Source organism: Bactrocera neohumeralis, unplaced genomic scaffold (assembly GCF_024586455.1).
Source record: "Bactrocera neohumeralis isolate Rockhampton unplaced genomic scaffold, APGP_CSIRO_Bneo_wtdbg2-racon-allhic-juicebox.fasta_v2 cluster10, whole genome shotgun sequence".
Taxonomy (NCBI): domain Eukaryota; kingdom Metazoa; phylum Arthropoda; class Insecta; order Diptera; family Tephritidae; genus Bactrocera; species Bactrocera neohumeralis.
In genome coordinates this window covers 21,794,088-21,866,176 of record NW_026089623.1, presented here as the reverse complement: position 1 = coordinate 21,866,176, position 72,089 = coordinate 21,794,088, and the positions used below count along the sequence as shown (strand labels likewise).

The following is a 72,089-nucleotide window of genomic DNA, read 5'->3' as shown; positions in this document are numbered from 1 at the left end:
AAACGTTTTCTTTCTGTCAATTGTAAACAACTATATTCAGGAGAAAACTCACCACCGAGAAATCTAGAAACAGGGCTGCATTTTATTAATAAGAACTCACTACATAAAGAATATCTGAATATCAGTAAATGTTTTTTATGGCGAAATATGACATACTATGGCGTTTAAATCATGTATTAGTAAAAATATATCATTAATAAATAATTATCCATTATATTAAGCAACAATACTTATAGTTTTTGTTATTTAAAAATATAATTTGTCTAATATTCATCAACTCAATATATACAGCACTGCGTTGCTACCACTGAAAATCTAAGATAGCCGCTATTCACTCCTCAGAAAGCTACCACGGAAAGGTTTCTACTGTGATATGCAATATTCCATTCCAGTTAACTTCAAGTATAAGTTAATATAATGGCATTTGTCTACGATTGTAACCTCTGCACAATGGTATCAAATTGCATCGCCTTTGAGCTTTACAAAATGCAAACTTAGTTCTTTTTTACTTGTTTTAATATAGTACCTATAGTATACTTGTAAACTGTCAGCTGCCGTTTTTATACTCTCGCAACAATGTTGCTAAGGAGAGTATTATAGTTTTGTTCACATAACGGTTGTTTGTAAGTCCTAAAACTAAAAGAGTCAGATATAGGGTTATATATACCAAAGTGATCAGGGTGACGAGTAGAGTCGAAATCCGGATGTCTGTCTGTCCGTCCGTGCAAGCTGTAACTTGAGTAAAAATTGAGATATCATGACGAAACTTGGTACACGTATTCCTTGGCTCCATAAGAAGGTTAAGTTCGAAGATGGGCAAAATCGGCTTACTGCCACGCCCACAAAATGGCGGAAACCGAAAACCTATAAAGTGTCATAACTAAGCCATAAATAAAAATATTAAAGTGAAATTTGGCACAAGGGATCGCATTTGGTAGGGGCATATTTGGACGTAATTTTTTTGGAAAAGTGGGCGTGGCCCCGCCCCCTACTAAGTTTTTTGTACGTATCTCGGAAACTACTATAGCTATATCAACCAAACTCTACAGAGTCGTTTTCTTCAGGCATTTCCATATACAGTTCAAAAATGGAAGAAATCGAGAAAATCACTAAAAGTGCGTTAACGGACTAACAAAAAACGTCAGAAGCACTAAATTTTACGGAAGAAATTGCAGAAGGAAGCTGCACACAGGCTTTTTTTTTAAAAATTGAAAATGGACGTGGCGTCGCCCACTTATGGACCAAAAACCATATATCAGGAACTACTCAACCGATTTCAATGAAATTCGGTAAATAATATTTTCTTAACACCCTGATGACATGTACGAAATATAGGTGAAATCGGTTCACAACCACGCCTTCTTCCAATATAACGCTATTTTGAATTCCATCTGTTGCCTTCTCTGTATAATATATAGTACATTAGGAACCAATGACGACAGCGGAATAAAACTTTACAAAAGTACGGTATTTGAAAAATATGTAAATGACGTATAATGAAATCTCGATTATCACTTTATCATGCGAGAGTATAAAATGTTCGGTGACACCCGAACTTAGCCCTTCCTTACTTGTTTTTTTTTTAAGATTGTCAGAACTTTAGACATTCAAGTTTATTGGTGATTACGGCAAATTGAGTTATTTCCGCGCAACTTTTTGACATATACATGTTTCCCTGAAGCTTTCTCTTGAAATATCACAAAAAATCCCATCAAGATATCGTTAAATTATGAAGAGATATATTATATACCAGAAATGTCGGCGGGTTTTGTGTCAGACCGAGCACGTCTCGTAACTACTTGAAAAGAGCGGTAAGGGAAGTTTGTAGAAGAAAGGTGGGTATGCGAACATAGCAAGTACTGTATAGTGTGATTTATACATATTTATAATATATTTTCAAAGGCGAGCCAGCCCGCAATGCATGATGCTGAGTGTTTTAAAACTATGCAAAATTTTAAAAACTAATTAACTTTTTAACAAATGAACATTCCTCGATCTCAACCAATTCATATCAGTCCAATATCATTATTATTATTATTATTACTCGTATTTAGTAGAGTAATATGAAATATTAAACTAACTTGAGTAAATACACACTAGCTACCAGGGCCTACGGTGCGAATATCATTATAATACGTTACTTAGTTCTAAAATTATAATAAGTTGTGCGAGAGTTTGTAAATGTTTGTTTCTGCCGTAAAGTAGCGCTGAGTAGCTGATAGCCAAATTGTTTTTTTTATACTCTCGCAACAAAGTTACTAAGTAGAGTATTATTGTTTTGTTCACATAACGGTTGTTTGTAAGTCCTAAAACTAAAAGAGTCAGATATAGGGTGACGAGTAGAGTTGAAATCCGGATGTCTGTCTGTCCGTCCGTCCGTCTGTCCGTCCGACCGTCCGTGCAAGCTGTAACTTGAGTAAAAATTGAGATATCATGATGAAACTTGGTACACGTCGTTTCCTTCAGGCATTTCCATATACAGTTCAAAACTGGAAAAAATCGGATAATAACCACGCCCACCTCCCATACAAAGGTTATGTTGAAAATCACTAAAAGTGTGTTAACCGACTAACAAAAACGTCAGAAACACTAAATTTTACGGAAGAAATGGCAGAAGGATGCTGCACCTAGGCTTTTCTTAAAAATTGAAAATGGACGTGGCGTCGCCCACTTATGGACCAAAAACCATATCTCAACCGATTTCAATGAAATTCGGTATATAATATTTTCTTGACACCTTGATGACATGTACGAAATATGGGTAAAATCGGTTCACAACCACGCCTTCTTCCAAAATAACGCTATTTTGAATTCCATCTGATTCTTCTCTGTATAATATATACATTAGGAACCAATGATGATAGCGGAATAAAACTTTACACAAACTTTATTTGAAAAATATATAAATGACGGATAATGAAATCTCGATTATCACTTTATCATGCGAGAGTATAAAATGTTCGGTGACACCCGAACTTAGCCCTTCCTTACTTGTTTTTTTAATTATTTAAATAGGTATGCAATTTGTTTAATATATCAGTTGTTAATTGTTTATAATTAAAAATACAAGTATATAAATTATTGATTAGCAATTTTTTTACAATACTAGTAGAATTAGAAGTAGCAAAATTTCATTTTTGCTGAGAGTTTTTACTCATATTCGTTCACCTTTTGAGATGGGTAGCACAAATGAACGAAAGTGAAACATTGCAATAAGTACAAATGGAGGTAATCTAAAACGTAAAGTTCATAATCAGCCAGCAATTAAGATACAAAATTCATGTTTGAAATGGAGGGTGGAAAAGCCATGTGTTTTATTCCAATTGATATCTGTTAAATTAAGAGTACGAGAATACGCCATTACAGAATTGTAGCAAATTTAAACGGAACAGCTAATTGGAATTGCTAAACTCTCTCAAAATACAAATGAAATAAACAAAAAACAGAACAAAAGACAAATGATTTTGCTTTAATCCTTCCACGTACTACTTTGGGAAAACGAGAACTAATTCATTTTAGGATTCAAGAAACCGCTTTTAATATAGCTTCTTCAGTTGATACACGGTCTGACCTAAAATGTTTAGTAAGTATGTTAAGCTCGGGTTTAACTGAACATGGTAATCCTATACATTGAACAAGAAAAGAAGGGCTAATCGAACATTTTATACTCTTGCAACTTCCAGGAATCATAGCCAGGGAAATACCTTAAGGGGTAAAAAGTCAACCAGAGGCTCGGAATCCATGCAATTTTATTTATACATATATAATTTATAACTTATACACTGACCGACTTATTCGGCATAAGGTTGTTAGAAAAACGAAAATAATTAAATGTAGTTGTTGGGGTAATATATGTAGATGGCGAAATTTCGATTTCTTTGGCGTCATTGATTAAAAAATATAGGAGATATTTGACTTTAAAGTTCAAAAATTCCAAAAATTTCAACTACGATAGCTATTTTACTACATATAACACACTTTACGCACATTTTTCACTTAAAATTTAATACAATAAATAATGAACATTTAAATAATGAACATTATGAAATCTGTATTTTAAAATTACTCTTTACACTCGTTGTGGACATCATTTATGTGGAAATGGGGCGTCGCCATCGATAATAAGCAAATAAGAGCAATTCGCTGAAATTCCTGTTTTGAGCGAAAATTTCTCTTTCTTTATTTAGCAATCCTATTAGAAATAAAAACAAGTGCCTATAAATTATATTTCAAAATAAAATGTGTACAAACAATCTTCCTATGCATATGAATATACTACTTCAGTCACTCTTGGTCGGTAGTTTTTTTTAAAGCGTGGCCGAAGATCCCCAACGCTGAAAGCTATACTACGCGAAGGTACTTTAGTCACGCAGTACCCTGAATGCAATTCTAAAAGAAAAAAAAAAATAAAAGTAAAATGTCAACTTAATGTTTCAAGTGTACATATAGGTATTTCAGTATACAAAGTGGAAAATGAAAAAATCATGTGCTATTTATACAAATTTTTGAATTTTTAAAAGCGTAACCGCTGTATTTCGATTCGCTGAACTCTGTCAATGTCGTCATATTACTCATACAGCTCAACGTCCATCAATTGCGATACTCGTTGTCGGAAATGTGCAAAGGACCATAAATCTTTCGCAGAACCTTTCTCTCGAAGACTCGTAACGTCGACTCTGCACCATATGTATACATAGCACGAATGAAATAATGAGTGACTTATCGAGTTTGGTCAATTGCCTACTCAGTACGAAGTAGCACCTGTTGGTGTTAACACCGGTTCCAAGATAGTCGAAATTATCTAGGACTTCGATTTATGGCTTCCAACAGTGACGTGGGAGCCAAGTCGCCAGTATGATGACAGGAGATATTTCATCTCGCTCTCGTTCACTACCAGACCCATTGGCATCCTTATCCAGTCTGTAAAATATCAAAACTAACAGCGCCAATGTTGAGGCCAATTGTATGTATTGTATTAGGGAGCTGTCTGAATCCTAGTTTGGTATCGAACAGCTCGGAGAGGTCCTTCCCGATCCTGACGGAACTTTTGGTATTGTTCAATGTCAGTTCACACAGCCGGCATAAATGCAGCTCCTTCTCGAGCTTACATTTGCCGCTGGTATACTTTTAGCGACAAATTGTCTTTGCAGTATTTCTTTTGTGCACTCGCGTCTCTTGTGTCTCTTTCCCTCTTATTTCGTTCTATTATCGTTTGAACGAATTTTCGGGAAACTTTTGTAGTTTTGTCGCGCACTAGCTGCGTTGCTATGGGCGCAGTTTTTGGCAAATTCTACGAATCCTTTGTAGGCTTTAGATAAAATCCCACTTCTGAGTTGTAAACCGACAGTTTCCGTTAATTCAAAAGTGAAGCGCTTATAGTAAAGAACAATTGTATTTTATTTATTATAAAAAAAAACATATGTATACAAAGAGCGTCCGCCGCTGCCGTCACACGTCCGCCTCGGAGTGTGGTTGATGCTCAACTCACTCATTCGGTGACATAATTGAATAAAATTCGTTTCATTTCGTTGGAACAAATAACATGTGAGAAATATGACAACGAATTAAATAATCTGAAAATAATTATATATGTGCAAGCAATTTCGCATATAAAGACATAAATATTGTACCTTTTCTAACAGTTTAGTCGTAAATAGTATACGGATGAAAATTAGAACAGTGTATTAAAATCTAGCTTCAAATGCCTAAAACCCTTGGGATTGATTTCTAAACTAAAATTATTGGTAATAATATTTCAAAAACTTACGAATACAAAACGTTTTCTTTCTGTCAATTGTAAACAACTATATTCAGGAGAAAACTCACCACCGAGAAATCTAGAAACAGGGCTGCATTTTATTAATAAGAACTCACTACATAAAGAATATCTGAATATCAGTAAATGTTTTTTATGGCGAAATATGACATACTATGGCGTTTAAATCATGTATTAGTAAAAATATATCATTAATAAATAATTATCCATTATATTAAGCAACAATACTTATAGTTTTTGTTATTTAAAAATATAATTTGTCTAATATTCATCAACTCAATATATACAGCACTGCGTTGCTACCACTGAAAATCTAAGATAGCCGCTATTCACTCCTCAGAAAGCTACCACGGAAAGGTTTCTACTGTGATATGCAATATTCCATTCCAGTTAACTTCAAGTATAAGTTAATATAATGGCATTTGTCTACGATTGTAACCTCTGCACAATGGTATCAAATTGCATCGCCTTTGAGCTTTACAAAATGCAAACTTAGTTCTTTTTTACTTGTTTTAATATAGTACCTATAGTATACTTGTAAACTGTCAGCTGCCGTTTTTATACTCTCGCAACAATGTTGCTAAGAGAGTATTATAGTTTTGTTCACATAACGGTTGTTTGTAAGTCCTAAAACTAAAAGAGTCAGATATAGGGTTATATATACCAAAGTGATCAGGGTGACGAGTAGAGTCGAAATCCGGATGTCTGTCTGTCCGTCCGTGCAAGCTGTAACTTGAGTAAAAATTGAGATATCATGACGAAACTTGGTACACGTATTCCTTGGCTCCATAAGAAGGTTAAGTTCGAAGATGGGCAAAATCGGCTTACTGCCACGCCCACAAAATGGCGGAAACCGAAAACCTATAAAGTGTCATAACTAAGCCATAAATAAAAATATTAAAGTGAAATTTGGCACAAGGGATCGCATTTGGGAGGGGCATATTTGGACGTAATTTTTTGGAAAAGTGGGCGTGGCCCCGCCCCCTACTAAGTTTTTTGTACGTATCTCGGAAACTACTATAGCTATATCAACCAAACTCTACAGAGTCGTTTTCTTCAGGCATTTCCATATACAGTTCAAAAATGGAAGAAATCGAGAAAATCACTAAAAGTGCGTTAACGGACTAACAAAAAACGTCAGAAGCACTAAATTTTACGGAAGAAATTGCAGAAGGAAGCTGCACACAGGCTTTTTTTAAAAATTGAAAATGGACGTGGCGTCGCCCACTTATGGACCAAAAACCATATATCAGGAACTACTCAACCGATTTCAATGAAATTCGGTAAATAATATTTTCTTAACACCCTGATGACATGTACGAAATATAGGTGAAACCGGTTCACAACCACGCCTTCTTCCAATATAACGCTATTTTGAATTCCATCTGTTGCCTTCTCTGTATAATATATAGTACATTAGGAACCAATGATGACAGCGGAATAAAACTTTACAAAAGTACGGTATTTGAAAAATATGTAAATGACGTATAATGAAATCTCGATTATCACTTTATCATGCGAGAGTATAAAATGTTCGGTGACACCCGAACTTAGCCCTTCCTTACTTGTTTTTTTTTTAAGATTGTCAGAACTTTAGACATTCAAGTTTATTGGTGATTACGGCAAATTGAGTTATTTCCGCGCAACTTTTTGACATATACATGTTTCCCTGAAGCTTTCTCTTGAAATATCACAAAAAATCTCATCAAGATATCGTTAAATTATGAAGAGATATATTATATACCAGAAATGTCGGCGGGTTTTGTGTCAGACCGAGCACGTCTCGTAACTACTTGAAAAGAGCGGTAAGGGAAGTTTGTAGAAGAAAGGTGGGTATGCGAACATAGCAAGTACTGTATAGTGTGATTTATACATATTTATAATATATTTTCAAAGGCGAGCCAGCCCGCAATGCATGATGCTGAGTGTTTTAAAACTATGCAAAATTTTAAAAACTAATTAACTTTTTAACAAATGAACATTCCTCGAACTCAACCAATTCATATCAGTCCAATATCATTATTATTATTATTATTATTACTCGTATTTAGTAGAGTAATATGAAATATTAAACTAACTTGAGTAAATATACACTAGCTACCAGGGCCTACGGTGCGAATATCATTATAATACGTTACTTAGTTCTAAAATTATAATAAGTTGTGCGAGAGTTTGTAAATGTTTGTTTCTGCCGTAAAGTAGCGCTGAGTAGCTGATAGCCAAATTGTTTTTTTGTACTCTCGCAACAAAGTTACTAAGGAGAGTATTATTGTTTTGTTCACATAACGGTTGTTTGTAAGTCCTAAAACTAAAAGAGTCAGATATAGGGTTATATATACCAAAGTGATCAGGGTGACGAGTAGAGTTGAAATCCGGATGTCTGTCTGTCCGTCCGTGCAAGCTGTAACTTGAGTAAAAATTGAGATATCATGATGAAACTTGGTACACGTCGTTTCCTTCAGGCATTTCCATATACAGTTCAAAACTGGAAGAAATCGGATAATAACCACGCCCACCTCCCATACAAAGGTTATGTTGAAAATCACTAAAAGTGCGTTAACCGACTAACAAAAAACGTCAGAAACACTAAATTTTACGGAAGAAATGGCAGAAGGATGCTGCACCTAGGCTTTTTTTAAAAATTGAAAATGGACGTGGCGTCGCCCACTTATGGACCAAAAACCATATCTCAGGAACTACTCAACCGATTTCAATGAAATTCGGTATATAATATTTTCTTGACACCTTGATGACATGTACGAAATATGGGTGAAATCGGTTCACAACCACGCCTTCTTCCAAAATAACGCTATTTTGAATTCCATCTGATCCTTCTCTGTATAATATATACATTAGGAACCAATGATGATAGCGGAATAAAACTTTACACAAACTTTATTTGAAAAATATATAAATGACGGATAATGAAATCTCGATTATCACTTTATCATGCGAGAGTATAAAATGTTCGGTGACACCCGAACTTAGCCCTTCCTTACTTGTTTTTTTAATTATTTAAATAGGTATGCAATTTGTTTAATATATCAGTTGTTAATTGTTTATAATTAAAAATACAAGTATATAAATTATTGATTAGCAATTTTTTTACAATACTAGTAGAATTAGAAGTAGCAAAATTTCATTTTTGCTGAGAGTTTTTACTCATATTCGTTCACCTTTTGAGATGGGTAGCACAAATGAACGAAAGTGAAACATTGCAATAAGTACAAATGGAGGTAATCTAAAACGTAAAGTTCATAATCAGCCAGCAATTAAGATACAAAATTCATGTTTGAAATGGAGGGTGGAAAAAGCCATGTGTTTTATTCCAATTGATATCTGTTAAATTAAGAGTACGAGAATACGCCATTACAGAATTGTAGCAAATTTAAACGGAACAGCTAATTGGAATTGCTAAACTCTCTCAAAATACAAATGAAATAAACAAAAAACTGAACAAAAGACAAATGATTTTGCTTTAATCCTTCCACGTACTACTTCGGAAAAACGAGAACTAATTCATTTTAGGATTCAAGAAACCGCTTTTAATATAGCTTCTTCAGTTGATACACGGTCTGACCTAAAATGTTTAGTAAGTATGTTAAGCTCGGGTTTAACTGAACATGGTAATCCTATACATTGAACAAGAAAAGAAGGGCTAAGTTCGGGTTTAATCGAACATTTTACACTCTTGCAACTTCCAGGAATCATAGCCAGGGAAATACCTTAAGGGGTAAAAAGTCAACCAGAGGCTCGGAATCCATGCAATTTTATTTATACATATATAATTTATAACTTATACACTGACCGACTTATTCGGCATAAGGTTGTTAGAAAAACGAAAATAATTAAATGTAGTTGTTGGGGTAATATATGTAGATGGCGAAATTTCGATTTCTTTGGCGTCATTGATTAAAAAATATATAGGAGATATTTGACTTTAAAGTTCAAAAATTCCAAAAATTTCAACTACGATAGCTATTTTACTACATATAACACACTTTACGCACATTTTTCACTTAAAATTTAATACAATAAATAATGAACATTTAAATAATGAACATTAAGAAATCTGTATTTTAAAATTACTCTTTACACTCGTTGTGGACATCATTTATGTGGAAATGGGGCGTCGCCATCGATAATAAGCAAATAAGAGCAATTCGCTGAAATTCCTGTTTTGAGCGAAAATTTCTCTTTCTTTATTTAGCAATCCTATTAGAAATAAAAACAAGTGCCTATAAATTATATTTCAAATTAAAATGTGTACAAACAATCTTCCTATGCATATGAATATACTACTTCAGTCACTCTTGGTCGGTAGTTTTTTTTAAAGCGTGGCCGAAGATCCCCAACGCTGAAAGCTATACTACGCGAAGGTACTTTAGTCACGCAGTACCCTGAATGCAATTCTAAAAGAAAAAAAAAATAAAAGTAAAATGTCAACTTAATGTTTCAAGTGTACATATAGGTATTTCAGTATACAAAGTGGAAAATGAAAAAATCATGTGCTATTTATACAAATTTTTGAATTTTTAAAAGCGTAACCGCTGTATTTCGATTCGCTGAACTCTGTCAATGTCGTCATATTACTCATACAGCTCAACGTCCATCAATTGCGATACTCGTTGTCGGAAATGTGCAAAGGACCATAAATCTTTCGCAGAACCTTTCTCTCGAAGACTCGTAACGTCGACTCTGCACCATATGTATACATAGCACGAATGAAATAATGAGTGACTTATCGAGTTTGGTCAATTGCCTACTCAGTACGAAGTAGCACCTGTCGCCAAGAGATATTCTGCGCTGGATTTCGAAGCTGAAATTGCTGTTGGTGTTAACACCGGTTCCAAGATAGTCGAAATTATCTAGGACTTCGATTTATGGCTTCCAACAGTGACGTGGGAGCCATGTCGCCAGTATGATGACAGGAGATATTTCATCTCGCTCTCGTTCACTACCAGACCCATTGGCATCCTTATCCAGTCTGTAAAATATCAAAACTAACAGCGCCAATGTTGAGGCCAATTGTATGTATTGTATTAGGGAGTCGCCTTGTCTGAATCCTAGTTTGGTATCGAACAGCTCGGAGAGGTCCTTCCCGATCCTGACGGAACTTTTGGTATTGTTCAATGTCAGTTCACACAGCCGGCATAAATGCAGCTCCTTCTCGAGCTGTCAAAAGCTGTTTTGAAATAGACCAAAAGGGGTGTGTGTCGATCCTCTTTTCACGAGTATTTTCCTAGATTTGGCGTGTGAATATCTGGTCTGTTTTTGCTTTACCAGCCACACTGATAAGGTCCTATCACTTTGTTGACGGTGGGCCTTAATCTTGCGATTTAAGCGTTGAGGATGGATGAGGAAGCTTATCACATGGCAGTTGGCACAGATTGTGAGGTCAGTTTTGTGGATTGGGCAGAGCACACTAAAACCCCAATCGTTGGACATGCTTTCGTCCGACCATATTCCACAATCGACCGTATTTCAATAGCTTGACTGGTAATCCATCGGCACCGCCGTCTTGTTCTTCTTCAGACGGGTATTTGCTATTCGAGCTTCTTCATGATTGGACAATGGAATGTCTGTTCCATCTACATCGAGTTGAGAATCGAGTTCGCCTTCTCCTGGATTTATGCTTTCTATTCAGCAGGCTGGAGAAATGTTCCCTTCATAATTTTAGTATGCTCTGGGCATCAGTCAATAGATCAAATCTGGGGGTTTTACAAGAGTATGCACCAGTCTTGAAACCTTCTGTTAGTCGCCGCACCTTTTCGTAGAATTTTCAACCATAACCCCTTTCGGCAAGCTTGTCAAACTCTTCACACTCACGCAATTCGGCTTCTCTCGTTTTTCGCCTGCAAGTGCGCCTTGCTTCCCTCCTCAGCTATGGGTTGTAACGCTACGAGGTAGGCAGTCTGTTTTCTCTCCGCTGCGACACGGCATTCGTCATCGTACTAGCTTTTGCCTTTTTCGAAAACCAATAGTTTCGTTTGCAGCTATAAGTAAGGAGTTTGGAATGCCGTCACAATGCCGAGGCCACACCTCCTTTTTAAAATTTTTTACAAACAGATGCCCCTTGCTATTGCGACACCTTGTGCGATCCTACAGTTTTATATCTCAATTGAGTGCTTGGTTATGGTACTTTATAAGTTTTCGGTTAATGGCGTTTTGTGTGCGTTAAAATATTCCTGTCTTCAACTTTCCGCGTTATCCGGATCATTTATATATATAAACCTATATCTATCTCGCTTAGTGTTAGGTGATACGTACAACTGTTATGTGAACAAAACTATAACACTCTGTAGAAACAGGTTGCAAGAGTATAACAATAAAGACATGCGAAAGCCGTAGCCCATGCAAATTTTAATTATTTCGCTAGTTCTGCTATGACTCTACAACGGCTCACACCAACGTGAGAGTGGTAGCAATAGCATAGCAATAACTCTATAAATTTCACTGCTATGTGGAGGTAAATGAAAACCCTGGTTTTGACCCGATTATCTTTCTTCAAAGCAAAAAAAAAATGCTCCTTTGTTAGAAAACACCTTCTCTCAATTTCATAAAAATAACTCACATTTGGCCGATTTATAGTACATAAAGTCACCTTGAAGTTCAAATATCTTTATTAGGAATAGGTAAGGAAGAGTGTTGGTTCTTGGAACAGTTTTCTTCACAATTATCAAAGCGAGGTGGGTAAAAGCTTCATCATTCAGTGGAGGATGGAGTCATGTGGATGATGGAGTCATGTGGATGATGGAGTCATGTGCATGATGGAGTCATGTGTAGAAGTTCACGCAAGTGAGGAAAGTTCTCTGATCGCCATTTACTTGGGAGTGGCCAGAAACGATTCTTTCACACATGGCTCAAGCTGCTCACGACTTCCGGTCTTTGACCAAGTATCCTCTGGGTAGCCTAAGAACATCCGTTCGAAGGCTAGCTAATGTGAGAAGGCGAAACATTCCCTACATAGGGTTGTGCGCTGGGCTTGGGACCCGCCACGTAAAAAGCCTACCCCAATGAAAAAGTTGAAACAGCCTCGGATGAGAGACCCCCCTTTTGATGACGACCATGGCAAACGGAATAAGGACTACGATTTGAGGGCATGCACCTGGAATGTCCGGACCCTTAATTGGGAAGGTGCCGCTGCCCAGCTGGTTGATGTCCTCGCGAAAATAAAGGCTGACATCACCGCCGTCCAAGAAATGCGATGGACGGGACAAGGACAGAGACGAGTAGGTCCTTGTGACATTTACTACAGTGGCCATATAAAGGAGGGCAAGTTCGGTGTTGCATTCGTGGTGGGAGAGAGACTCCGTCGCCGAGTACTATCATTCACTCCTGTGAATGAACGTCTAGCCACAATCCGCATCAAAGCGAGGTTCTTCAACATATCGCTGATTTGCGCCCACGCCCCGACGGAAGAGAAGGACGATGTGACCAAAGATGCCTTCTATGAGCGCTTGGAGCGCGCTTATGAGAGCTGCCCCCGCCACGATGTCAAAATCGTGCTTGGCGACTTTAACGCCAGGGTGGGCAAAGAAGGTATATTTGGCACTACGGTCGGTAAATTCAGCCTCCACGACGAAACATCCCCAAATGGGTTGAGGCTGATTGACTTCGCCGGGGCCCGAAATATGGTTATCTGTAGTACTAGATTCCAGCATAAGAAGATTCATCAAGCTACCTGGCTGTCTCCGGATCGAAAAACTACCAACCAGATCGATCATGTTGTGATAGATGGAAGACACGTCTCCAGTGTTTTAGATGTGCGTGCGCTCCGAGGTCCTAACATCGACTCGGACCACTATCTTGTTGCAGCTAAGATTCGCACTCGCCTCTGTGCAGCAAAAAACGTACGCCAACAAACACAAGGAAGGTTCGACGTCGAGAAGCTGCAATCAGAACAGACTACCGAACGATTTTCTACTCGGCTTGCACTCCTGCTCTCTGAGAGCAACAACTCGGTATAAGCGAACTGTGGGACGCATTTGCAGACAGAAGAAGAAAGAGGCCGAAATGCGTGAGTACGAAGAGCTTGATAAGCTGGCCGACAGGGGTAATGCTCGAAAATTCTACGAAAAATTGCGGTGGCTTACAGAAGGTTTCAAGACCGGAGCATACTCTTGTAGAACCCCCAAAGGTGATCTAGTCACTGATGCCCAGAGCATAGTTAAATTATGAAGGGAACACTTCTCCAGCCTGCTGAATGGCAGTGAACGCACAACACCAGGAGAAGGAGAACCCGATTCCCCAATCGATGACGATGGAGCAGACGTTCCATTACCCGACCATGAAGAAGTTCGAATAGCAATTGCCCGCCTCAAGAACAACAAAGCGGCAGGGGCTGACGGACTACCGGCCGAGCTATTCAAACACGGCGGCGAAAAACTAATAGGGAGCATGCATCAGCTTCTTTGTAAAATATGGTCGGACGAGAGCATGCCCAACGATTGGAATTTAAGTGCGCTATGCCCAATCCATAAAAAAAGGAGACCCCACAATCTGCGCCAACTACCGTGGGATTAGCCTCCTCAACATCGCATATAAGGTTCTATCGAGCGTATTGTGTGAAAGATTAAAGCCCACCGTCAACAAACTGATTGGACCTTATCAGTGTGGCTTCAGACCTGGAAAATCAACAACCGACCAGATATTCACCATGCGCCAAATCTTGGAAAAGACCCGTGAAAGGAGAATCGACACACACCACCTCTTCGTCGATTTCAAAGCTGCTTTCGACAGCACGAAAAGGAGCTGCCTTTATGCCGCGATGTCTGAATTTGGTATCCCCGCAAAACTAATACGGCTGTGTAAACTGACGTTGAACAAAAAGAAAGCTCCGTCAGGATCGGGAAGGACCTCTCCGAGCCGTTCGATACCAAACGAGGTTTCAGACAAGGCGACTCCCTATCGTGCGACTTCTTCAACCTGCTCCTGGAGAAAATAGTTCGGGCTGCAGAACTAAACAGAGAAGGTACCATCTTCTATAAGAGTGTACAGCTGCTGGCGTATGCCGATGATATTGATATCAACCGCCTCAACACCCGCGCCGTTAGTTCTGCTTTCTCCAGCCTGGACAAGGAAGCGCAGAAAATGGGTCTGGCAGTGAACGAGGGTCATAACTTTGGAGTTGTAAATAATTTCGTCTATTTAGGAACCAGTATTACCACCACCAACAATGTCAGCCTGGAAATCCAACGCAGGATTGCTCTTGCCAACAGGTGCTACTTCGGACTGAATAGGCAGTTGAAAAGTAAAGTCCTCTCTCGACGAACAAAAGCTAAACTCTATAAGTCGCTCATAATTCCCGTCCTGCTATATGGTGCAGAGGCTTGGGCGACGACAGCAGCCGATGAGTCGACGTTACGAGTTTTTGAGAGAAAAATTCTGCGAAAGATTTATGCTCCTTTGCGCATTGGCAACGGCGAATATCGCATTCGATGGAACGATGAGCTGTTCGAGATATACGACGACATTGGTTCAGCGAATTAAAAGACAGCGGCTACGCTGGCTAGGTCATGTTGTCCGGATGGATGAAAACACTCCAGCTCTGAAAGCATTCGACGCAGTACCCGCCGGGGGAAGCAGAGGAAAAGGAAGACCTCCACTCCTTTGGAAGGACCAAGTGGAGAAGGACCTGGCTTCGCTTGGAATATCCAATCGGCGCCACGTAGCGAAAAGAAGAAACGACTGGCGCGCTGTTGTTAACTCGGCTATAATCGCGTAGGCGGTGCCTACACCAATTAAGAAGAAGAAGAAGAAGGAAGAGTGTAACATTTTTGTTCGCGTAACGGTTGTACATATCACCTTAAACTATGCGAGATTGGCATAGGGTTATATAAATTACGAATACGTCTTGTTTTTTTTATTATTATCACTTTATTAATCAGATCATGCTGTGTGATGAGTTCTCTGTTACAAACTGACCTTACATTCTAAAGCTAATGTCTCAAATAAGTCCCTGAACCTTGTCTTAGTTGTTGTGTCCCGCAATTCGTTGTTAGTAGTAGTTGTAGAGTGGTTGCAGCGGATACGACACCGACGCTTGCGTTGGCAGTTTGCCGCTACCGCTGTGCCTTACCCGTCAGCGTGGGAATGTGAATTCGTTGACTCAGGCCACGCGCGGACTTTGTTGTTGACAAAGTGCTGCTTATGTTAACTGCTAGCTGCCAGCATGAGAATGTGGATTCGCTGACTCAGGCCACGCGCGGACTTTATTGTTGACAAAGGGCAGCTTATGTTAACTTATATACATATATATGTATGTATATACAGTGAATCAATAAAGTTTAGGCACAGTAACAATTTAGAGCAAAAATCGTTGAAACAACTAATGTTTTAAAAACACCGTTATGCACATTCTAAGAACTGCATTATGCTCAACGTTACTGAGTGATTGGTGTGCCGTTAGCTGTCTTGTGGGAAGCAGAGGAAAAGGAAGACCTCCACTCCGTTGGAAGGACCAAGTGGAGAAGGACCTGGCTTCGCTTAGAATATCCAATTGGCGCCACGTAGCGTAAAGAAGAAACGACTGGCGCGATGTTGTTAAATCGGCTATAATCACGTAAGCGGTGTCTACGCCAATTAAGAAGAATAAGAAGAAGGAAGAGTGTAACATTTTTGTTCGCGTAACAGTTGTACGTATCACTTTAAACTACGCGAGATTGACATAGGGTTATATATACATATATATGTATGTATATACAGTGAATCAATAAAGTTTAGGCACAGTAACAATTTAGAGCAAAAATTGTTGAAACAACTAATGTCAACAAAAGTTTTAAAAACACCGTTATGCACATTCTAAGAACTGCATTATGCTCAACGTTACTGAGTGATTGGTGTGCCGTTGTCTGTCTTGTGGCGCCACTTAGATGTTGTGAATTAAAACAAGTAAGGAAGGGCTAAGTTCGGGTGTCACCGAACATTTTATACTCTCGCATGATAAAGTGATAATCGAGATTTCATTATACGTCATTTACATATTTTTCAAATACCGTATTTTTGTAAAGTTTTATTCCGCTATCAACATTGGTTCCTAATGTACATATATACTCGTATTATACAGAAAAGGCATCAGATGGAATTCAAAATAGCGTTATATTGGAAGAAGGCGCGGTTGTGAACCGATTTCACCCATATTTCCATGTCATCAGGGTGTTAAGGAAATATTATATACCGAATTTCATTGAAATCGGTTTAGTAGTTCCTGAGATATGGTTTTTGGTCCATAAGTGGGCGAGGCCACGCCCATTTTCAATTTAAAAAAAGCCTGGGTGCAGCTTCCTTCTGCAATTTCTTCCGTAAAATTTAGTGTTTCTGACGTTTTTTGTTAGTCGGTTAACGCACTTTTAGTGATTTTCAACATAACCTTTGTATGGGAGGTGGGCGTGGTTATTATTCGATTTCTTCCATTTTTGAACTGTATATGGAAATGCCTGAAGAAAACGACTCTGTAGAGTTTGGTTGACATAGCTATAGTAGTTTCCGAGATATGTACAAAAAAGTAAGTGTAGGGCGGGGCTACGCCCACTTTTCCAAAAAAATTACGTCCAAATACGCCCCTCCCTAATGTGATCCTTTGTGCCGAATTTCACTTTAATATCTTTATTTATGGCTTAGTTATGACACTTTATAAGTTTCCGGTTTCCACCATTTTGTGGGCGTGGCAGTAGGCCGATTTTGCCCATCTTCGAACTTAACCTACTTATGGAGCCAAGGAATACGTGTACCAAGTTTCATCATGATATCTCAATTTTTACTCAAGTTACAGCTTGCACGGACGGACGGACGGACAGACGGACGGACGGACAGACAGACATCCGGATTTCGACTCTACTCGTCGCCCTGATCACTTTGGTATATATAACCCTATATCTGACTCTTTTAGTTTTAGGACTTACAAACAACCGTTATGTGAACAAAACTATAATACTCTCGTTAGCAACATTGTTGCGAGAGTATAAAAACAGCGAGAAAGTACTCAAAATAGTTTAGGTACACTTCATTCATCGTGGCATGTTGTTTTGGTTTTTGTTGCGTTTGGTAAATTTTTTTCAGTTATTTGTTTAAGCTGGACAGAAAACTACACATATGTAGTCAAGTGTAAAAGTGTAAAACTATAAAAGTGTAGTGTATTTATTTGCTGAAATAAAAAAAAATAGGGCGCGTTATACAAATTTCGCTCGAAGTAAAAAAAATTAAATTTAAAAAATAAAACTCTACGGAAAATTGGCACAATAGTGGGGAAACGACATTCAAGTGTTTAGAACATAATAAAATCGTATATACAAATAACGGAGATTTAACTATAAAACATAGGTCCGGCAGACCAAAAGTTTTAACGCCCTGCGAAGAACGCAATGCCATCACTGCTGTCAAGCGAAATCCTCGTATTTCAGCAGTAAAGTTTACAAATAATATAAACATCGATTTTCAAAAAAATGTAAATCCTCAAACTGTGAGAAATGTGCTGCACAAAGCTGGTTATTACGGACGAACTGCGCGCCGTAAACCATTCATATCAAAAGCAAATTTGAAAAAAAGATTAAAATTTGCTGCATCAGGCGTGGGTAATTTGGAGTTTATAACAGATAAAATGAATAAATGTATGTATCTGGATATTCTGAAGAAAAATTTGCGCCCAAGCGCGCACATACTGGGTCTAGACAGCAGCCTATTTTTATTCAACAAGATAACGACCCTAAACACACGTCGTATCTAGTCCGTGAATGGCACCTATATAACTGCAAGCAACTCCAAACGCCACCACAATCACCCGACATTAATCCTATAGAGCACATATGGGATTTGATAGAAAAAAGGATTCGAAAACACAACATTTCGTCCAAGGATACCTTAAAAGCCGCTATAAAATTGAATGGGCCAAAATTACAAAGCCTGACACTAATGTGCTCGCCGTTTACAAGCAATAACTAAAGCCAAAGGAGGGCCCACAAAGTATTAAATTTATATTATCTTTTTTGTATAAATCATATTTTAATTCGTTTTTGTTTTTGTACCAAAACTTTTTTGACGTTAAGTTAATGGAATTTATGTTTTTGTTGTTACATTTTGTTGTTTTTATAGAAAAAAGTTACTGATTTTAAAATAAATACATACATTAAAGTATGTTCGTTACTGGAATTGACAAAAAAAAAATATTATTGTTTTAAAAATTTTAATAAAGAAATTAGAGGTTTATTAGAGAAAATGCCTTTGTACCTAAACTTAATTTATTCACTGTATATTAGGGTGTTTTTTTTTTAACTATTCATTTTTTTCAGTCCTATCATGAAATTTCCTTGGAATTACCCCAAAAAAAATGTCCTGAACATGTGTGCCCTTAATACTAACATTAAGGACTGGACCAAGGCATGTAAAAATTTTCCATTGACAATACACGACAATCGTGATTTTTTATCTTTAAATTTCTATAGCGAAGAGGCATTTTATGGCATCGCTTTGACTTTAGACACATATTCCTCAGATTTGAACACTCTACAAAAGTACCCATTGCGCAAAGTCGAAACTCACACCGGCGAAGTAGAACGGGGCTCTAAACCTGATTTTTCGACGAAATTCGCATTTTTTTGTATATATCTCTTAAATGACACGAGCTATAGAAAAAAAATGTTTTTTTTTTCAAAATTATTTTATTTATTGAATCTGCTTTTTCTTAAAGCCTAACAATAAGTAATAAAATCTTAAATCTATTTAAAAACTAGACAGACTCAAGCCAGTGCTTGAGCTGTTTTGGTGATACGTCGCTCTTTAATACGCAGGCATATCTCTTCTTTTAAGTCGTGGTTGATCGCAGGAATGTACCAAAGCATTAGCTAAAGGGTTTGGGTGATCTCGGAATAATTCTGCAGTCTTCTACTTATTTTTTTACCATAGAAATACCAAGGTCTTTATGGATATTTTCATTACGCATGTATCATGGTGAACAAGTGATTGTTCTAAGCATTTTTGATTAGAACCTTTGTATTAGATCAATATTAGTTGCACAGGTCGTACCCCACAGTTGAATGCCATACATCCAAATCGGCTTTATGACCGCATTATATAAAAGCACTTTGTTGTCTAGGCTAAGTTTGGAGTTTTTATTTAAAAGCCAATTTAAATTTGCAGCTCTAATCTTCATACATGTTATTTTACTAAAGATATGTTTTATCCACGTGAGCCTTCTATATGTTACTTCGTTCGCTTGGGGTACTAAAATATTGTTCATTCTTACTGCCGGGCATACCTTTGGTCTTAGCGAAAATGTAATATGCTTACACTTCTGTTCATTCACGTTTATACGCCAGTTCGCTAGCCACTCTTCGACAGAACTTAAATGCTTCGCTAATATTCGTGATGCTAAAATGTGGCATTTGTTACGGCTCACTATAGCTGTGACATCCGCAAAAGTTGAAGTTAATACATTATTAGCTGTTGGAAGATCTGCTGTATATATGAAGTATAGTGTTGGGCCTAAAACACTGCCCTGGGGTACACCAGCCCTTATCTGTCGTTCATCAGATATGAAATCTCCCACTTTTACCATAAATTTTCTATTTTTTAAATAAGACTCCAATGTTTTATACAATTCTAAAGGTAGAATTTTTTAATCTTATATAAAAGACCTTCATGCCACACCTTATCAAACACTTGGGCTACATCTACAAATATTGCTGAACTGTACTCCCTGTGCTCAAATGCTTTCCTTATCTCGTTAGTAATTCTATTTACTTGCTCTATTGTGCCATGTTTCGCACGAAATCCGAATTGATGCATTGGTATTGTGTTATTTACGTGGAGGAAAAGAAACATCTTTGATAGTAATACTTTTTTAAATACTTTTGAAAGACAGGGTAGAAGACTTAATGGTCTGTATGAAGACGGCGGTGTTTAGTCTTTCCCAGGTTTATCTATCAAGATAATCTGCGACTTTTTCCATGAAATTGGATAGTATCCGAAACTAAGAATTGCATTGAAGAGCAAAGAGAGCACCTCTACAGCAATAATTGGTAACTCAAGTAGCATTTTTGGGGAAATTTTATCATGTCCCGGCGAAGTTTTTGGATTAAGTTCTTTGATGATACCAATGATTTCAGAAGGTGAAGTCATAACAGACTCGAGTGACTCTTTAGCTGTGTTGGGTAAGATTGGCAGCTTAAAGTTGTTCTTTGGCAAATTGGGTTGAAATACCTTTTCTAGGTGATTTGCAAAGCAATTAGCCTTTTCCTCGTCACTTCGAGCCCAATTTCCACCCAAGTCTCGTATAGACATGTTGGAGTTAGTTGGTGGTTTCATGGACTTTTGGGCTTTCCAAAGGGAATTTTGCTTGTTTGAATTTGGGCACAGCTTCTTTACATACATTTCGGTGTTCAATTCTTCCTCACGTTTGAGCGCTTTTTTTAATTTACGTACAGCAGCTTTCAATTAAAGCTGAGTGGAGGGGGAGCGATTTATCTGCCATTCACGATTTGCACGTCTTTTTTCATTTACAAGCATCTCAATTTCTTTATTAGAGATTTTTCTGAGACCAAGCGGATTAAAGCTTTTTTTTGGTGTTGCTAAGATAACTGCGCTGGTTACTATATCATTGACTTCTCTTTTGCTTTCGTCAATATCTCTTCCTGTATTTATTTTGTACTCAATATTAATTTGGCTACTGACGTATTTTTTATATTTTAGCCAATTCGTTTTATAAGAAGTTATACCCACCTTTGGATTAACGAATATGGGTTGTTCACATAACTTTATTAGTACAGGAGAGTGATCAGAAGATAGATCAGTACATGTATCAGCTGTTATAAGCGATTTATCTATATTTTTGATTACAGCAAAATCAATTAAATCTGGTATTTTTTTACGATCACTAGGCCAATACGTCGGCTTACCAGGAGATATTATTTCAAGGTTATTGTGCCTATTTATAACAGTTTGATACAGCAGTCGTCCTTTCGGATTAATAAGACGTGAGCCCCAGTACGTGTGTTTTGCGTTGTAATCTCCACCTGCTAGAAATCTTTGACCTAGGGTTCCAAAAAAGTCTTTAAATTCGATTTCTGTAATTTTAAAACGAGGTGGACAGTATATAGCCGGAGGTTTATGTCTAAACCCCGATTTTTTAGTGATATTGTTGTAGCTTGTAACTGTGGTGTAGCATGAGATTCTAGAGCATAGTGGTTTAAACGATTTCTAATCAACACTGCCGTGCCACCATGCGCTTTTCCATCCGGATGATTTGTAACATATAGTCTAAATCCCGGTATATTGAAATTATTTTTATTTGTTAGATGAGTTTCTGAAATAAGCATTACATCTATATTCTTTTCAGACAGAAATCTGATAATCTCTAATTTATGTTGGTTAACACCGTTAGCATTCCATATACAGATATTTAGAAAGCTCATTGTTTACTTAATAAATTTTGCAGCATTTGATTTTGTGATTTTATTAAATCTTGGATCATGTTTTGCATAGTAGACATAAATTGTGTCATACACTGTGTAAGATTTATAATCATAGTTTCTATACCTCCATTTGGAGGATTTTGCGACAGTTGCATTTGTACAGTGTTGCCTTTCAATACATTTGCATAGCTTCCTTGCATATTACTATTGTTAGAAGTAATAGGATTAGACCTTTTTTCTGAGGTTGCTATAATTTCATTACGGGGTGTTTGTAACATTTGGTTACGACGTGCTTGAATTCCCTGTGACAACTTCGATTTCAAATCTTTATATACAGGGCAACCTCTGTAGTTAGCAGTGTGATTTCCTCCGCAATTGCTGCATTTTTTATTTAATTCTTCTTTCTTAAGGGTGCATTTAGAAGTGGGATGTAAATCACCACATACCACACAAACACTGCGTAGAGTGCAGTATGATTTAGTATGCCCATATTCTTGCAGATAGTACATTGTACCGGACCGTTTCTTTTATGTGGTTCTTCCACAGTTACTCTACGATGCAGCAAATATTTCAAATTATATATTGGATGTGTTTCATTTTTTTAAGATGATTTGAGTTCGGCAATAATTCAATTTTAAACATTGGCTGAGGTACTTTCTTTCTATTAAATATATTTACAACTGTTTTAATTCCAAAACCGCATTCTTCCAATGCTTCTTTGACTTCACTAGAGTCTACGGCTGACTCTATACCCTTGATTACAACAACTAGGCCCTTAGAGCTTTTCAGTTGATACGAATAATAATTTTTGTTTTTATTTGACAAAAATTTAACTATTTTCATGAAACTTTTTCCAGTGTACGGCTGACATTTTGTTTCGTCTATATTGCCTTTTTTCAAAGGCACTATATGAAAATTGTTAGTGCCAACAATTTCACTTAATTTCGCAACAAGAGTATTACTGCTACATTCGCGCAAATATATTGGAGGTGGTTTGGCATTAACGACTGTGGTGGTACCCTTCGCATCGTCGTCTGAACCATTGCTTAGTGCGGCAAATCTGTTGCCATTTAAAACTTCTGTTATATTTTTATTTGGTGTGCCGCCTTGAAATTTTTTAGTATTGACCGCTGCCCTTGAAGCACTTAATTTCCTTTTTATATTGACGTAGCGGTTAATGACTGTTTGTACAGACGGGCCTTTTCTTATTACGTTCTCACCTTGCGTTGTGATTTTCTTCGTTGCCTGTGCGCTTGCTGGTACCTGCAGACTGGTTGCTGTCAGCGCATTTGTTGTTGCCCGATTGTTGCTTTCTGGTGCTTCTGCTGACTGCGTTCTTTGCTGCGTTCCCTTTTCTGCTGATCGCCGCGATGACTCATCATCGCCGTTAACCTTTTTATTGCCCGTGGTTGTTATCGTTGTTGGGTCGACAAAGCTGAAGTAAGCATTTAAGGAATGCCTACGGCCTTGCTGCTGAGGCTGCGAAGCACTTATTATTGTTTTTTGTTTTTTATTTATTTGTTTTGTGCACTATTTGTTTATATTATTGTTAACAATTTGTGTGCACTGATTTTTATACGATTGTTTGTTTTTATCTTATTATTTTTAATTGTTTACTTTGGCAAAATTTGAGTACACAGAGGGAATTACAAAACACGTTCGTACACCTTGAACGCTATGTAATATATATGAAAAAATGTACATGATGAACAAAAAATATCCGGGGTAAAAATCGCTATCATTAATACTTCTCGAGATATTCGGCCTTTTAATTAAGGCTGTACGGAATTTTCAGAGCTTTTATATTGCATAATATGACAAAAACTAAAATAATATTTTGAGTCGCTACTAAGCCATGCTGCCAATTTTCCTTTCTGAAGGAAACATTGGAAAATTCTTCGAATTCAGATTTTCAGTAAACTCGTAAGAAAGCAGTTTATCGACAACATGCAAATGCAGTTCAATTGTAAAATTGTAATTTTGGCTCTTTGTTCTGTACTTTAATGAAATCATTTCTATTCCTTTTCAACATTTTTGAGGAGGAATTCTAAATGTGGTAGACCACGTGCAAAGTTATAAACGATCGTATTTAGTTTTGTGGTATGCGCGCATTCCTTGTGAATGAACTTATTGTCGTTTTTGCATGCAATACTTAGAAAATATGTCGCAAGCTTGCTCGATTCTTATTGGTCAACATCGTTGCGTCTGTGCTTTTTTGTCGTTTGCGCTAAATAGAATTATAAAAGATCATTCAGGCCTAGGAAAACTGGAAACAGGATTGATTCTAAAATCGCTCAATTAGCATAAAACATATGTATTATTGCTCTCGATTGGATCTTGGATTCCGTGTCGGGAAAGAGTCGATAAATCGGCCGAATATTGTGACAAAGGTAAGCCGAAACCGAAAACACCGTGTCAAACCAGGTCAAAAATCAAGGTTATTTTGTCAGGTTGCTTCGATTATGATGTGATGCACCCCGAATTCTTTCTGAATGGCCAATTGTCAACAAAGAATACTATTTGAGTGCCATACTCGTATGCCGTTTACGCGAAGCTATTCGCAAATGAGGCCGAAATTATGGGCCGACAACTGTTGCTATTTGCACCATGACAATGCACCGTTGCATACTGCGTGGACTTTTCGTGAATTTCTCGCTAAATTTTCCAACAATATCGTGCCGCAATCACCGTATGACTACTCAGTAAACTCAAACGACCGCTCCAGAGAAACCATTTTGAGTGAAATGAAAATATTAATAGGCTAGCCAGTCAAAAACGCAGAATCGTGGGTCGTGTCAGCTGGCACGACCTATCTTATGGGCGCGCAATGTAACTGCACAGTCAAAAACGCTACTCACTTCTCTCTTTGACGTGGGATGACATGAGAATTCACGACATTTCGATTTTTGCCGTGGAAACGTGTCAGCTGATTGCTCTCTCACAACGCAGGGTTGCCAATATCGATACACTGTAGTAATTATCAACTTTTATAATTCAATCTGTTCAATATGTTTGAATATTTTTGAAATTTTTATAAAATAACTCAAAATCAGAGTCGAATGCTATTATTTATAAATATATGAACTATTTTTGATAGTTTGTTTTCAGGTTTGGTATTTTATATTGTAAAAATTGTAATTGATAACAAAGATGTGCTCAAAACTAAATATATATGCGCATTGAGCAATGGCAACATTGTTCAAATGTAAACAAACAAAGATGGCTGATTTCTGTGTTTTTACCACGTTTTTGACTGTGCACACATTTTGCCGATAAGGAAGGAAAAGGAAGGAAGGGAGTAGCGTTTTTGACTGGCTAGCCTTCAAACGTTAATCGCTACGTACATTGAAAGCTATTTCGAAAATCAGCTTTAAAAGCTGTTTTGAGGATTGGAAAAAGCATATGCACAAGAGTGGTGGTATAGATTTTGAAGAATAAACTAAGAATTTTAAAATTATGAACAAAGTTTAGAAGGAAACGCAATTTCTAAAATATTCACAATGTGAATTCCAAATACAAATTTGTCATTTGAAATTGTTCATAAGTAAAATATGATAGCTGAGCAATATCACGTCAAGTGAACCCCCATTATCCGTTTGATCATAAAAATTAAGTCCATGCACTTTTGCTGAATTAATTGTTTAAAAATCAAGCCTTAAGGATTAATTAGTGAGATTTTCAAGATGTGTCGCATTTAATAAAACCAATGTATCCAAAATAGCCTTTCTTACCAGCCGAACCCAGATGTTCTTAATAGGGCTTAGAAGATCTATTTTTTTACGCTGAAGCCACGTTTTCGTTGACCTGCTTGTAAGCTTGTTGCAAAAACTTTCTGGTCTTCAAAAACAAACATACATTGCAGTGATATATCGTCCAACGGTTTATAATAATGGAATTGAATTTGTAACTGCTTTTTGAATCATTGATTATACTTTCGTTCATGTACAGTTGCCCACAAAATAATAGGAGTGCGAATGTGTTTGGCTGCATAATGTCATGTAAATGACGCGGTACAATAACGGCATACTACCTAGTTTGCTAGTTCTTAGAGGACTTGTTATTGCTTTTCACAAAATAATGGGAGTGTTAGTTATTTCGTTCTTATCATAAAAAATATTCACAAAATTTGAAAAGAAAGTATAGTTCCATAAACTAACAGTAGTTTTAATTAGTTATTTTTGATTATTGTTGAATTTGGAATTTTCTCAAGTCAGTAGAAAGAAGCATTGTACAGAGGAAAATCGGGAACCGATAAAAAATCTGAGATGACTAAGAAAAAGAACCAAAAACTTGTGAAATGCTCTCCTCAAATGGTAGTAAATGAATTAAATTATAGAAACTAAAATGAACCTCGTGGACAAAAGCGCAAAACACCCACTGTAGGTGATCGCAATATAATATGCTACTGCAAAATATGTGATGAACTGAATTTGGCAGTTAATACTGGAACTGTTCATAGGTGTTTCGCTCAGAACAAATTAAATAAGGAAACGTGTTGTGTTCAGACCAATCCAAAATTGAGTTATTTGCTAGTAAAGGTTCCAGGCGTACCCCTAACTCGCGTTACAACTAAACCGATAAACCTGGCAGCGCCAATATCAGGGTATGGGGTTGTTTTTCACATAGTGGTCTTGGTCCTTTCACTTAATTAAAGGCATGGATCAAAGGGCATATGTCAAAATACTAGATAAGGTAATGTAAATACTAGATGAGAAGAATGGTTTAGGGTCAACGGGGTTGAAGGTATACGGTGGCCCGCTCACTCTCCTGACCTCAACCCCATAGAAAATATTTGGACCGATATCAAGAAAAGAGTAGCTGAGGAGAAGCAATCCTATTCGAGAGATTTATGACAGGTAGTGAAAGAGGCTTGGAAAGAAATACCAATAAACGAGACTCCTTGCCTCGAAGATGTGATACTGTGATAAAAAAACGAAAGTTATTCAACGAAATATTAATTATTTTAATATTCTGTGAAACTTTGGAAGCATTATAAGTTAAAATTTTAGAACGGCCTCGTATTACATAAAATAATCCTATTTTTATTTGGAACAAGTTTTTTAGTTTATTTGATATAAACTGAGTACAAAATTTTTTTGAAATATATGGAATGGAGAAACACTAATAAATCTTTAGTATAATGTGCAAAAGTTTTGAAAAAAATAGTTTTTGTTAACGAAGAAATGTGGGTATTATATCGTGACGTTCAATGTCAGCACGATAAGCTTGTCCTTTTATATTTCCTGCCGAACCGTCACTTGGTCCTTTGCCATGAGATGTAGAGATATTAAATTTATCGAAATCTGTGGTTCATGACATTGTGACAGAGCACTTGAACAGGCGCAAGGTGTGCGCGAAGGTGATCCCAAAAGTACTTACTGATGACCAGAAATTGCGAAGAATGGAAGTGGGCCACGAAAATTTGAACATGTGTGAAAGTGACCCCCAATTTTTGACTAACGTAATCTTTGAGTATGATCCTGAGACAAAGAGGCAATCTTCCTTTTTTTGAGACGACAGAGGGGATCCAAGCAGCATGCATCTCGGCTTTCAAGGCTATTCCAGAAAATGCCTTCCGTGACGCCTTCAGTGCTTGGAAATCGCGCTGCATCGACGCAGAAGGAGCCTAATTTTAAAGTTTTTAAAGAATTGTAACGATTGGTTCAATACATTTTTTTAAATCGACTTATAAAGTTCCATAAATTAGCACTAAATTAAGATATAAAACTGTTTTTGGCACAAGAGATTGCAGTAGCAAGGGGCACCTGTGACCCAAAAAGTTTTGAAAAATGGGTATGGCCCCATCCTATAATAAGTTCTATGTACATATATCCCAAACCAATAAAACTACAATAACTAAATTCGACCAGCAAAAATACTATTAGAACTTCCACCGACGGTGCGAAAATGGACGAAATCAGAATATAAGCCCTCTCATTTCCAATATAACGGTACTCAGAAACTATAAAAGCGCAATAAATCAATAACTAAATACGCCAGAGAAAATAAATTGGATCTATTGTTGACTCTTGACCAAAAATTTCGATCAATGTGTGAAATACACTATTGAAATTCAGAGAAAAAATTTTCCTGACAATAGTATTTCTGAATATCAAAAATGGGTCGAATCGGGTAAATACTTCCCTGAGTCCTCATATACTTAATATAAATATTTTCGAACTTATAAACGACTTTATGCTGGATGGGCCATTATCTCAATAAAAATTTCAGAACATGTCTTACTAATAATAGTATATCTTTGCGCCTAAAATGCATACAGGATTTTCGAACATCAGGTTGATGCTCCATATGCTTGGTTTTATATCTAGTAAGTGGCATGTTAATAGTATGAGGTATTGGGAAAAATAGCGAAAACCGGGTCGATGCTACGTTGACGTTTTACACCTTAAAGTATTTCGCTGGCTTTGATTCTTGCAAGTTGCATGAGTATACGACATTTACTTTAACGAAATATAGTGGTCACCGCAAAAAGTCTTTTCTGAGAGGAGCTCCCGGAGATCAGCAGTGGTTCCTTTCTAAATAATTATTTCCACTAATATTTAGTTTTAAAATACAGTTAAAGAATACAAAATATTGTATATACATTAAGCAAGATCTCGCCTCCAGACTCAATATAATAAAAAACCTTTCCTCAAACAAAAGCCATATCCACACTAACACACTCATAAATTTTACAAAACTTACCATCCTCGCAAAAATTGACTATGGATTGCAAATTTGTGGCAAGACCTCGAAATCATCTCTAACGAAAATAATGGGCACATATCACGCTGCTGTCCGATTTAACCTTAGGACCTTTCGGACAACTCCTGTCAAATATCTGCTAGCCGAAGGTGGTTTTCTTTCATTAGTAGATCGTGTCGCTTATATAAGATCACGTTTAGTTAACATCATATTTTCTAACAATAACTCAATTTTGGATAAGGAAATAAAGCTACTTAAAACCCGAAAAAATACCATATCTATAAAATCAGGTTGTGGAGATGTTCTCTATGATACAGCAAACACAAAAATGGGTACACAAAAACTCAGGGAAACATATCACTCCCCTTGATTGCTATGTTCCGAATCATTTATCAACACGCTTTCTGTATACCCTAAAGACTCAACTAGCCCTCTTATCTATAAACAAGCATTTATAGAGGCGGCCGCTTCATTAAAAAACAACCACTGGAAATTTATATTTACGGATTTGTCAAAAAATAATAACGGAACATCTTTTGCAGTAGGCCATGAAAATGGTGATCTTATAGCAAATGGAATTTTAAAAGATCAAACGTCACCCTACGAGGCTGAAATTCAAGCTGTCCTAAGCGCGTTGCAATTCGCCGCAAAAAAAGCAATAAGTTTGTTATCTGCGCAGACAGCAAAGCAATACTGCATGGAGTTCATAACCTCAACAACCACTCAGAAGAAATACCTACTAATAGGACTTCCTTAATAAAGTTAAAAAAAAAAAGAATCAAGCTCATGTGAATCCCAGGTCATGTCGATATAACAGGAAACGAGCTAGCAGATAAAGCAGCCAAAGCGGCTTCAACATCTCCCCTTCAGCTATTTATACCATTTCCGAAAAAAACGAATCAAAAGTGAGATATTACAAGACCTTCACCAAAAATTTCAATACGAACGCGCAGACAAACACGCAATAAAACTTTCAACCAATACCACAGCTGTAATGAACAAATGTTTTATAAGACTACGCTTGGGCACACCCGTCTTACACATCTTCACTTAATGAAGAAGGAGTCACAGCCAAGTGCCATTTCTGCAATTCATCTCCTTTAACAATCACCCATATCCTTAAGGAATGCCAATCCTTAAACCTCCACCGATCCACCGTATTTCATCAAGATCCCATATCCATACTAAACACCCCAAACGAAGACAATGTCCAAAATATTTTCAATTATTTAAAACTTTTAAATATTCATAAATTAATATAAGTTATATATTATTTAACCAAAAGTTACCGATAGCCCTAGTTGCTAGAGTTTTTCCACATTTATTTCAATTATAATAAATAATAATAATAATAATAATAATACAAAACTTTTACAAATTTTTGGATCAATAAAATTAAAAGTTTTTCCAGAGAAAAATTCAAAAACTGTATATAACCCGATAAAAATGGTCTTTGGTATATGACGCTTCATTGATTTCAAGGCTGCAAGTTTTAAAACCAATGTGTTAGATCATTAATTGTGTAAAAAACTTTCACATTTGACAATGTATCTTCACAAAAGTTGGCACAGGTTATTTTCTAAGATAATAATATAATTTCCAAAGAAATTGTGCAGATCAGTTAACTATAGCATATAGCTGCCATACAAACTGAATGGTTGGAATCAAATGCTTGCATGAGAAACTTACTCATTTGACAATATATGTATCTTCACGAAATTTGGTATGAGTTGTTGTTCATAGAAATAATGTAATATCGGAAGAAATTGTTCAGATCGGCTCACTATACCATATAGCTGCCATACAAACCGAACGATCGGAATCAAGGGATTGTATGGAAAACTTTCGCTTTTGACGTGGTATCTTCACGAAATTTGAGATGGATTACGAGTATTACTTAAGGTAATAATACAATCTCCGAAAAAATTGTTCGGATCTGATTACTATAGCATATAGCTTCCATTCAAACTGAACACATAGTTGCTAAAAGAATTGCACTTGTGAAGGATATATTAACTTCGGTGCAGCCGAAATTAACGTTTTTTCTTGTTTTTAATACATTTTTTTCAATGAAATGCGTATTTGGCAATCATGATTTTGCGAAGAAGCAATTCATCAACAATTGGTTCTTGAAAGAAATTCAAAGCAATCGTTAAATTCATCCCAAATTAGTTAAAATCATTATTTTGGAGTATTTTTCATTTTGAAATGTTGTAAAAAAACTTACCAATCATCAACAACATTCCTTAAATCGCAATGAAAATATTTATGTTACTACACACATACATACATTCATACAGGGTATGTCCTAAAGTAAACAGGACTTTTTAAATCTTGCGCTCCCTAGTGGCGCCATCTATCTATATGTTTGCTATCTTTATCGATTGTCCAGTGAGAATTTCATGACATTTGATAGATTGGAAGTGAAGTTATTGCGTTTTAAGTGTGAATATGTTTGTGCGAAAATGAGCTTCGAACAAAGAGCCAACATTAAATTTTGTTTTAAAATTGGTAAAACTTTTACCAAAACCTTTCAATTGATGACACAAGTTTATGGCGATAACTGCCTATCCTGTAGCAATGTGCACGAGTGGTTTCAGTTTTTTCAAAGTGGTCGTGGGGACATAAATGACGATCAACATGTGGGCCAATCAAAATCCGTGATCACCGGAAATTCCATCGATACTATGCTTGCATTCATCAAAAATCAGTCGAAATCATTATTGAAATTCATGGAAATGGAATTGAACATCTCCAGAACATCGATTTATCTCATTTTGACCGAACATTTGGGCTTACGAAAGGTGTGTGCACGGTTTGTTCCGCACAAATTGACTGACTATAGATTTAACAAAAGTATTTCACCAAATCCTTGTCAAAGAAGAAGACCAGTTGAATACTGCTTTTTCTACACCCTATGAACACTATAAATACGTTCGGATGCCCCTTGGCCTAAAAAATTATCCAACATTGTTTCAAAGACTTATTAACAGTGTTTTGAAAGATTTTATTAACAAATTTAGTGCTGTGTATCTGGACGATATTCTTATTTTTTTCCACCAGTTTTGACGAATATGTTTTAAGTATCAAACAAGTTTTGGCGAAGTTAAGAGAAGCGAAACTAATAATCTAAAACAATAAATGTAAATTTTTCTCAAAAAGAGAAAAGAAACAATACCTAGGTCATATTTTTACACTTGAAGGCGTTAAACTTAATGCAAATAAAATAAAAACTATTTTAGAACTAAAAATTCTAAAATCCGTTAAACAAATAAAATCGTTTCTCAGTATGTGCGGCTACTATCGCGAATTTATTAAGGATTTCGCAAATGTGGCGTACATGATAGTAAAGTTTCTAAAGAAAGACGCTAAAATAAATATAAATTTTCCAATTTTTATCAATTCGTTTGGAAAACTAAAGCGAATAATTACAGCAATTCCAGTGCTTAAGTATCCGGATTTTAGCAAACATTTTGAGTTGGCAGCTGATGCCAGCTCCTTCTCAATCGGAGCAGTATTGTAGTAGAACAAACATCCTGTTGGCTTTGCCAGCCGAACTTTGAAAAAGAGCTTTTGGTTATTGTTTGGGCTGTCGGATATTTTCGTCCATATTTGTATGGTGTTAAATTCAATATTACGTCCGATCACCAGCCCTTAAAATGGTTGTATACAAAAACGCAAGGAAAAGATACTGTCCAAGGCTTTACCGATTGTTAGTAAAACAAGCGACTACAATCTAAACATCGATTACATTAAGGAAGGAGATAACCATGAGCAGATTTTTAAGCAGAAATAATACTGATACTCATGAAATAAATGTTGGTAATGACGACAGTTCATGCTCTGAAATTAATAACGCAAGTGACGATACAATTAAAATGCATCCCCAAGCTGATGATATAAGTAATTACATTGGCATTTTTGACACAGTAGTAAATAGATTCAAATTATATTTACAAACACTAAAAGTAAAGAATTTGAAATTATAAATAATAAAAAAACAAGTAAGGAAGGGCTAAGTTCGGGTGTCACCGAACATTTTATACTCTCGCATGATAAAGTGATAATCGAGATTTCATTATACGTCATTTACATATTTTTCAAATACCGTATTTGTGTAAAGTTTTATTCCGCTATCATCATTGGTTCCTAATGTATATATGTACTCGTATTATACAGATAAGGCATCAGATGGAATTCAAAATAGCGTTATATTGGAAGAAGGCGTAGTTATTAACCAATTTCACCCATATTTCGTACATGTCATCAAGGTGTTAAGAAAATATTATATACCGAATTTCATTGAAATCGGTAGAGTAGTTCCTGAGATATAGTTTTTGGTCCATAAGTGGGCGAGGCCACGCCCATTTTCAATTTTTAAAAAAGCCTGGGTGCAACTTCCTTCTGCAATTCCTTCCGTAAAATTTAGTGTTTCTGACGTTTTTTTTTAGTCGGTTAACGCACTTTAGGAAGCGACCCTGTAGAGTTTGGTTGACATAGCTATAATAGTTTCCGAGATATGTACAAAAAACTTAGTAGGGGTCGGGACCACGCCCACTTTTCCAAAAAAGTTACGTCCAAATATGCTCCTCCCTAATGCGATCCTTTGTGCCAAATTTCACTTTAATATCTTTATTTATGGCTTAGTTATGACACTTTATAGGTTTTCGGTTTCCGCCATTTTGTGGGCGTGGCAGTGGCCGATTTTGCCCACCTTCGAACTTAACCTTCTTATGGAGCCAAGGAATACGTGTACCAAGTTTCATCATGATATCTCAATTTTTACTCAAGTTACAGCTTGCACGGACGGACGGACAGACGAGGACGAACGGACGGACAGACGGACGGACGGACAGACGGACGGACGGACAGACAGACATCCGGATTTCGACTCTACTCGTCACCCTGATCACTTTGGTATATATAACCCTATATCTGACTCTTTTAGTTTTAGGACTTACAAACAACCCTTATGTGAACAAAACTATAATACTCTCCTTAGCAACTTTGTTGCGAGAGTATAAAAATAAAATTGGTTTAGAAGATCTAATTATTAATTTAGAACTAATTTTAGAACAAAACATTTCAGGTTCAAAAATAGGAATTTACACAGATCTCGACGATGAAAAAATTTCAAATTTTTCAGATGTTTAAACAACGCTAATGATATGGCTTCGAAATCGAAATATTGAGACAAATTCTCATGTACCATAACAGGCCACACTGGTATTAATGAAAACTACGAAGGATTGAAAAAAATTACATATGATCCAAATTTAAAATCTTTGATAGGGAAGAATATTAATAATTGCAAACATGCAATAGAATTAAATACAATCGCAAACCATTGAAACCTAAATTCGCATTGACCGAAAACCCAAAGGACAAGAATCAGATCATACATATGGACATTTACACGATTATAAATCTAATTTTTTCGATTTTCAAAATTTGCTACTGCCTACTATCTTGAGGATAGAAATAAAGAAATAATAATTGAGAAACTAAAACAATACCAATCACAGAAAGGACATTTTGAAACATTGATAACAGACAATGAATTTTAAAGTGTAAACATTAGGGATTACCTCAGAACAGAATATATAAATTTGCATCTAACAAAACCAAATAATCGTACTGGAAACGCCGACATTGAGAGGTTACATAACACACTAACTGAAAAAACTAGGATCTTAAACATACAATAACATAACTTGACAGGCCTTAAAGACAAAGTAAGCAAATCTATTGAGTACTACAATAATTCATACCATTTCATTATAAAAGAAAAACCATTTAATGTAGAATCAGGAAATTATAATAAAACAAATATATACACAAAAAGTATTAATGAAAAGAAAAGATATTTGAATTAAAGAAATCTGCATAGAGAAGATTATCAAGAATACAGTAATAAAGGTTACATTAAAAATTATAAAAATGTTCGGCATAAAAAATAACCGAAGTTTGTATTTAATGATTTCAATAATATACATGCTAAAAATATTAAAAGAAAATATAAATTTCATGATAAGTTTAACATACAAGAAATTACCAAAAACAATAAAAACAAATAAAAACAAGCAAACAAAACAAAATAGTTATGCAATGAAAAAACAAGAACAACAAAAGATCAATAAATTGAGTACAAAAAATAACAAAACAAATTGTATAAAAAAAAACATAAAAATGTTATGGATATATGTAAATATTTAATTCATTTAATTATTTAAAAATTTAATTGTATTATTTCTATTACTGATTACTTATGATATTGTATCACAATTCATGTAAACTTTAATTGTAACGGGGGGGAAGTTACGTAGCCTAACTAACAGTCTGGCAACTATCCCTCCACTAACCTCATTACGATATATTATACATATGTACGATATTAAGGTCTCGTATAAGCTTTATAAGAGTATTATAAGTCAGTCTTAAGATTAATTTCACAAATAAATGTTGTATACATTAAACTAACATAACTCGCGTTTTCACTCTCGTTTCCACAAAAGGAGCAGTCAAACCCATCGTCATGTCCATATTTGTGTAAATATTCTCTGAAGAAGATGTGCCTAGTCACGAACTGCGTCAAGTAATAGTCAGTTTCACCGTCGTTTCTCTCTACCCAAATTTGCACGTTTCTGATCAACGTGTGTGTCCATCTACTTTTAGTGGTTTCGTCCCATCGTTTCTGCCGCTCATTAAGGCTAGTATCTCTTTCTTTCCTTTTCTTTTGTCTTCTGCCAGTGTTTCTCGCTTTGTTATATTTTTTTTTTAGCTCTATCGCCATAATATCTGGAGGCATGATACCTGAAATAATTCCAGCTTTCCAGCTCCGTGTGACAAAGTGCGTAAAGCGCAAGCTACTCTGATAGCGTTTAACCGAACTACCGCTTTCGCCGTATTTGCAAATGTTTTATGCAGCAGTGCTGGTCCCCATATGGGTGTGGCGTACATTAGTACCTACTGGCAAACTTTTGCCAGAAGAGCGCGTCTATTCTGATTAGGTCCACCTATGTTGGCCATGATTCTAGGTAATGCAGCCATCATCTTTTTAACTTTTACACAGGCTTTCGCGATGTGGGTTCGATAATTTAGCTTCGCGTCAATAATCACCCCCAGGTATTTCCACGAATGTTGCGTTGGAACATTGTATCCAACAATGTTGAACGTAGTCACCTCTAGCTTTTCCTTACCCGTTATTAGCACCGTTTCGGTTTTTTGGTCAGCTAACTGGAGCTTTGCTTTTGTAAGCCATTATCAATTTTTATCGCCGCGTGGTTGCATAGGTGCTCCGTCTGGTTTATTTCTTTTACCACTACCGTTACTGCTATATCGTTAGCGTACACGATTATCTGTATTTCTTTGGGCAATGAGAGACGTAGCAAACCGTCATATAAAATATTCCACAGTAGCGGCCTTAGTAATGAACCTTGTGGTACACCGCTTTTTATACTCTCGCAACAATGTTGCTAACGAGAGTATTATAGTTTTGTTCACATAACGGTTGTTTGTAAGTCCTAAAACTAAAAGAGTCAGATATAGGGTTATATATACCAAAGTGATCAGGGCGACGAGTAGAGTCGAAATCCGGATGTCTGTCTGTCCGTCCGTCTGTCCGTCCGTCTGTCCGTCTGTCCGTCCGTCCGTGCAAGCTGTAACTTGAGTAAAAATTGAGATATCATGATGAAACTTGGTACACGTATTCCTTGGCTCCATAAGAAGGTTAAGTTCGAAGATGGGCCAAATCGACCCACTGCCACGCCCACAAAATGGCGGAAACCGAAAACCTATAAAGTGTCATAACTAAGCCATAAATAAAGATATTAAAGTGAAATTTGGCACAAAGGATCGCATTAGGGAGGGGCATATTTGGACCCAATTGTTTTGGAAAAGTGGGCGTGGCCCCGCCCCCTACTAAGTTTTTTGTACATATCTCGGAAACTACTATAGCTATGTCAACCAAACTCTACAGAGCCGTTTTTTTAAGGCATTTCCATATACTGTTCAAAAATGGAAGAAATCGGATAATAACCACGCCCACCTCCCATACAAAGGTTATGTTGAAAATCACTAAAAGTGCGTTAACCGACTCATAAAAAACGTCAGAAACACTAAATTTTACGGAAGAAATTGCAGAAGGAAGCTGCACCCAGGCTTTTTTGAAAAATTGAAAATGGGCGTGGCCTCGCCCACTTATGGACCAAAAACCATATCTCAGGAACTACACGACCGATTTCAATGAAATTCGGTATATAATGTTTTCTTAACACCCTGATGACATGTACGAAATATGGGTGAAATCGGTTCACAACCACGCCTTCTTCTAATATAAAGCTATTTTGAATTCCATCTGATGCCTTCTCTGTATAATACGAGTATAAACATTAGGAACCAATGATGATAGCGGAATAAAACTTTACAAAAATACGGTATTTGAAAAATATTTAAATGACGAATAATGAAATCTCGATTATCACTTTACCATGCGAGAGTATAAAATGTTCGGTGACACCCGAACTTAGCCCTTCCTTACTTGTTACAATATAGTTTTTCGGATCTTTCTCTGTGTCATATAGAAGCAATCTATCCGAGAGGTAGCTAGATCTGATCCTCAGCAGGTAGGGTGGTGTTTTCTTTCGTTCCAGGGCTTCTATGATATGCGGCCAAAAGGCCGAGTTGAAGACATTTTTTACATCGAACGTCACTACCGCGCAGTAATCTTTGGAGACACATAACCACTTGCTTCCTTCAATTCCATTAACTTTTTTATGGCGTCTGTTGTTGACCTGTCTCTTCGGAAACCATATCGGTGGTTCTCTTTCTAGATGTTGCTCTAGCCGCACACAGATTGCGGCAGATTATATTGGTCAGTGACTAGCGGTGCGTTTGTAGCTCCAGATTCTTTTATTTGCTGCCTTTGAAGAAATTGCATCGGGAAGAGAGTTTGGACAACCGTCTTTAATAATCTAGGGCATGTAGGTGCTTGTCTTTTATAGTCTTTAATCTTTGACAGGACGATTTTGTATGCATCTCCCCACGGGTTTTCTTCGACCTTGTTACAGAGTTCTTTAAAACAACAGGCCTTGCTCTTCTTTATTGCTTTCTTGAGTTCATTTCCCCTTCATTTAAAGCGCTCCTTTAGCATTGTGAATGTGAAATCTGCCGTTTGTGGTACCCTTTGACACTGGCGCCTCACTTTGTGGAATTCACGTCTCAAAGTTTCAATATTCTCATTCCACCAGTATGCGGGTTTCGCAGGCTTTGCTGGCATTTTTAACTAAGTATTCAGTCTTCTGTTCTACGTCTAACGCTTAGTTCGGATTGTCATCTATCATTAATTTGTATATATCCTCTTCGAGGGTTTCAGCTTTCCAGCCTCTGATTTGAACCTTTTTAAGGGACTTAGGCATTTTGGGATTTTGTCAATTTCAAGCAGAATTGCCAAAAGATCATTGAGTGTATACAAGTCGCTTACTTGTCATGTAAACGACCGCACTAGAGAGCTACTAGCATACGTAATATCGATTACAGAACAGCAGCTGTTATTTTCGAATATGCTTCTGTGACCTTTATTTAGCAAGCCGGAGTTCAGTACCGATAAAACCTTCAGAAAAGTTTCTCCTCGTCTCGCCAGGCCATATTTCAAACACCGGAAGCATTTTTTAATGTTCGGCTTCTCCCTATCCCAACCCATTCTATTTTGATTTTTTTGGCCTCAATAAGTAGCCCAGCCTATAAGGCGGGAGGCTTAGTACAGCTATTTGGGTGCCTGATTATGACGCCCTAATGCCTCTGATTGAGCATTTATCAAAATTTCTTAGTTTCTCTATCTGCATGCGAATAGCCTTGGCAATGTCTTCCTCTCCAGTTATTTCATCCGGATACCGGATTTCCACTGTTTTTTTATTCGGTAGGGCTTTAATTTTCGGTTGGTTCTTAAATGCTACCTTCTTTTTCCTTTTGATTTCCGTCCAGCCACCTTGTTTTTCCGATGTCTTTCCTCTGTTAATTGCGTTTAAGGTATCTACTTTTTCCTCGTTATTTTTAACGTCTGACTATCTGCCATATTTAAGATATTCCGTCTTGCTTCTCTGTTATTTTTTTATTCCCCTAAGGCGTTTTCGTACTTCTTCGTTATATTTTCAACGAGGTCCCTAAGGTTATAGTCGATTGTTTGCTGTGGTGGACGCATCATATTTATCAACTTCTTGATTTCTTCGCCAAGCTCAGTCATGTGGGTGCCGCGAGGGTTTATTGCTCTCGCCTGCGGTGTGTTGTTTCACAGCGCTGATGGCGATGATCTTGTTGGCGTTAATTTTTCTGCGCCTAAGCATCTTTATGGGAGCTTTACTAAGTCGCGAAGACCGCTTAAATGGATATATTTCCTGGTGTCCTTTGCGTGTCAGTTCCTGGCACTTTGGTATTATTCGGATCTTTTGGGTTTCCCGTGTCGTTACCCAGTATAATCTCATAGATGTTACTGCCACTGTTACTGCCACTGTTACTGCTACTGTTGCTTGCATGTAAAATTCCATTCCTTTCTGTTTTACCAGCGCATTGTATGTAGGGGGCGGGTCGACATAAACAGGTACCCTCGGTAGCTATGCACCTACTCCAGTTCCCTGAGGTCTGTTCTTCGCTTTAGTGGCCCCGGAAAACACAGACGGATTAACGCTCTCCCGGGGCAACGCAGCCTACTAATCTTGCGCCCAATGCTCATTCCTTGACCAGAGCATGGAGGCCTGCAGAGCCGTGGGGATTTAAAGGGACTCCCAGTGCGCCGCCATTTGATTTGAACTTTATATCATATATGTATATGTATATAACCTTATATCTTGTCACAGATACGCAGAGAATACTAAAGTTATGGAGAGAGCACTTCTTCAGCCTGCTGAACATAACACCAGGATGGTGGAAGGTCCAGGTCAGTGTGGCTTTAGACCTGCAAAATCCACAACTGACCAGATATTCACCATGCGATAAGTCTTGGAAAAGACCCTTGAAAAGAGAATCGACACACACCACCTTTCCGTCGATTTTAAAGCTGCTTTTGATTTGATTATTACGGCTGTGTAAACCGACGTTTACCTCTACCAAAAGCTTCATCAGGATCGAGAAGAACCTCTCCGAGCCGTTCGATACCAAAAAAGGTATGCGGCAAGGCAAGGGAGCCGCCGACTGCGACTTCTTCAATAGACCCTTGGCAATAATAATTCGAGCTGCAGAACTAAATAGAAAAGGCACCGTCTTCTATAAGAGTGTCCAGCTGCAGACGTACGCCGATAATATTGATATTATTGGCCTCAACACCTGTGATGTTAGCACTTCTTTCTCCAGACTGGATAAGACAGCAAAGCAAATGGGTCAGGTAGTGAACGAAGGCAAGAAATATCTCCTGTCATAAAACAAACAATCGTCATACTCGCGACTTGGCTCCCATGTAGCTCTTGACTGTCATAACTTCGAAGTCGTAGATAACTTCGTCTACATAGGAACCAGTATTAACACCAACAACAACAGAATAACTCTCGCCAACAGGTGCTACTTCGTAAAGAGTATGCAATAGAAAAGTAAAGTCCCCTCTCGACGAACAATTACCTAACTCTATAAGCCACTCATTCCCGTCCTGCTAAATGGTCCAGAGGCAGCGGCAACACTGGCCAGGTCAAGTCGTCCGAATGGACGAAAACTTTCCAGCTCTGAAAGTACTCGACGCAGAATTTAAGCTTTCGCCCAGAGACAGGCGATAAATCGGCCGAATTTTGTGACAAAGGAGAAGGGAAATCGAAAACACCACGTCAAAGCAAGTCAAAAATCAAGGTTACGAGGTTATGCAGTTTTCTTTGATTATCGAGGAGTGGTGCACACGGAATTCCTTCCGACTGCCCAAATTGTCAATAAGGAGGTAAAAAGAGATCGGAGTTATGGGCCGAAACTCTTGACATACTGCATTGATTATCGTGAGTTTTTTTTCCAATTTTTTAACTAATATTGTGTCGCTGCCTCCGTATTCGCCTGATTTAGCTCCGTGTGACTTCTGACTCAAACGGCTCCGTGAAACCCGTTTTGAGTCAATTGAATACATTAAACGTGAATAACTAGGCGCATTAGATGCTATTCCGGAAATTGACTTTAACAACTGTTTCGAAAATTGGAAAAAACGTTGACACAAATGTAGTGAGGCTAAGGAGGATTACTTTAAGAGGACAACAAATCAAAATAAAGTAATACATAAAGCAAGGTATTTTAAAACCTAGGACTATTTGACCAAATTGAATTATTTTGCTCGAAAATAAAAGATGGACTTATTATTCAAGAAATGGTTCTAGTTTTTTTTAACATAACAACTTTTAGTAAACACGCTAGCATAAAAACACTTTTTATTCAAATGTCTGCAAAGCAAATATACATATTTTAGCCCTTTAGAAAAAAATTAATTAAAGTATTTAAATTTAAGACTTTATTTGGCTTAGCTAATAAATTTAAACAAATTTTGTAGTGAAGGAATACAAATTCACTTAAGTAATTTTCATATACTTACATAAATATATTTACATATGAAATTCTATATTTCTAGTTTACTATATATAAACTATTTCATAAACAACATACATACTGAGGAGGCGTTTACAAAAATAAAAAGATATTAATAATAGAGATTTAAGTACGTTTTTTGCTTGTCGAGCTAAAAAAATTTGTTGAGGAATTTATTAATATGTGTGTATGTATGTATATGAAATTTGAGAATGTTTAGGGATTTATGTATATATAAACATAATGAAACATATTAAATTTGAACGATTTGTTCAAACTGAAATACATTTTTCAAAATGTAAATACACAAACGATTTTAATTCTATTTCACCATTCGATTTAACCTCTTGAGCTCAAAAGCTTTGGCAAAATACTTGTATTGGTTAGCATTATGACCACAAATGAAGGCTTTTATCTTAAATGTTAAATTCATATTTTTAGCTTATAATCAAAATAGATTATTTATTTTTCTTTAAAACCCATTTTTTTTAATACTATTCATTTTGAATACTAAAATTATAATTTTTTTTACTAAATAACTTTTCCTTTGTAAATTTGTAATAGATGGCTTCCAAATTTATTTTGTATATTTTTCAGAATAGCTTTATCAATTATGTATTTATTAAACAACAAACTAATTAACACCAAAATTATAAGCGGTAAAACTTATCTTAAGGCTTTTAGTAAGATCATAAAATCGTACAGCTTGAATTTATGTTGCTATATACATGTTTAGGTTTGTATGTATGGATCCGTATGGTACAATATATGATAAAGCATATATGAAAATAAATTGCAATTAAAGGACAAAAGTAATATGCAAATTACAAAATCTCAGTCTTCGGTTAGATCCATTTTGGCGCAAGGTAATATTCACATAAACATTCGTATACAAGTACTTATACATACTTAGAATACTAACAAATAGAAAACTGGAAAATGTGTATTTATTTTACTTAAAAACATAGATATGTATTCTACTTAGTGATTATGAATTCAAATAATATAATACTGTAGACAGCGTTCAAATTCGCTTGAATGTGTGGACTTAAATCCAACTTCACTTATATTCACTTCAATTCACTTATATCATCTTCTAAACTTTAAGTATATTTACACTGAAATCGACGAAAATTGCGTTGGCCACACATATGTACATATGTGTCTCCTAGATATGATACATATTTAAGTGCATAAATCATTTTTTTATATCAGTGCTAGGTTGTATGCATATTTATATTTACATATGTATGTGTATACTGGTATCAAATTTAAAGAAATACTGATGTTTATATTCGTTGGAATTAATTGACAGGTCACCTAATGTAGTGTCCTTTTATATAACGAACAACCTCTTGATTGTAATCCAAAGTTAATAAAAATAAATAAATAAATAAATAAACGGGGTATAACAAACGACAAAGGTGCCGCAAATCTTCAAACCCCACCCTTTATTCCCTGTACGTTAGTTATTTTTGTTCTATTAATACTTTTACTAGCTCACTTAATAATATACTTTATTGTGTTGGAGTGCAACGATTGTTAATGATTTGTGACAGACTCCATAACCGTTTTATTTAATTTTTATTAAAGCTTATATACATTTCCTTTGAAAAATTTTAGTCCTAACTGTCTTCAGAGGGTATCGGGCGGAGATTTAAAAAATACTCATCACTACTTATAAACATGTATGTATTGTTTTTTTTATTCGACACGTTTTACACTTGACTTCACAGCACCAGTGAAATGTGCATGCGCAACGTTCAATGACGTCGATTACTTGTGTACGATAGCCACGACCGCAACACATCAAGTCACAGCCATCAACGCCGATTGATGTATCATTGCATTGACGCCCATGTGTTCCTTGAATACCTAAGCGCAAATTTTTCTCGCAGAAGCTTGGTGACTGTTCCAGGTAAACAATATCTTTGGGGCCAGGTGGCTTATGTTCCGGATTCTGCGGTTTCAACTGAAAGTTGTATCTGTCAGGAAAAAGAAAAATTAAAACTATACATAAGCGAGAGAGTATCATACGTAATGTTTTTGTATTAAAATTGCTATTAATAATCATTTATAATAACCATAATCGGTACTAACATACTTGAACAAAATTTGGTTGAAAAATGTATGTGTCTGCACTATTATATGCACTACTAACCTATTGTTCTTTTTCCCTTGACGACCACGGCTACGCACCGAATTTCGGGACAAACTATTTGGGTTATTAACGGTATTCAAAGGTGATTTATTCGGATGTATTTTTATTAAATGGTCTGGTATATGATCATTAATCATTCGATCTGCGCTGAAAGCATTCGGGCTTGCTGCGTTAGGGCTCATAGCCGCACTAGACATTCCAATGACATTTGAATTTGCTGAATTACTTGGTACTGTATTCCCATTTTGTCTTAGGCTATTACTGACCATTACGCGTGATGCACCATCAAAACGATCCTTAAGATTATCACCTATTACGCGAAAATTAGCCAATCGCATCCAGCAAGTCTTTACGGTACAAGAGCCAGACATACCGTGGCATTTACATTCCTGACGCATTTCCGCTTGTACATGCTAAAATTGTTAAAACAAAAAATCGGTAATTTTTGTTTGTATATGTGTAAATAAATAAAATTTTATTGTATGATTGATTTCAATACCAAAAGTTAATATATTTCTTCAAATGATTTTACTTTTACGTTAAGAAATGTCACCTAATTCAAACAATATACAAGTGTATTATAGCCTACAACAAAGGTTTTCACCGCCATTTTTCGATGATGCTGCAACTATGTCATTGCTAAATTATTGTGGATGAAATTGCAAGTTATTTCACTAATTCCTGTAAATATTTTGGTATAATTTTGGTGTGTACGAATGAACAAATTTTAGTCACTTAAATTCTTAATTTAATTGCCGATTTTAGTAAATACTGCAATATGGAAGCAAATGTGCTTAAAATTAAACTTTTATGAGATATTTCCTTTTAGCAACTGTTAAATGTATACAAATGATACATACCATTGGCGGATTTTAAAGGCGCTAATGTTCCTCATTTTCCCCCCAAGGGCTAAATGGCTTAATAATAATTTTACTACTCAGAAAAAATATAAAGCAACAGCAATGTAATCCAGAAATTTGCCATTTTATGTCAGAAACAAAATAAAAGAATTTTTCCATTTTTTTATATAATAAATAATGCTAAGGAACCACTGAAGTTACAAATTGTAGCAACATATGCAGATTAAATTGTTAATAAATCCAATCAGTTCCGTAACTGAAAGTGCTAAATTTGAAACAGCGCGGTTTGATAGAGAACTTGAAATAAATGCTGCGTTCAGCTCCATCTGTGATCTGTTCGATTGACACTATCTCCGCGGTTTATCCTCCAAGTTTTCCAATATAAAAAAAACAAAAGCTAAAGCCATTGTGCATCGAGCATTCTGACATTTTACGGCGTGTTTTTTACTGTTGTAACTGAACTTCCAAAAACAACAGTAAGTAACTGGATAAATAAGGAAACAGCGAGGAAAAGCAACGATACTCATCGCAGCCGTGTGCAAATTTGAACTAATAATTGAGATTTTTGGTCTATGTATGGTATATTCTATCTCTAACTCATTCACTCAGCGCGATTCTTCAGAAAGAATCGATCCATCTGGCAAAGGCATCAAATATGATAGCAACAACAAGCAGCGTGCTTGTAACGTTCCAAAACCGAAGACAAAAAGCTGAGGAATATTTTCGATCCATTTATTTAGGTACGAAAAAATGGCAGCTGGACTGAAAGTTGACGAAGAAGTTGACAATGAATCTCCGACAAATAAAACGCGAAAATTCCTGCGTGATAACTTGTGAACAATGTCACGTGATCTCAGTGTACATTCCTCTGTTGGATACAATCGGCGAAGATTTGTATTCGCACTTTTCTAGAGAAGTATTGTATGGATTTTAACTGAGTTTGCAGTTTTCAGAAAAAGTATGAGCTTTGAAAACTAAGGAAATGGAAAACTTTTTGACTGCTTGATAGATAAATTCAAAGGCCTTTTGAATAAAGACATCGTCCTGCGGCCTTTGAAGCTCAAAGGTGAACATTATCACTGGCAGTGCAGAAGCAAAAAGACATTAGGCAAAAAGTTACCGACTACCCCCCAAAAACGATTTCTGAATCCGACCCTGTACATACATATGTATGTATGTATATTGAATGCCTTGAAATTCAAATTTTCAGAAGTGGTTAGTTAGAAGTTTTTTTTATGATCATCGTGAAGTTAACTGCAACCTTCATGATATACTATCTTCATTGGCTCTCTTAAAATTGCCTGATGTGTTCGGGCATTCACGCAAATGTTACCTTATTAAGCAAAAAACAGCGCAGCATGAGCCCAATTTTTATGCGCTTGTTGATATTTTCAAAACAACCAAAGTAGCAATAGTATCAGTATCAACACATAAGGTAGGCCATCTCTGTAACACGATCAATAAAGCTTAATACCGTGGCAACGTATTAATAACAGTGGAGAGAAGAATTAATCGACGAATGGAGAGCAACAGAATGAATCGCTAGTTGACAAGGGAATGTAACTTAATTTTAAGATATTGATACATATGTATATACATATGTACATACATATGTGTATTTCATGTACATTTGTATACGGGTGGATCTCAAATGCAGACTTCTTTATAATTTTCCACTGCGCAAGCGCAGGTATACTATGACATTATACAAAAAAAACTAAAAGAAGTTTATTTATAAAAATATTACTCATACAAATCGCACTAGAGAGGGAGAATAAATGATCCAATTGGGTATTAATTGCGCAAGCGATTAGTGGTTAATGCAAAGTTTAAAAACCACAATAAGAACAAAAAGACAAATCAATACAGATTGTACAATAAATACACATGTTTGCCCCTATACAAAGGTGTAGGTTATATAAGTATTAAACGTTTTAGAAAAATATTAACAAAAATTTTTAACGTTATTTTAACGAAAATATTCTTTTTAAAGAATACAAGTAGTTTATATTTAGTAATTGTATATTATTACATGTTAACCAATACAATGTAATAATTACCTATTAGTCAATTACCAATAACCCATTTTTATATACATACATATATAGTATATATATATAGGTCTTTACTTGCTAGGCAGAAATTGAACTTAATTCTCACAGAGTAGTAGAGCACTAAAAATTTTTTTGTTACCGCGGTCGCTTATGTCTCTATAAATATCTGTGTTTATATGAAGTCTTATACTACTCACAATGAAAACTTTCTTTTTTGTGGGCGCTTAAGTTTTCCTACCAGCAATGCTGTCAACATATTAATATTGGTTAGCAGCAAGCTGCACGGTAGGAATCGAATCTGTGTGTGGCGGACATGAAAAAAGCGACTGGCCACCAACTCACGTTGCGTGTTCAATAAACGCTGTGAAGTGCAGTATGTATTTATTACCCCACGGATTCAGAGCAACAACGCAGTAACTTCAAATAAAAAATATAAAAACGAAAAGTATAAATCAAGAGCAAATGAACTATTACACATTTTACGATTTAAGCTCAAATGTTCATGCATACATATACATATGTATGTACATCGGCGAATCGAACTAGGTACAAATATAGTATATTGTTTATAAGTGTATATGCATGTAATTGAAGAAGATACAAAATAATATCTTTACGTACACACATTATACTTGTTTGTGCAAATTATAAACGGGTTAATTGTATTGGAAACAATCCACTCAAATTCTCTGCCATGGTTGTAGTTTCAAAAAGTGTAATAGTGAATACGCTATCAAGCAGCATTGCAATTAACACAGACTGCTAAAGTGGCCATAAAAATGTTGTCTTTATAGTCATTGGAGTTGTTGTACTTGTCAGTACAGTATATACGATTACCATGAAGTAGCTTCTCTTTTTAATTGTCATTACCATTTACTATCTTTTTATTACGAATACAAGATGATCTACCACACATGAATACCTATAATGAGATGTTTGATCGGTGTAACTAGTAATTATTTTTCAAGTCGATACTTATATAACATGATTAACATTATTATAAGCAAAAGTTTGGATTTCAAGGAGATTGTTTATACACACACGTAAATAAAAAGCGGCAAATAACTCCATATTATTTTCTCCTATTTCACAATTGGTAGCAATAATTTAACATCAGTTCAATATATTTAACTTTGCGTGTATGCAAAAATAAATAAATTCTATCTTTAGCAAATAATACTTACACTGCGGCCAGCTTCATTATTATGTAAGTTCATTTTTTCTCTCAAATTTCGGCCGCGTTCTCCAGTGTCTACAAAATCACGTGAGAATTTAAAACCAAATCCGATATTGTCCGAGCACCCTCCCCATTCCCAGTCGCGAACACCCGCTACGCTGCCTGTTTGGTGACTCGCTTGCGGCGATCGCGACTGATGGCTATAATCACAGGTGCACGATTCAATGGAGCCCTCGCTGCAGGCGCGCGCAATCGAATGTGTGACAGCGGCACTGGTGATGGCATAAATAAAGCCAGTCTCACGACAGCCTGAAAGAAAATAAATGTTTATAAAATAATGAATGTACAAAATGCGAAATAGGAGCATATCCATTATGAATGAACATTAAAGTGACAGCAAATAAAATATAAGCGTTACAATACATACATATATATGTATGTGTATATAGAAATCATAGGGCTGTCCTTAAACATTACTAATAGAGTATACACTAATTTTAAGTGACAAATTTGAAAGCTTTATAAATAATACATTTTTTAAACTTGATCTAACTGACGACATTGGAACATACCTAGTACATGTTTGGATACGTATTCAACTATCAATGCATGTACCATATGTATAAATATTATTCCCACAAGCTAAATTAAACAATAGTATAAAACAGCAATATTTTAGTCTCTTCTGATGTTATTATTTTTAGGTTTCACATATTATTCGAAGAATATTATATGTGACGGAAAATAACATTTAGGAGTTGCAATAAGTATTTAATACTTCTCACTTCCGTAAATAGCGTTACCTTGCTACTTTTACTTGTTCTTAAACATGCCGACATCACTTTGTCTTAAAGCATTTTAGATAATTAATATTGGTATAAGTAGTATTCAGACAATTTGCATTTTACAAAATTTTACATAACTTTTTCGTATCGTCATTCGCGCATAAAAACACTGAAATTTTATAAAAAAAAAAAAAGATGATACGATACGATAAATATGTATGTATATAAGTATATGTAGATTCATGTAAATAAAATTCGATGTAGATCTAGAACTTTGATAATTATATATTTCTGTAAAGACTAATAGCACTTGTCTTTGAAATTCCGGTTATATGACAGCTTAAGTTTCATTATTAATTTGAATGTAGCAAGTTAAGTTGAAAGAATACTGCAAAAAGTACAGATTAATTGGTACAGATTGTTTGCTACCAATTTTACTGTATTTTTATTTTTATGAGCTATTATGCAGCAAATAAAAGGACCCAACAATGACACAGTACTCCTTTTTATGTAGAGCTTCATGGAAATTTATATTGTATGCAATTAACTTTATTTGGTTTAACAATATATACAACTTTGTTTTAAAAACAAATGTAGCTGTCAGAAATGGAGTAGTTTTGATGTGATATCGGATTGAAATACCTTGTTCTGAAAGCCGGTAAAAATTTATAATATAATTTGAAAAAGAAAAACTTAGTTAAGGAGTGTGCCTAGTAATAGCGAAATCGCTGAAAACTGCAGCAAATTGGAGTTAATATTGGCCGCCTCAACAAATTTGGGACAGTCTCAAGACGCTTTGTCGATAAGCGACAAAGATTTGCAGCAAACGGTCGTTTCTAGCTGTCCACGTGAGATCGGTCGTAACTTTACCAATATACCTAACCTAACGTGTGAAATTTGATTGAAGGTGAAAGCTTTATAAATTTGTCAGTATATTTATGGACAATTTTGGTACTTTTTAGGGACAAACAGAAAAATGTTAACCTGGAGAAATTCATATCAACTTTAAGCGAAATAATCAAGAAAGATAAAATACGGATTGCAACTGACTACTTTTGATATTTCTTCCAAATCAAACGTCAGCATCTTTCCCAACGACCAGTTGAAATCATCCTTCTGGAAGGTGTCGTAACAGTCTCCCTATTGCAGTTAAAGTGGAACTTTTGTATTAATATGTTGTGTTACTTTACCAATATTATTTTAATTACAGCCTTGCTTATTCGATTAAGTATATGCTACAAAACTAACTATAATTAATAAATTAAAGTAATAAAACAGTACACAGACAACTTTTTTTTTCATTCTTTTGAGTCTGAATTATACCTTAAAAGCTCACTTTTAATCAGTTTTACACACATGGCAACACTCATGTTAGTTCAATAAAACTAAAATTTTTGGGAAATAAAATATTTACATTTAAATTGAAAACAAATATCATTTGCAACATTCGGTTTGTGAAAACGAGGTTTTGATTTTACAGGAATGTAATAGGACTGATTTTCTTTCGCCGTAACTGTATTTCGGAGCGTGCGCCCACCGACTGGATTCGGTAGAGGGCGTTTCTAGCTAAAGAATGAGCGGCTGGTCAGTTGTCTCCGAGCACCTGGAGTCAGGACAAACGTTTTAGCGCGACGTGTTTCTGTGAGTGGTGCCAGCCACTACGCGATTAAATTCTATTTGAAACTCGGTAACTCGAAACTCGGTAAATCTGCAACAGAGACGTTTGATATGATTAAACAGGCTTACCCATATGTTGCTTTAGCAAGAAGTGGCATGTTTCGATGGCCTTTTTGGAGGACCGATAAGAAATTTATCAAAATCTGTGGTTCATGACATTATGATGGAGCACTTGAACAGCATGGTGTACGCGAAGATAATCCCAAAAGTGCTCACTGATGACCAGAAATTGCGGCTAGTGGAAGTGTGGCATGAAAATTTGAACATGTGTGAAAGTTACCCCAAATTTTTAAATAACGTAATCACGGATGACGAGGCATGGCTTTTTGAGTATGACCCGAGACAAAGAGGCAATTTTCCTTTTCGTTTGAGATAACAGAGGGATCCAAGCAGCATACATCTCGGCTCCCAAGGCTATTCCGTAGAATGCCTTCAATGCTCGGAAATCGCGCTGGGAGCGGTGCATCGACGCAGAAGGAGCCTATTTTGAAAGTTTTTAAAGAGTTGTAAGGATTGGTTCAACAATTTTTTTTTAAATTGACTCAGTCCTACTACTTTCAGAACAAAACCTCTACAAGTATTTATTGTACTTTAGTTGCACCGTGTATGCAAATATTGGTATGAGCCTAAAGAATGCAGTCATTTTGAAGTTTTATTTAGGTAGGTATCTATTTTTATCAAAAGGATAAAAAACTGCGATATACTATTTTATATGAGCAAACATGCTTAGTAGAAGTTTTAAAACTGATTGTAGATATTGAAGTCAAATAAATAACTACTCATTTGATGGTTCGAAGTTTCAAATTCATGTTTGTAGGAATCATTTGAATATATGCGTACAATTTTAAACAGACTCTCCCTAAAAAGGAATACAATTGCTAAGTATTTGGAATAGTAGAAAAGAACTGCAACCAAATACGCTCTGAAATAACTGGCTCAGTACTCAGTCGTTGAGTATGTATTATACCACGTGCATTCCAAAAAACTGATGTCATAACCTTTCCCTCGCACATTTTCTTTCCACGCCTGAGGACCGGTTCATCATGTGGAGTCCACTACAATGACTGTCGATTGGACTCCAGTGGGAAATGATGGAGCTATGCTTCTATTGTCACACACCGCTTGAAAACTTAACACAAGTTGCTAAACAAAAATACTGGATTTCATTAACTAATAGTTATAATCCAACTAATATAAATCATATACATATATGGTAGTAGTAGTATTTTCTATGTACATATCAGCCACAGTGAAACGTGGACGGGTCCTCTAGTATACTATAATTATTTGTTTTTCGCTAGATGAGTTTGTGTATGGGTAAGAAAAAATTTATAACACGCCTTTCGACGGATGTGTGATATTTACACAATATACGTATGGAGTACATACTTTTTCATATAAATTATATATTTCTCAGAAAAAAACACTTTTAAAAGAAATGAATTAAAATTGGCCCAGAATTTCATTTTTATATGGTATTATCGAATTCTTACTAAATGCGCACACGTTGTTTGCATTAAATTTCATTTCCCACATATTTAAACTAATATTTACCGTACATACACTTGCCACACCGAAATATTTACCTTTTAAATTTTTTTTATTGTTTTGAGGTAAAATGATTTCAGTTTTGATAAGCCGCATGCGGAAGGAAGTTAGAGTATTCGCTTTTAGTAATATGTATGTATATGTATTTACCATAAGTATGTATGTAAATATTAGCATGGAATGGGAATGATGATGTTAGTTTGAAAGGCGTGCGCCCGTGTACGACCTATATGTCACGATAAAATGAGAAGTATGTATATAATATATAAGCATCATAATAACAATATTGGACCTTCGTACATATGTACACATGGATCTGGCTAGAAAAATACGGCATGTATCATGCAGCAGAAAATACATCCATAAAATCAAAACATCAACTACACATGACCTCTTGTGAATATGGAATAATCAATATTAAAATATATGTACGTACACATGTACATATGTAGAAACTTTAAACAAGTCAGAAAATAAAAATAATTTTCTGTGTTTGTTCGGCTTAACATGGTTTCAGTGATATAAGAAATAATCATTTAATTATTTCAAATTTCGCTTTATGTAAACAAGATGCAAACCGTAAAAAATTTAGTGAGGGAATCAAATTATTTTGTAAATATTCCGAAATGCAACAAACGTTTTAAAATTATGAAATGTTTATATTGTCGATAAACTGAACCACTAGCTATATAAACTCGTAGGTATCGATGTTCTAAAACTGCCAACATCCCTAAATCGCACGTATGTATATATATTGTAGCTCAAATAAGGGAAGGAGACGCACGGTTCAGATTATTTTGATAGTTTGCTAAAGATAAGAAAGGGCATGCGCACCTGGTCGATATGTGCAAACGTACACGAAACTTTCAACATCATGATTTTTGTACGTCAAAAAATGTAACTATTTATATATACCTACATACTTAAGGTATATATATTTTTTTAATAATAAAAATATGACGCAATAAACGTACGTTTTAGCTTAAAATCCTTTGCATACATACATATTTACACCATACATGTATGTATGTTTTTATTACTTGATCTTCTATTAAAACTGTTATTTGTGGTTCAAGTAATTGTTAACGTTTAGTAATACAACACACATCCAATAATAGATATTTCCATTGAGTAATGTATGATTAATACTTTGGCGAATTTCATGGTTCCACGCCTTAGCTTTCGCAGAAATTGTAATTTTTCTTATGTACATATGTATGTACATACATATTAATAAGATACATTGTGGAATATTCGTTATTGGTGTATTTTGCACACATTTACGTAACGTAAAATACAAAAGTTTTGGATTTTTATATTGGTATATTCATAACTGATCCAACAATAAAAGACGGGCATGAACATTTCCTGTCATATGTACATATGTGGGTGTTGCTCTACTTAGTTGAAACTGCCGGCGAACATTAATACAATAGGTATTGTATAGTTGAGTATTTCCTATTACATTTCAATTTACTGACAGAATATATTTGTGAATATTTAAATACAAATATGTATTCATGTATATGATTTAATTGTAAGATTGGGTTCAGCTGCAGTTCCGCTAATACTTAATGCTCCTTTCATTCAGTCGTGGCCTACTTGGTATTGTTGGAAAGAGTCCTAGTCCGGACGTCTGCATTTCACCCAATTGTTTTGTGCAATATTAGGGACTTTTCTTGTGGACAATTGGGAATATACTACATGTTCCCTTTTCGTGGCGCAAGCACTTGTATCATCTTTGATCACTACTTGCAGTTGTTGATCCTTTTTAAAGCAGCACCCAATTTGTAAAAGATCCGCACGCGTACATACATTTGAATGGATGTATTACTACTTATGTACGGTCTATGTATGTGTTTAACCACTTAAAAATGAACATTGACATGTATCTCGTTTCTAGTGCTGTTGAGCATTATTTATTTGAAGACACAACAATATATGTTTGTTATTCCTGTTATTTAAGCTGCTTTAGTTTAAAGGTCGTGTGTCTATATTTGTTTAACATGGTATATTGATCCAGCAAGACAAAAGAGGATGTTATCATGGTAAATCCAGTTAAAACGTATGATTATACAGTTTACACATACTCCTTGTATTTCAATACTTACTGTCTTATAAATGTATATATATATATATAAATACATATATACATATATATACATACATATATATAACTATATATATACATATATATGTATATATATACATATACATACATATATATGTATGTCCGGAGACCATTGTAAAGAACTTTTCATTATTACCAAATGTATGTGTATATTATACACATGTGTATAAGTATGTGTATTTATGTTTTTATTTCCATTATTAGAAAACATATGTATGTTGATTACTGCCGCATTATTTGTCAAATATTCCATAATTCAACACTTCTGAACTTTACAATTCCACTGAGCCCTCTACAGAGTATTATAGTTTTATTCACTTAACGGTTGTACGTATCACCTAAATCTAATCGAGATAGATATAAAGTTATATATATATATAATGATCAGGGTGACGAGAAAAGTTGAAATCCGGTTGACTGTCTGTCTGTCCGTCCGCCCGTGCAAGCTTGAACTTGAGTAAAAATTGAGAAATTTTGATGAAACTTGATATGCAGGTTCTTTAGTACAAAAAAAGTTCGAGTTCGTAGATGGGCGTAATCGGACTACTACTACGCCCACAAATCGCCCTTAACCGAAAACATATAAAGTGCCCTAACTAAGAAATAAATATAAAACTCATATTTTGTACAGGGGATCGCTGTAGCTAAGTTCACCTTTGGGAAAAAATGTTTGAAAAAGTTGGCGTGGCCTCGCCGTCTTATAAGTTTAATGTGTATGTCTCCTAAGCCACTTAAACTACAACAACCAAATTCGCTCAGCACGAATATTATAAGAATTCCTACCAAGATTGTGAAAATGGACGAACTCATATAACGGTATAAATGCCGAATATTTAGACCCCAATACCTATAGTTGACTTTTGATCGAAAATGTCGGTTAATGTGTGATATATATAACTGAAATTAAGGGATACTACTTTCCTTATAATGTTATGTGCGTATGTATATCAAAAAAGGGTTTAATCGAACCAATACTTTCGGTTGCATTGTGCCGCATATATCGGCAATATGTGAGCTATCCCAATGAAAATAAAAGAGCGTGTTTTACACATAACAGTGTTTTTTGTGCCAAAAATAGTTAAATTTGAGCAAAAGCTTGGCCTAGCCCCCATATAACTAATATCAGGATATTCGAACATCCGGTTGACTTAACTGTAAATGATTGGTTTTACATCTTAAAGTATTTCCCCGGCTTTGATTTTTGCAAGTTGCTTGTTTCTATTACGTCTATATTTTTCAAAAAGATTTTAAACTAGTGTACATATGTACATTTAAAATAAGTTTTAGCGAGGTTACAGTTTTTTATTATTTTTGTTTCTTTGATAAGTTCGTTTTTAGATTAAAGATGATGAAAATCATGTATAGTAAGAGTAACAATATTTTTGCAGGGCAGTATTATTTACTTTAGCATTAAACTGAAATCGTTAAGTGTCATTATACTATATAACATATGTAGGATACGCACCTAGAGAAATCTTTCTTGTTTACATGAGAAGTAAGCATTTACATATAATTACGGATAATAAACTATGTACAATAAGTGTGAAAATATAGAAAATTGTGTTGAAAATTAGTGTGGTCGTGGTTAGCAGTCAGTTTTGGGCCCAGAATTTAGTCAGGCTTCAAAAAATATAGATAATAACAGATGGTTGAATACTTATATGGTACATACAATTGGGTGTATGAATATGGAGTAAATTGGACATGCATCAAACTGTCAGCAATTCAGAAGATTGCCAAATTGTCTTAAGGCAACAGAAGCCACCTATTACGTTGTAAATGACAATTTCATTAGTTACACAGCAAAGGCGCACAACAGCGCAGACAGCATGAGTGCTGACAGCTAAAGAATGGTTTTCTTATTACATTTGTTGTGAATAAGAAAATTGTATGTGTTAATAATGCAAAAAGCGTATTCTAAATCAGGTATTGGCAGCATCCTACTGTGAGGTTTTCGAACTTCGAGTGTGGTCGAAATCTCTTTTGAAAAAGAAATAAGTGTTCAGATAAATGCTACTTGCTTTCCGCCTATTAACTTAAAAGATATTGTATAAAATTTGTAATTTGAGATGTCTAAATGGATTATGACCAAATACATACACATGTATGAAACCATGAATGTTAAATTTGGACAATAATAATATTTCTAAAAGTTTGCAACTTTCATAATATGAGTAGTTACCTCTATCGACAATTTTGCCGAACAAATTTTTTCCACGCAGAAAGTTTCTTGTTGAACAGTTCCAACGCCGATTTCGAAATTGATGTTGACATTCACTTATAGCAAGGTTGGCACCTTTTACTAGTGCACCCAGTACGCCAGGATTATCACGAACTAAGCGTCGTTGTTTTCGCCTTAGTGTAGAATGAATGGCGGGATCCATATACATAATACCTGAACTAAGTGGTGATATATTATTTGGTTCGCCCACTTTAGCTATACCCCTAGAATAAGAAAGCAATAATAAATAATTTCATATAATTAATTATTTGCTAATAAATATTGGTTGTATAAATACTATATTACATATGTATCAACACTTGTTTTGCAATGAAAGCTGATTCATTAGATCGAAAAAAGGAAGAATGAAACTGATGATTCCTTTGCTATGTACTCAGCTCCATATTCCTTCTTTTGAGCTAAAGAATCTTAGATATAGAAAATATGTTCACATTAGTTAGATGTGTTTTAGAGCAAATTATTATATTTTTTTATACATCTAATTTTATTATCTCAGTAGTTTGATTATTTATATATCTGTATGTAATATCTTGAAATAAATTTAAAATTATATGGATACATTAAACAATATCAGGGCACTTGTATCAACACATAAATACTTAATTCTCTGTTTAAAAACTTTTGTAAAAAGAAAAATAAATTATATTGGAGCATCTTTGCAATAGATTCGGTTGTAATATTACCCACCTACCTACCTAGTATGTACATACACATTTATTGTCAATTTCATTTTCCATGAAATTTTAAGGCTTTATAGTTTCTAAAATCAACGAATGCATATGACCTTTACTATCTTTTGTCTACTGTTACTTGTTCAGTATTGATTCTTATGCATATACATATGTATGTATATTTATATCTATACATATGTATGTGTTTGTATTTGTATGTGTATCTATATTCGCTTTCCCCTTTTAGATAAAATGTGATTCACACTGTAAGAAAGTACAGATTCTAGCAAAAAAAAAACTGAATTGCGGTCTATAATATTTTAATTTGTTTAAAAGTATATGTTTTGGGTTTATCCATTTATGCCGAGTTTCTTTCTTAAAAATAAACAAAAGACTTAAGAAGCGAACTTAAATTCTTATTATTATTTTAATATTTTATGCAATATTGCAGACTAACCACCACATGGATCCTTTTCCTCGACCAGGTTTCGGTTTACTTCCCGTTGATGTGCACAATGCTATTAAACATACGTAAAGCACTGCAGATAAGTCCATTTTTGTAATTAACTTTTACGTAGTTTTCGTTTATTTGATTTTTTGTTTGTTACTGTAACTATAAATATATTGTAGCACGGATTAAAACAATATATCACCCATTAAAATTGTCAATACTTTCAGTAGTTTTTGCTTATACACTTTCACTTTCAAATCCTTCAAAATTCAGTTATTCCATATTCTATATAACTTCTGTATTCCATACAACTTTCACCATCAATAATTCTTTACAACAAAATATTCACATATAATAATTTATTTGAATTTTATTGTAGACGTTTATTATTTACTTATAGTTATTTGAATTCGGAAGAAATTTTTTTTAATATTATATATCAAACAACTTTGCACAATTTCAATATAAAGAATTTAACTACTATAATAAATACGAGTTTTCTCACATATCCATTCATATATATGTATATACGTATGTAGGTGTATACATTTATAAATGTATTTTTTGTGCACAAATATTAATTACAATTTTTTGGAACTTAAAGGGAGAGGTATTTGCTTTGGAAAATTGCAGTTAAATTTCAAATAATTTAACAGTACAAATAATACTGTTACCCGATTCAATGCTATCGCCAAACTGACACTGAAGTAATTTGGCCTCACCTTCCTTACTTCGAACGGCGTCATAGTCGGATCATTGTTAGTTGTATTGCCTTCTTTCCTAAGGGTGACTAAGTTGTACTGATCAAGATGTTTTTATTACTGTAGCAGTCTAGTTGTGTGATCGTTAGTGTAGTCGAATAGAGAAACTGTTGAGTAAGAAAGAGAAGAAACGTGCCTATAGGTGATCACAAACTAGATAGGAATGATAATAAATATTTCGTATGCAAGAGTGGTGAACAACATTACCTTATGTTGTCATGTTACTCTGACTGAACCTCAATGGCCAATCGTTATTGTATATAAAATAAAAGGGCGGCCAATAAAAATACAGAGTAAGCGTCAATGCTAAGAAATTGCAGAATATCTCTCTATAAATGATATAATATACAATGTTATATTAGTGTATGTGTTACATTTAACCCATCGTATAATACAACTACACACTGTATGTCAGCGTTGTATATAAAGATGTAATTATTAAACTGTATGTACATCCGTATTTATATAATAAGGTATCAGGGTATTACGCAGAAATTGAAATACTTGAATATACGATGTAAAATTCACCTAACCAAAATTTATATATGTATACATACATATGTACATGTATGAACTTGTGAGAATTGTAACGTGCAATAGATATGTATGCATAAAATATTTAATTTTTCACTGTCATAAAAATGGAAATGGATAAAGAAATATTAAAAAAAAAAAATAACGTATAACTTTAACATAACTTGTTTCAATGAATCATATAAAATTATTTCGACTTAAAGTTACAGCAAATTAATTTTCCATTTATACTAATTATACATACTTAAGTATGTATATGAATGATATATCTAAATATGTGTAAGAAATACATTTTTTTTTATATTGTCGATATATTCCTAACTTATTGCTAGCGGTCGTTTTCTTGGAAGTGCCCCTTGCAGTCGTTTAGAAAAATATATTTGCATATTCACATACATATGTACATACATATATAAAATCTTTGAGCTTATATAATTTTATTCTTAAATACTTTGTGTTATTTTGTTCAAATTAAAAAAGCCATAAGTACATTTGTATTCAATTCAAATCTTCCTTCCAACTACTTAAAAAATATCTCGTTTACTAGATTTTGTAGAAAATGAAATGCTCTACGAAAAGGTCTCTTACTTTTTTTATTTTAAGAAAATTGTTTTTCTTATTAATTTTATAACTCATTGCAAAAAAAATATCTTAAATTGCAAAATTCGTAGTTTTGTTGGAAAATTAGTCCTCTGCTTTTATTTTTTTTAATTTTCTAAATTTTTTTTATAGATCTTGCTTATCTTAATGCATTATTGTAAAGCATTAAATTAGTTGGCATTTTCATTATCTGATAATAAGTAACAATTTCGGAGGTATCCGAACATTTTATAGTCTTGCTACTTGCAAGGATCCCGGCTGGGGAAATACCTTCAGGTCTTGTCAAAATTTTTTATTAAAACAATAAGGAAAGGCTGCGTTGGGGTATAACCGAACATTTTATGCTCTTGCAACTTGCAAGGATCAAAGCTGTCTACTTTCAGGGGGGTTACTCTGTAAGGCGTTGCGAAAATAAATTTCGTTGTGAATCGGTACTCTCTAACACATTCCTTTTGTAAACAGGATTGCACAGTATTTGCCTTGATCAGTGGCGAACGCAGGAAAAAAATTTGGGGGGGGGGGGGGTTGTTTATGTAAAAAGACAATGTTTCATTATTTTATTCACAAATTGAAGTCTAATCTTCTTTTATTTTGGGCCATAACATTTAAAAACTCTTCCTCCGTCACGTCTATATCTCTATGGATATTCAAGAGAGCCATTCCGTTCAGGCGTGCTTCTCCAGTTTTATTTCTTAAATGTGTTTTAAGCCTGCGAAGTGAGGAAAACGAGCGTTCACTTGAAGCGACAGATATAGGGATTTTTGCTTCAATCTTTAAAAAACGATGCACTAAAAAAGTTTTGGATATCTTTGTTTGATTTAACCAGTTCCTGAAAATATATTCAAAATTTTAGTTAGAAAATATAATCTGAAGAAAAGATTTTTAACCTTTTCCACATTCTAAATTCAGCAAATGAAAAACAAATAATAAGTAAAGTTGTGTATCTAATTCAGACCAGTTTTTTTCTGGTTGTTTTTATTAAAAATATAGACATTTTAGTTAAGACACTCAAGTATTTTTTTGCAAATAGCATAATTTTTTTAAATTTAAATTTATTTCACAACAGTTTGCTCATGGAACGAAAACTGAAAGTCATAATGAATGAGTTTTTATTTTTCCTGTATTATGATTAACAATAAACTGTAAAAAAAATAATAGTAACCTTATTGGTGACTTTTCAGTTCAGAACTAATTTTCAAAAGAAGTCCATTTTTAACACCCCAAAACCCCCCCTGCGTTCGCCCCTGGCCTTGATACATTTCCAATATACTTGACATTACTCTCCAAAACAAAGGAAAATGAAAACTAAAATAATAATAAAGAAGCGTAAACAATAAAGGGACGGACACTTATTTATGCTCTTACTCCCAAAAAATAGTTTGATACAAAACTTCCGCTTAATCATCGTCTAAATACTACTATGAGCAAAAAAAAAAATTAAACATTGTTCATTTCTGGTTCAGAAATGATATCAAGAAATTGGACAACGTTACCATACAGGACTAGCCCAAAAGAAATTTTCGTTCTCTGTGTTAAAAGTTTGTGTCCAAAATATATAACTTTTGCAATTTCTAGGATTAGCAAAATATAGCGAAACGTTCTTTTTTTGAATATCTGGAATTCCAGGAGTAATTGAAGAGGTAATCACATTAAAATTGTACGACCGGCCGTTAGAGAACTACTACACATTACACCGCAGAAAAAAATGGTGCAAATATTAAACGCATGCTGTGATCTTCACCTCCCTATATAGTAATAGAAGTTGATACTCTTTATACTGAAACCATAGAAAGTGCGAATTAACTAAATATTGCTAAAAGTTCAAGGGGTCAAATAAAACATGGTACGTTTTAGTTCATAAACAAAAATAACATTTATTTATTGAAATGAACTTTTTATTTTTTCTTTTAATATGTAAAAATAGTACAAACTAACATACAAAATTAATATAGTAAAAACTAGTAAGGATAGGCTATGTTCGGGGCCAACCGAACATTTTAAAGGGAGAAATATGTTAAGGTGTAAAACGTCAACCATAGGATCGGAAACTAAGCAATTTTATATATACATACTACATACACCCTTATTCTGTGCACTTGACAAATGAATTAAATATTGAAAATTAACTCAAATACTTATCAAGCGAGAAATATTTCGGTATTCTGTGACAATCTTGATAAAATTAAAGCTTCAATTCGCAAAGCTTTTCCCCACAAGTGTGGTGAACAAAATAATGTAAATAGAAACAGTTGATTTCTATTCAAATTATATTGATATCAATATGCGTGCAGACAATTGCTCCTATGGTGCTTTTTATTCCAAAAATTTCTAAAAAATCTGGAATATATATCAAATAAATTACTTTAGATTAGTATATTATTATTTATATTACAATAATACTTGCCGCGTTTTTAAAAAAGTTTCTTCCTATTTTGAACTGGGAAACTTTATTTCTCCTCCCTTCACCTTCATAATAAGTTTTGCTACAGCCCGCACACTTCTCGAAAGGGGCGACTGACTCATGGGCAAGTTGACGTTGTTACCTACACATTTCCTGACACTCGTATGAGCCGTGTCCAAAGAAGTTCAAAGCTGCAAGAACCATTACAGTTAAAGGTATGGACGTTTTCTGATTATCGAGTGGGGCTAGTTCATCAATTAGGCGGCGGCAAATTTCACGAGTTAATCGAAAATTTTGCCCAAGGGTATTTTCGCTCAAAGAAATTAGATTGCTATCGTAAACATTTTAAATACCGCGCGCGATTCCTATTCTCACAATTTTCATCTTCGTTTAACAATAATAACAAAAGTAAAATATCTTCCATTATCACAACAAGATGTACAATCAGTTATTTAATTCATAACGAGCACTGTCAAGAGCATTTGACATCTTAACAACTTATAAAGAAAAGAGCTTTTTATTACAGACACAGAATACGAAAAGCTTGATAAATTTCAAATTTTGACAAATTAGAAATATGTTGAATTTGTCAAGTGCACAGAATAGGGGTGATAATATCTATACATAATATATATATATATATAATATATATATACATATATAGTAAATGCGATGGTAGGTACATGCTACTTTCTTGGCAGTTAATGTAGAAAAGGGAAAATTTATTGACATATCAAAATTACGTACAATAGAATATAAAAAAGGATAAACAAAATGTCAAGACGCGTGGTTGTACTGAGAATTAAAAATTAATTATTAATACCCTCCGCCTAGAGTCGTAGGTGGTGTGATGAAAACTGGCTTTAGACGATCCATGGAAACTTTAACTTTATTCTCCTCTATTTCTTCTTCGAAATACTTAGGTGAACGGCTCAAAACTTTGTAGGGTCCCAGATAAACTGACCGAGATCCGACGTTATGTTGATGGGTAGTCCAAAACGGGAAATCCAGCCGGTTAGCCAGGCCTTTGCTATAACTCGAGCTGTCATGTTGGGAATCAGAATGGCATCTGGCCATCGCGTAAATCGTTCGATTATTGGAAACGGACTGACCGAATCGGCAACTGGGATTTATTCTGCATTTGAATAAGCTTTTGTTGTGTCGAATAACTTTACATCGTTGGCACTGTATGCAGCATCTATCAAAAGATCTATTATCTCTCGCAATGCCTGGCCAAACGAATCTGTCGACCATCATCTTGACAGTAGCGCGCGTGCCGGGGTGCGACAGATTGTGTGTACCCGAAGAAAAGTTTGTCGAAATTTTGATGTTACAAAGGGACGAATTTGTGCTGTGGATGTATCACAAAAATCCTTTTTAGTACTTGGAGGTAACATAAAAGATTTTAGTTCTAGTAAGTGTCGAATGCTGCCATTTAGGTGTGCTAATATCTCTTCATCGTTCTATTGGACTACGACGACGGCGTCGTAGTCAATAATGGCGGTCGTAAGTAATTGAATTCGCGATAATAGATCAGCGGTTACATTTCTTTTACCTGAACATGTCGGATATCAGGAGTGATTTGCGATATGAAAACCATTTGTCTAACTTGACGATCTGAAGCCTTATGCAGTTGTGGTCTGAATGCGAATATAAGTGGCTTATGGCCGGTGTAAATGTTGCAGTTACGACCTTCTAACATGTAACGAAAATGACGAACGGCGCTGTATAGCGGGTTTAACTCACAGTCATACGTACTCTATCGCATTTCAGCGGATGAAAACTTTCTTGAGAAAATTCCTAGTAGTTGAAGTTTGTCATCTACCATTTTATTTAAAACTGCTTCAGCGGAAAAACGGATGCATTCACCCACAATGAAAGTTCTGAGTTGCTAATTGGGCTTTCTTCATTCCAATTTAAGATAGTGCTGTCGTTTTTCTTATTTCCAGGAATCATGGCTAAAAGAGGGCCTTGTAACTTTAAGGCGTTTGGAAGAAATCTCCGATAAAAGTTGAGTTAAGTTCTTTTGCAATCTTGGGCGGTTTCATGTTTGTTAGTGCATCGACGCGGCTTGACAATGGGCGAATACCGTCTTTCGTAATCGAATTACCTAAAAATTGAGTTGAGATACTCCGAATTGCGATTTGGCAACATTGATCGTTAAATTATAATCTCGAAAACGGTTAAATACAATACGAAAATGTTGTTTGTCTTCATCAATCGATTTTGTTGCGGTGCAAACATCATCTAAATACGCAAATGTAAAATCCAAGCCTCGAAGTACTTCGTTAATTAAAAGCTGATAGCGGTCAGGAATCGTGATAAGTATCATTCAAACCCCTATAATCTCCACAGGGTCTCCAAATACGTCAGCTTTACGAGATAAATGCAAAGGACTGGCCCAGCTATTCGAAGGACGACAAATACCGAGATTGATCAAGAGTTCAAAATCTGCACGTGCAGCTGCGAGTTTTTTCAGTGATAAACGTTGTTGTCGTGCGCATACTAGAGGTGCAGTAGTTGAAATATGATGAACTACTGACATGTTCGTACGTATGCCAAGCCGTAACGGACATGTGATCTCAGAGAGTTCCTTTAAAATATCCGAAAAATTTTGTGTAAAATTTATAGTTGATATATTCGTTGGATGTCTATTTTGTGTTACTAAACACGACGTTTTGACCAGGATTTAACATAAGTATGACTTCGCCGTATGTTTGTACGAGAGAGCCATTTGCGACAAACAATGACAAAGATAATGGATGTGCTCTGGGTAATTTCGTAGACCTCGGTATGACGGATATAGCTGCTCCTGAATCTATTAAAAAACTAATTTTCGCTGAAGTGTCGTAAATGAAAAGGCGACGACCTGTTGGATTAGCAGAGTGTTTTCCGGGTTCTGATAAGGTATTAGCCGATCTGGCGTATTGACTTGGACTGGATACTGGAGTCAACAAGCACGGTTGGGGACATTTAGTGCCATTTGCACAAAATTTTGCATGATATCACGTATGTTGAATTACCGGTCTTCTACGTGAAGTAGATCTACTGCACTGCCGTCCGGTGAATTTAACATTCCGCATCAACTATCCTACGGTTTTCGAAAGAGCAGCAATTTCGTTTCGTATTATCAGTTACTCACCCTGCGATTTTGATTCGGATCTAACCTCAAAAAAAATAAGCATTCTGTGATAGGATCAGCGATTTTAATTTTTTCGCTAATTGAAATGCTAGTGGCGATGATAGCTGCTTGTGCGTACGGTAGCAAACGGCTGAACCAAAGTATGCTCTCGCTGAGCGTTGAGTCTGCTATTCGTCGCATTTCGTTGTACAAATCGCTCGGCCTTCGGTCACCCAGTGGAAGCTCTTTCAATACACGTTGAAGACGGCGTTGTTGACTCGCGGCGAAATTTTCAATGATTCTACGACGAATGTAGTTTAATTTGTCCGTGCTGGTGTATCTTCAATAAGAGTACGCATCTCTAGTAATTTTGCGGGAGGTACGATTGCAAGTACTATGTTGAATTTGGCTGTATCAGATTTAACACGTGAGGCTTTAAACCAAAACTCCAGCAATTAAAAGTAAGCCTCAATGTTGTCCCCAGACATCGCCGGCAGTGGAATTCGTGGTGGAGTACTTTGCGGTGGAAACTGTTCCACGTCACTATTAGTATCCGCCGATGATCTCGTTTTGATTATTTTCGCAATTTGAACGTTTTAAAAAATTATGTAGAAAAGCAGTTGATGTAGAAAAGCAAAGATTTATTGACTTATCAAAAGTGGTTGTATTGAGAATTAAAAATTAATTATTATTTATGGTGTTGCCATATATATATATATATATATGTATGTATGTATAATGCTAATACGACATAAGGATTGTTAGAAAAGCGAAAATCATTAAACGGAGTATAGGTGAGTTAAGATACGAGCACATGAATGCACTGTTAAGTATCAGTAAAACAATCCATATCACTCTTTTTGAGATATATTGGCTGATATATGTGGTAAAAAGTCACCCGAAAGTTCGAAAGTCTTTATATTAGGTATAAGAGTCCTCAACGAAGAATTGACTAGATTCAACCCACTGTTGGTAAAAAGAGTTACTATTGTCAGGAAAAGATTCTCTCTAAATTCTAATTATATATCGCATACATTGACCGATATTTTTCGCATATTCAGAACCTCGGGGCTTCAATTGTTTGGTAAGATTTAGGAAATTTTTGGTCATAAAGGGGCATACTTTAAGGAAATTATTAGTGCAAAATTGTATCCCGTAAAAAGTGACAGAATCAAATGGAATTAGAAATTTTGTTATATTGGAAGTATTCACTAATTTTGAACAGTATTGATATAAAGGGAATGAGCGTGATTATCTTTCGATTTCATCCATCTTCGGTAAGAGTTTTCGTAGGCTTTGCGCTGGGAAATTTTGGTTCTAGTAGCATGAGTAGTTTAGGAGATACGTTCAATAAACTAATTTGAGTCAGGGGCTACTCCCACTTTTTCCAAATTTTAGGGCACAGGGGTTTTTCGCTACTGCGATTCCCTGCGCCAAATTTGAGTTTTATATTTTAATTTGATGCTAAGTTATAGCAGTTTATACAAATAGGTTTTCGGTTAATGGCATTTTGTGGGCGTGGTAGTGGTCCGATTTACGAACTGATATTGTTTTTTTCTAAGGAGATCGCATACCAAGTTTCATCAAAATATCTGAATTTTTACTCAACGGATGGACGGACAGTTTTAGGTGATACGTATAACCGTTTGGTGAAACAAACTATTAATATTCTGTAGCAAATGTTGCAAGAGTATAAAAAAGAGTAATTCACAATAAGTATTAAAAACAAGAAAAAATTGTTGACTTCGGTGTCACCGAATCTAGACACAAATAAAAAAGTTTCTACGAAAGAAATTGATTTCGTCCGGTCGGTTTATATAATTGCTTTAAGTAATAGTCGTCCGATTTCAAGAATTTCTTTGGATATTACACTGTTAATTTATTATAAGAAAATCTCGCAGTTGATTCCGATCGTGCAGTTTGTAAGACCGCAGTTCCAACAAATGTACTTGGGGAGAAAAAGAGGCGTGCATAATTTTAGATCGATATCTCAAAAAAGAGTTATCGTATATGCGAACGGACAAAGAGACCGACAGACAAACTCGACGTAAATAAATAAAACTATAAACTAATTAAAATTTCTTGTTCAATTTTTAGTATTTGTTTTTTAATCTCTGATTTGTATTCGGGAGGATGGAGTTATGTTTAGAAATTCACGCAAGTGAGGAAAGTTCTCTGATAGCCATTCACTTGGGATTGGCCAGAAACGATTATTTTACTCAAAAAGATCACGACTTCCGGTCTTTGAACAAGTATCCTCTGGGTAGCCAGAAATCAGCCGTTTGAAGGCGAACTAAAGTGAGAATGCGAAACATCCCCTCCACCGGGTTGTATGGTGGGAAACGAAATAAGGATTACGATTTGAGGGCATGCACCTGGAAAGTCCTAGTTTGTTCCCCAGCATTTTTGCCTTCAAATGGGTTCTATAATCAAGCCAAGCTTTTAAATAATTAACTAATAAGTGATTAAAATATCATTTACAATTTTATATTTTTCCTTTCCTTTCGGTTAACATCGCGCGATGGTGGTTTTGCAGCATTTATGTCACATACCGATTGATTCCACATTGCATTTTTCATAACATCAGATAACTGGATACTAGTATTTGGGTATTTAAATTAAGTACCCAACATTTATTACGATTAAAAGTTAATACTAATAATAATATGTATTTATAGAATTGCTTGAAAGTAGTATCTTTCCATTTTCAAAGGTTAAGGCAACAGGCATACACATTTCTATTTTCCAATTTTACTGATAATGTTTTCCAATTTTCCACCTTGATCTAAAGCTAATTTTCCTTATGTAGTGAATTCCAATGCTGTTGTAGAAATTTTCCATTTCAAGAGAATTATATTTTTTCATTGACGCGATGTAAAATACTTGCATATATGTAGTAGCTTTAAAACTGAGTGAGTCAAAAAAAACAAAGTTTTTTTCACTGACGCGATGTAAAATACATACATATGTACATACATATGTGTAGTAGCTTTAAAACTGAATGAGTCAATAAAAAAACAAATTTTATTTAAATTCCTTCCCGATTAGTCCTTCCTTCCTTTTTAATAAGAATTGCCCACATCATCCCTCCCTTAGTTGTTAAAGTACGGATATGTCAATTTTACACATAATACCACCTGTTGAGAGAAGTGTATTAAAAAAAAAATACGGTTCCCTCGACAGCCGCTTCTACGATAACGAAATCTAACCCTGCTTGGATCGGTAAGTAATATCTTAACACTGTCATAATCAGAGCAACACCTAGCAGCAGGGTTGCTTCGTGTCCTCTGAATTTGTGCTGGCATTGAGTCCAACGTGGTCCATAATTCCATTTCAACTAGATGCAATGGTTGGACAATTGTTTCAACGGCTGTGCAAAATGCACCTAGTTCGCGCGGCCTCCAGGCTATAAGCCAACAAGAAATGGAGCTAACTTGGCCCTCCCCACACAACTTTTATCTCGCTCTAGTCCCTGTACTAGGGCCACAAGGCAACTTATGGTTCCCCGTACCTTCTGTTCCGAGTGTCAGGTCGTAAGACGTCGGAACATCACATCTGTCAGATACAATTCCTGCTCTAGCTGGTGTCAAATAGCGTTTCCCGACGTTTTCCAGTCTGCGTATACACGTGAATGGGCAAACCACACCCAAGTGATGTAACGCATCGCTTCATTCCCGCTGCTCGAGTTTTTGAACTACGACTCAACTTCCTAGCTGAAGCAGCAGCCTTACGGGATCTCAATTTAGAGATTCGCAAATAAAACTCAGCATAAGCAGGCGAAATGCAATCTCTCCGCCAGCGTCAGCAAACTTTGGAATACTGCCAAATCCCAGTCCAATCTGAGGAGACATGACGATAATCAAAATCCAATACGACAATCATGCCTCCTAGGACCCGAAGAAGTGCGCAAGCTACTTTACCGACAATTTATACTGCACTCTTCGGTGGATAAGATAAAAAGTTACGCAAATGTCAAAAGACTGCGCACTAGGGTGGGTCGATTCCGGACTTTTTTCGATTCGGGATTTCTAATAGTGCGGAAAAGTTGTCTTAGTACTTCCTGATTCCAATGCAAGTTTTTGTTTTGAGATCGGATTGCATCTTCAACCCCGACTCCGGCCTTGAAATTTCGGAAATTCGCCTAAAATCGTGAAATTGTCTACCTAGCGCCTGAAATACGCATCTCATGGCAAAATGTATAAAACAAAAGTTATTTGTCACGTCATTTGCTACCGAAATGGTATATTTGATCATGGCCGTAGGACGAACCGTTCCCGAGATACGAGCGAAAATGCGGCGCGCCACAGCGCAAGGTGAAAATCGGCTTGCGGCCACACTTCTTGACGTTGATTTCGCCGAGTGCTATCACTTATGTATATTCTCTCCACAGAACTCAAAATGTCTGTATCTAAATTTAAATTTAGACAGAAATGTCCTGTGTTTGGCATATATCCGTACAATCTCTCTGAGTCCCAGTTACCTACTTACCAGGATGTTCTTTTGTGTTATCAGTTTGAAAGATTTCGTATAGGGCGACTCCGAGGCGACAACTATGAACCTAGGAGTAAAGAGGTTACAGAAATAGTTGCGAAAAAAGGTTGAAAATACTTTCAAAAAGTCATATATTCCGATAGTTTCACACACCAGAGTTGTACAAATGCTCACCACATACCATCAGAAATTTCTGACTCTTAAACAAATGTTTTTAAGGAACCCAATAGGTTTGAGCTCTAAAAGAGACGACTTTGTCTCTTCTGCAGGAAAATTATTTGACATCTGTGCATGTAAATGCATTTATTTTTCTTCTTGCACTTGCCCAAAGGAAAGGAAAGTTCCTATCAATGAACAACCATTTCTCTTGGACCAGAGAACCAGAAGAATTGGTCGCATTGAAAGTGTTGATCAACCTGAAACAAAAACAAGAAAAAACGTTAACTTCGGTTGCACCGAAGCTAAATACCCTTCACAGGTGCATTTCTGTTAGTAACTATGTGTTCAGTTTGTATGGAAGCTATATGCTATAGCAATCTCTTCTAAACAAGTTTTTTAGAGATTACATTGTTGCCTTAGAAAATAACATATATCAAATTTCGTGATTATATCTTTCCATACAAGAAATTGATTCCGATCGTTCAGTTTGTATGTCAACGATACGCTAAGTTAACTGATCTGAACAATTTCTTCGGAGATTACATTGTTGCCTTAGAAAATAACATATACCAAACTGAACGATCGGAACAGTTTGTATGGCAGCTATATGCTATAGTTAACCGATCTGAACAATTTCTTCGGAGATTACATTGTTGCCTTAGAAAATAACATATGCCAAATTTCGTGAATATATCTTGTCAAATGTGAAAGTTTTCCATACAAGCATTTGATTCCGATCGTTCAGTTTGTGTGGCAGCTATATGTTATAGTGGTCCGATATCGGCCGTTCCGACAAATGTGTAGCTTCTTGAAGAGAAAATGACGTTTGCAAACTTTCAAAACGATATCTTAAAAACTGAGAGACTAGTTCGTATATATACAGACAGACGGACAGACAGACAGACGGACATGGCTAAATCGACTCAGCTCGACATACTGATCATTTATATATATATACTTTATAGGGTCTCCGACGATTCCTTCTGGGTGTTACAAACTTCGTGACAAACTTAATATACCCTGTTCAGGGTATAAAGATTACAAAGGAAAATGAACGTAAAGAAAAGCTTTGAAAACGTCATTAAACATCAACACTTACCAGAAAAGTATCAGCTAGAATACGTGACCATTCAGATCAGCCAGACTCTCATACAGACGACAACAATGTAGATGCGTCGGACATGGATTCTTCCAAAAACGATGGTGATGATGAATTTTCTCTTCCATCCTTTAAAACCAAACAAAACACACTAGTATTAGAACACACGGCTTTAGCTGCCCAACGATTTGGAGTAAGTGATAGAGCAGCGGCCTTGATTGTTTCATCTGCTTTTCTGGATGCCAAAAAAGCAGGTTTGATAACAGAGGATCAGGCTAGCTTTGTCACTGACAAATGCAAGATTAGTCGGGCAAAAAAAAGTGTTGGAGTTAAGCTCCAAAACACCGAAAGAATTGAATCGGTATATGGGCTGCATTTTGACGGCCGCAAAGACAATACACTTACACAAATCAGCGAAGGTGAAAAGTACTACCGCGACACTGTCAAAGAGGAACATATTTCTCTTATATCGGAACCTGGTTGTCATTACTTTGGCCACGTCACCTCTCATTCGGGGTCAGCTGAGGATGAGACGTAAGCTATATGGCAACATTTACAAGACAATTCGGTTGATGTGGAACATCTAGAAGTTGTCGGTGCTGATTGCACGTACACAGGATGGAAAGGTGGAATCATTCGGAAACTAGAAGAAAGAATAGGTAGGCCATTACAGTGGGTTGTTTGTCTTCTACATTTCAACGAACTTCCATTTCGTGCTCTTTTCGAACACATAGAAGGTGTCTCAAAGTGTCCAAATATATTCTCTAGCGACATAGGTAAACTGCTCCTTAATTGTGAGAAGTTGCCTGTTGTTAAATTTGAAAGTTTTCCATCCTGCCAATTACCTTCTGAGGTTATTAATCCGACCCAACTTAGCACAGACCAAGCTTATCTCTATCAAATATCAGAAGCTGTTATTTTCGGTCAATGTTCGTCAGATTTAGCGTCGATGCATCCAGGTAACATGTGAAAATCTCGCTGGCTCACCTGTGGAAATAGAAATCTGAGATTATACATTTCTACTGACAAACCAACAAAGGAAATAAAGATTTTGGTCAAGTACATACTTACAGTTTACTCACCTTTGTGGTTCTCAATAAGATTCAACAGTTCAATCAAAGATGACTCGCGCCATCTCTATGCTGCAATTCTAAGGTCGAGATACTTACCTGCTAAACTGCGCAAGGTTGTCGATTCATCCATTGAACAGAATGCTTTCTTTGCTCTTCCAGAAAACATTCTCTTTAGTATGATGACTGACGAACGGATAGAAGTCAGAAAGTTGGCCTTTCACCGTCTTCTGACAGCCAGAGAAGCAGAGTCTGACACTGTAAATGGAAGGGTTAGATGTAATAAAGTGGCAAAGGTGAATTTCAAAGCTAATAATTATTACGATATGATTAACTGGAAGACTATCACCTTGACTGTTCCACCAGTTCTTTGTTCAGTTTCTAACGAAGAACTTATAAAAGGGCTGTCGGGAGACACTGCAGAGGTATGGAAATTTAGTGAATTCCCCTCTCACACCGTGGCAGTCGAGAGAACCGTCAAACTGGTGACAGAGGCATCTTCTAAAGTTATTGGCCCCCAATCTCGTGATCGTTTGTCCTACGATCATGATCACATACATATACCATTTCGGTAGCAAATGACGTGACAAATAACTTTTGTTTTATACATTTTGCCATGAGTTCGTATTTCAGGCGCTAGGTAGACAATTTCACGATTTTAGGCGAATT

The 72,089-nt window shown here is 35.6% G+C and overlaps 1 protein-coding gene across 2 annotated transcripts; it reads right to left on the bottom strand.

Annotated features, from left to right (window-relative positions):
• Positions 1-42,940: 42,940 nt before the first annotated feature.
• LOC126765243 (protein wingless) lies at positions 42,941-57,963 on the bottom strand. 2 transcript variants are annotated; one of them, XM_050482930.1, is made up of 5 exons: positions 57,907-57,963; positions 56,003-56,265; positions 47,687-47,988; positions 43,589-44,001; positions 42,941-43,412 (listed from the first exon to the last, which is right to left on the bottom strand). In XM_050482930.1, exons 2-5 carry the CDS (start codon positions 56,208-56,210, stop codon positions 43,106-43,108), a joined length of 1,230 nt encoding a protein of 409 aa, XP_050338887.1. In that variant the 5' UTR covers positions 56,211-56,265; positions 57,907-57,963; the 3' UTR covers positions 42,941-43,105. The 2 variants fall into 2 exon arrangements, with proteins under 2 accessions (XP_050338887.1, XP_050338886.1); XM_050482929.1 differs by lacking the exon at positions 57,907-57,963 and adding an exon at positions 57,191-57,895.
• Positions 57,964-72,089: the final 14,126 nt, after the last annotated feature.

Coding starts and splice junctions, on each gene's coding strand:
- LOC126765243 (XM_050482929.1), bottom strand. CDS start 57,288: ATGGACTTATCTGCAGTGCTTTACGTATGTTTAATAGCATTGTGCACA. Junction 44,002..47,686: donor ATAATGAAGCTGGCCGCAGT/GTAAGTATTATT, acceptor TAACAATTTTAG/CATGTACAAGCGGAAATGCG. Junction 43,413..43,588: donor CAAGGGAAAAAGAACAATAG/GTTAGTAGTGCA, acceptor TTTTCCTGACAG/ATACAACTTTCAGTTGAAAC.